The sequence below is a fragment of the Acipenser ruthenus genome, chromosome 5 (genome assembly GCF_902713425.1).
Source record: "Acipenser ruthenus chromosome 5, fAciRut3.2 maternal haplotype, whole genome shotgun sequence".
NCBI classification, from domain to species: domain Eukaryota; kingdom Metazoa; phylum Chordata; class Actinopteri; order Acipenseriformes; family Acipenseridae; genus Acipenser; species Acipenser ruthenus.
In genome coordinates, this window is record NC_081193.1 from 72,900,779 (window position 1) to 72,972,867 (window position 72,089).

A 72,089-nucleotide genomic window follows, 5' to 3' on the forward strand; every position below is an offset into this window, starting at 1 on the left:
TGCTCCAGGCTAGAATGGCCCATTTCTTACCTGGGTGAACTGGTCAGCCTGTTTAAATTGGCTCTGTGATTTGTCCCTTAGGCCTCTTATGGACACTGGCATTGTTAACACAAACACTATTACTGATTTCAAGTCATTGTTTTGCTCGTTTATCTTTATACTGTTATTGAACACATTTTAATCTGATTTGTTTTTCTTACTTCAGGTGATTGTCAAGATGTTATACTGTTTGTCAAATTACCTGCAGCCCTCTGTCCTTCACACCTTGTGTCTCCCAAACTAAGTAGGTTATGGAGGTCATTGCCACACAGGAACTAGGTCGCTGTAACAGAGCGAGGTTACATAGGTGAGTCGTCACTGAATAATACTGAATCAGACACAGAGCAGTGGGTGTTGACATGGCGCACATGCAGTTCGTGTGAGCATGGACGCCGGGCTGGGAAGTAGGAGTGGCGGTGGGGTTTTTGAGAAATTGCCACTTTGTGTGTGAAGTTTATGAACTGTAGTGTATACTACGGGGGTGTACACTACAGTTATATATCACATATAGCAATTGTAGCTCATATGTTACCGCTGCTGCTACATTCTTAGCCCGGCTCTGCCTGTAATGAGGGTGGTAGGGGCAGATCTAGAATGGCTCCTATGTGATTATTTAGCCTGTAAAATGAAAATCCATTTCCTTTCTTTGATAGCTGTGAGAAAGGGATTATTTACTCAATGGAATAAGTGCCAGATTCTCGGTATCTGAACTCCATTGGAGGTGAAATTGAAGACTTGCTAGGTTTTGTTTTGTTTAGTTGGAGCATATTTATTTGAATGCATTTTGTTGATTGAGTCCATTGAGAGCATTACACTGTGAATTTTCCAGAGGGGGCTCTGGAAAATTCACCATACAGTAAATGGTGACATATTTCAGCAGAGAATTAACATTGGAAAATATAGAAGTATGATAAATTATGTGCATGAAAAAATTTTCTTAATTTTTTTTTTTTTTTTTTTTTTTTTTGCATTGGCTAGAAACAAAGAATCTATTACTATAGTGCAGGTTTAGCAGGCAAAATGAGATAATGAACTTACTTCAGGGTCTGGATGGAGGTTTAATTGGTTCAATGAAACAATTTAGAACAGGCTTGGAACAAAGACCAGGACTGGAAGGGCCAACGTTGACTACCCCTGCTATAGTGAGAGCTTGAAGATTATCTTCTATAGGATAATGACAGCTCTAGTCTCAACCAGATTATCTGAGATCATCGATGAAGTTCATAATCATCTTTAATGTGTGATTAATTACTTCTTCAGAATTTTTTAAAAAAGTGAGGGAAACCAGAATCTATCTGAAATTAAGTATTTTGAAAAATGACCACTAAGTGTCCACAGTTTCCTGTCACCTCTATTACCTCACACAATAACTAGCAAGTGCAGGCTCCTCTGTACTGTAACCATAAACTCTAGCCTGTTAATGGTACAATGTCCTCTCTTTGATGCAAATGTTATGTAGTCAAATCTGCTTATAAAGACCAATTTAAGAGATCTAACTGTGGTAATCATATACAAGTGATTTAACAGGCAAATATACAGTTAATTATTACTTGTTTATTATTTGTTTATTTAGCAGATGCCTTTATCCAAGGCGTCTTATTGCACAACCAGAGCCAGGCTACACACACACATTATACTTTATAGTATATAACATACCCACAGCCATCTTGCTGCTCCACACATAGATTTACATATAAACCAGGATATGGAATGATTTCCGGGGTATTCATAAACAATGCACATTGGGAAAGAACATTATTAGAAAACAGGCCCGGGCTGTCACAAAGGCTCTGTGGAGTGGCCTCTCCTCAGGAACCTTGACCAAATGACTATAACATTTTTTTTGTCATTTAACCAAAATCCTGCCCATATATTAGTTATTTGGTTAAATGCCTACATATACTGTAGAGAGAGAGAATAATGCACGCCTGTGTGCATTGTGAGGCACTTGGCCTTAGGCAGAGTGCCTTCAGCCACTCAGAAGTGCAGTAAGATATTGGAGTGAAGTGGAGTGGGATATTGTGCTTATAATTACACAGATGGTCAGTGAGGCAGTTGCACACTGATGTCTGCAATTACTGTGATGTATTTAACTCTGTATAACATATTCCTGAAAATATGAACCTACAGTATCTTTTTTTTTTTGTCATACGCTGCCCTTCGTTGTCAAGAGCCAGCGCAACCAATCTCCACCCCAATTTCAGATCCTGCAGTCCGGCTGAATTTGGTACTTCAGCCTGAGGCTTAACAGGAACTATCACCGTGGCCGAGGAGATCGAGATTTTGAGATTGTAAATAAAATAAATTCACGCAATTTATTATCATTAAAATGTTTACAATTCTATTTCATTTCTGTTAGTGTTTGACTATAAAAAAAATCTAAAAATGTTCTCATTTATCACACATTATCCCAAGCAATATTTTTTATAATCTCTGGTGACCAATTTTTCCTGCTGAGAAGCAAGCAAGAGAAGACAGCAGCTATGTGAGGTACGGTTGGAATTCCTTTCAGTTTGACAGCTCGCTCTGGCTGGGGTCGCGCTTTGTTGCAGGTGTTAATAAGCATGTGTTTCTGTAATAACCTAACGGTTATTATGGGAAATATCAACTGGATGATTGAAACGATTGCTCACCAGTTATTATACATACATACACTGCTGTGCAAAAGTCTTAGACACATTCAGGAGTTACAATATATATTATAACAACTTTGACTGTTATTATTATTATTATTTGTTTATTTAGCAGATGCCTTTATCCAAGGCGACTTAGAGAGACTAGGGTGTGTGAACTATGCATCAGCTGCAGAGTCACTTACAACTATGTCTCACCCGAAAGACGGAGCACAAGGAGGTTAAGTGACTTGCTCAGGGTCACACAATGAGTCAGTGGCTGAGGTGGGATTTGAACTGAGGCGCCGGAAGCGTATTTAAAATGTATACGTGACATGACGTTCTGTAGATGGCGCGGGTTGATTCTATGGTAGTATTAAAGCAGGTTGATTGGTAGTGTAACCCCCCCCCCCAAAATGTGCAAAATGTCTAAGACTTTTGCACAGCAGTGTACATACATGTATACATACATGCAAGTGTGTTTATGTTTTTATTGTCATTATTTTCATTGAAATTTGAAAAAGAAAATAATGTTGTATGGCAACTTAAAGACTGCAAGACTGCCAACAAATAATTCTATTTGAAATCCACTATTTAAATTTTTAAAAATTCTTTCCCAACCTTGTATCAGTTTCCATGTCTTTCTTCTTGTGAGTTGCATATGAAGTCCTGCTAACTAGTCAACCGAGATACAGAGACGACTAAATAACTGGCTAATTTGAGATCTATGTCATCTGAGTGTTATCAATCCAGAGTATGGAAAAGAAGGAATAAGCAGTTGAAAATATTTTAATAGCTTTTGAGTCCTGAGGTTATGTTTATGTTTTGATAACTGATAATGTTTTAGGAGCAAACTGCCAGTAAGATATGAGATTATGATGCAAAACATTTGAAATTACTGCCTTATCAATAATTTGAGAAATGTCCATTATTACAGAGATTTAGTGTTGCAGAAAGGGAACTTAATGCATGCTTGTTTCCTTAACATTCTACTGTATGCTGGGCGTCTTTATGGGATGGCGATAGGCTAGTCATGTTCCAGAACTGCCTGTCACTTTGAATTTGATGAGCCAAGTTTCCACATATCAATCTTCTACACACAGGTTATGTAGCTGGCTTTTGTAGTTGAAGCTGGCTGAAATTTGAACGTTTTCATTCAAAGCCTTTATACCTTATATTACTGTTATCCCTTTAAGTGACCAGTGACCCCAAAGGTTCAAGGGTGGACCAGTGACCCCAAAGGTTTAAGGGTGTTCCGTATAGTAGGCAGCTAATAGGCATTCACCAGGAGAGTAGAATTGACCCTGAACACGTTTAGATGTTTGTATCTTTGCGTCCAGCAAATAAACTGCTTGATTAAAAAATGCACTATATTTATGAATGACTGTTACTGAGCTAGCCAGACAAGGGAAGGTTTGCCCCAGAGAACCCTTACAACCTGGTTCAATCACGTCTGGATTAGGCTGAAGAGACCCCAGTCAGAAATAAAAGATGATATTCAGCAACGACTGTTTTCATAGGCAACTCTGTGGCATCCCCTCCCCCAATAAATTTTACAAATCTGTCAGATTCAAACAATATTATAAATACTTACTAGAATTATGGCAAACTATTCATTCTGTATATGGTTACAGGCCTTAAGCTAGAGGCTGAGCATGGATTCAAACAAGTTGTGACCACCAATATAGGCTTATAATGCAGGACATTTCAGGATTATGGATTGAGAAAACATGTTCACCCAGCTATCTATATTACTATATTAAATTAATACAGTTTTCATTCTTATCGGTAAACCTCTAATAAATTCCATAGTGCATCAACAAAATGTGACCACATATACGATAAACAAAAATACAATCAATATTTTCTCTTGAAAGTTGTGTTTTTCTGTATTAATACATTTTTGTACTGTACGATGTAATGAGCTGTCCTAAACTGCCCAACAAGCTTGCCTTGAGTTTAGACTTAATGTCGCCCAACCTCTTTGGACTTTCATTTTGAAACTTGTGACAGTAGCGTGATGGTTTTGTGTTCATATAAGGCTGTAATAGAAAGTGATTGCTGCTACATAAGGCACATCTTTTAACTATATAGGTCTCAAATGTGTAGTTTTGAAAGAAACCTATGCTGGTTCCCCTAATGACTGACATAGTTTGACATCCAGCAGGATACTTTGACCCCGAAGACACTGCTGCAGTGCGGCAGCAACAGATTCCTGGAAGGCAAAGCACTTTCACCTTGTGTCATCTTTTAAAATGAAAATACATGTTTGCTGTAACGTGTTTCTGCTCATTTTAACCCTACAGTAATGTAGCGAATGGAAGTGCTTGACAGGTAAGAGTTATGAATTTAGAATTATTTTACAATAATACAATTAATAAGGTAAATGTACATTTAAATACAAATTCATTAGTATTTTTCATTTGTACAAATTGGAAAATATTTTTTTTAACAAGGTTCCATATAACTATTCTAAAACTAGATTAAAACAGCACAACCGAAATGTGTGTGTGTGTGTGTGTGCGTGTGTGTGTGTGTGTGTGCGTGCATGTTTTCATTTTAAAGCATCAACTGGATATGCTTTTTGGTTCAGTTTGTTGAGAGCTGAAATTTCTTAATTGTTTTTGTTTTTTTTTTAAGTTTAAAGTAGCCGCTATAATGTTGTAACATGCCGTCTTTCAATGCCCTGATATTGTTTGAAAGATATTACATTTCATTAAAATTTGGAAAGAGCCATGGCAAGATTTAAAGATTCAAATAATATATTTCAAGACCATGTCAACAGCTTGTTTAAATAAGCTATTTCCATTAAATTATGCAATATCCTTGGACCAACCTTTAAAAAACAACCATAGTTTACAATTAACAATTAAATTGCGCACAAATAACAAAGTTCATTTAATATTAGTTTGTGCAAAAACAACTATTCTATTTGTAAAGCATTACCTCAGCCTTGATAACATCTGAAATATAATCTTGTTATTTATGTTGGCGAGGAGCCTTTCACTCACAAGAATGCTACAATTACTTCATGGACAACCACTTAATGCAACAGACTCTGGATCAGGATACATAATGACATTATCATAAGACAACTATTCTTTTTTTCCACTGTTGCCAATGGTTGGAGTCTGACAGTTAGCCCAGTGATTAAAGGAAACTTATTGTAAGCAACTGCTGGCTGATTAACTACAGGATGCTATTATTGGCCGAAAAGAAATCATTACTGCTGGTATTTGCCATGTCCAAACTGGTCAGTGCCCTGTCATAGGGCAAATGTTACTAAGAACACTTAATTTGGAAAACACTAACAATTAAGTAAAAAATTCAAAAAAAATATCTCCAGAATACAGAGTCTTACATTTTCATCCGTAGAAATATGTTTTTATTAACAACAGCACAAATTGACTAAGGGGTTAAAAGGCCAGAGTAATTTGTGCCAGGTCTTCCCAAGGGTACACATAACAAAGAGTTGCTGTTAGAGCTGTTGGCATATGACATATTTTTAACTATAGGAAAGTCAAATTTGAGTGCCAAGCTTGGCAGATGTTCAAAAAACACAACTATCATATAAATACTGTGAAATCTATTAATGGGCAATGTGGCTAATGTTGACAGAGGCGTTATGGTTTTCGTGCATCTGAACAGTAAATTGAATGACAGGCAATGCCAGTAGTATCAGCCTCTTAATTGCATCTTGCAATTGCCATTTGCTGTGTCGACCTAACATTGGGGCAATTTCCATGGAAAAAGAAAAATAAGTCTCATCTTTTTCTCACTCTATTTTGGTAGTACCTTAGTGTTGTGTGTTTCCATGTAGTTTTATTCCAAATGCAAATAACCTAATAAATTTAAAAACAGGAGGGTATATTTAAATGTTTATGTCTGAGTTCCAATTTGGCCTTGAACGACGAGATAGCGTTACAAAAATAAAAAAAATAAAACATTCAATAAGAAAGCGTTGTGTACTAACCTTGTATTATTTCCTAAACATTCTTTGACTGCATATACAGTCACCTCCAAAATTATTGGCACCCTTGATAAAGATGAGCAAAAAACACTGTATAAAATAAACAACACAGGTAATGAGCTATATTTTATGCTCAAATATATGGGAAAACCATATTCTTTTATTATAATACAATTGCTCAGAGAAAAAGTTTTTTATTAACAAGTAATAAAAAATTTTCTCAAAAAGATAGGTGTCAGAATTATTGGCACCCCTAAAGATTTTATAAATAAAATCAAACAAAATTAAATCTGCATTAACATTCTACTTCTTTAAGTTCATCTCAGTCTTAAGGAACTGTATTGTGGCCTTCCATGGCTTCCTGTTTCACTGTGGTATAAAAATGAGGTAACACACATATGAAATCCATTTGTCATCCATCACCATGGGGAAAGGCAAAGAATTCACAAATGAAAAGAGACAAATGGTTGTTGACCTTCATAAATCAGGCAATGGGTGCAAAACAATAGCTAAAAATCTAAATATACCACTTACCACTATTAGGGCAATAATTAAGAAGTTCAAAATCACTGGAACAGTGGTAAACTTGCCCTCGTAGAGGACGCAAGTGTATCTTGCCCCCACGCACAGTGAGGCAGATGGTTCGGGAGGCAAAGGGAAATCCAAGGACCACAGCTGGAGAATTACAGAACTTGGTTGTATCTTGGGGTCACCAAGTCTCCAAATCTACAATTAAGAAGTATGTTTGTATGTTGTGTATTTTAAATAATACAAATCCATGTCATCAAAGCTCCCTTCGTTTCACTGTATAAAGCCTTAAAAGCCCTCGCTGTGTAACAGTCAAGAGAGGTCACATGCTGTCTTTTGTTCATAAACAGGTTGAAATCTTAACAACAGATTTAATACGTTACCAAAAATATTATTACAGACTTCAACCTGCTAGTTATTAATAATCGGGGGGGGGGGGGGGGGTTAGCCCGAGTGGCTCACTTGGCAAGCCATATAGTCAGGGGAGTGCAGGTTTGCGTCCTGACTGACAAAGTCGGCGGACTTCGCTGGGGATTCCAAAGGAAGCGTCGGATTGGCTCTGGTGCGCCTGTGGGTTAGGGAGACAAACCCGGCAGGGACTGATTGTCCTCATTGCGCTACAGCGCACCCTGCTGGACAGGCGCCTAGTGAGCTCAGGTGGACACCTGCACGGTTGGCCTTTGTCGCCCCAGAGGCAGGTAGCTCGCTGATACCCGCTCTCGAGTTCCTGGGTGTAAAAGAGGAAGCTGGCTTGATCGTGGGATCAGCGGGCGCCCACTGAACCTTCAGTTCTCCTGAGCTCTGTGAGGAATCGCTGCGGTGAGGGGACAAAATTATTTCAAATTGGGGAGAAAATCAGGGGTAAAATAATTGGACACACTAAATATATTAAAAAGAAACTAATAATAATAATAATAATAATAATAATAATAATAATAATAATAATAATAATAATAATAATAATAATAATCAGAGGGAGGTTAAAATGATCTTAATGTGCACCTAATGTTGTTTGAACAATGTTATAAAAAAGCTAGGGCCTATAAACCTAAGCACTTAAAAGTAAGGAGTGCATATTTTCCAACTAACAATAACATTCTACTTCTTTAAGTTCATCTCAGTCTTAAGGAACTGTATTGTGGCCTTCCATGGCTTCCTGTTTCACTGGGGTATAAAAATGAGGTAACACGCATATGAAATCCATTTGTCATCCATCACCATGGGGAAAGGCAAAGAACTCACAAATGAAGTAACAAATGGTTGTTGACTTTCATAAATCAGGCAATGGGTACAAAACAATAGCTAAAAAACTAAATATACCACTTACCACTATTAGGGCAATAATTAAGAAGTTCAAAAGGAGAATTACAGAACTTGGTTGCATCTTGGGGTCACCAAGTCTCCAAATCTACAATTAGACACTACCTCTATGCCAATAGGCTATTTGTAAGGGTTGCCAGAAAAAAAGCCTTTATTGAGAGCAACCAACAAACGTAAGCTCCTGGAGGTGGCTAAACGGCATTGGCACTTCGATTGGAACCGGGTGCTATGGTCAGATGAGACGAAAATAGAGCTCTTTGGCCAAGCACACCAGCGGTGGGTTTGGCGTTGAAAGAAGGATGCGTGTGCAGAAAAGAACCTCATACCTACTGTAAAATATGGTGGTGGATCTTTGATGTTATGGAGCTGTTTTGCTTCCACTGGTCCTGGGGCCCTTGTTAAGGTCAGTGGCATCATGAACGCTACCCAGTACCAGGACATTTTAGCCAAAAACCTGGTTGCCTCTGCCAGGAGGCTGAAACTTGGCCGCAAGTGGATCTTCCAGCAAGACAATGACCCCAAGCACACATCAAAATCCACAAAGAAATGGTTAATTGACCACAAAATCAACATTTTGCAATGGCCATCTCAGTCTCCGGACTTGAACCCCATTGAAAACCTGTGGTTTCAATTGAAGAGGGCAGTCCATAAGCACAGACCGAAGGATATCAAGGATCTGGAAAGATTCTGTATGGAGGAATGGTCTAAGATCCTTCCCAATGTGTTCTCCAATCTATCCTTGCAAGGGGAGGGTGCACAAAGTACTGAAAACAAGGGTGCCAATAATTGTGACACTTCATTTTTTTTTGGAAAGAAATGTATAATTTGAGAAATGTGTAATTTTGGTTGATTCCATTGAATCATTAATAAAGTCAAATATATTCCACATGTTGGAAAATTACAATATAGCTCAGTACTAGTATTATTTATTTTTTTGCTCATCTTTATCAAGGGTGCCAATAATTTTGGAGGTGACTGTATATATATATATATATATATATATATATATATATATACAAGTTTTCCTACAGAACCATAGCTTCAGCAATTCTGATCCTTATTAGGTTAATGATATAAAAATGAACACAGCATTTAAAAAATATTATTATTTTTGTATTATTATTTGTTAATTTAGCAGACGCCTTTATCCAAGGCAACTTTCAGAGACTAGGGTGTGTGGACTATGCATCAGCTGCAGTGTCACTTACAACTACGTCTCACCCGAAAGACGGAGCACAAGGAGGTTAAGTGACTTGCTCAGGGTCACACAATGAGTTAGTGGCTCAGGTGGGATTTGAACCGGGGATTTCCTGGTTCCAAGCCCTTTTCTTTAACCACTGGACCACATAGCCTCCTTAATACTGCTAGTAAATCTACAATAGGCTACCCAACTCACCCGCATTTCCCACTACATAACATTATTATAATAATAATGTACTACTACAACGGCTTTCATTGTTTCTTACAATTTGTAGCGCCTTTAGAGCTCTGTTAAACGTACAATCGGCATGTTGGAGGCTGGACTAGGGCAGCGTACTGTGGCTTGCTGTCTTGGGTCTATGTAATGACATGCATTGAAACTCAAGTGAGAACTACATTACTGAGTCCAGTTCAGGTTCATGTAATATCACATGCCTGTTATACACATTTGCCGCAGAACCATGTGGAATAGCAATATACTGTATGTAGAATATATAAAATGCATACATATGGTATTTGTCACTTTCATAAAATACATGTTTAAAATGTCTCAATGTCCAGTTCCCAGTTATAGTGGGCAAGAATTTAATTTATTCTTGCCTTTTTTCTTGTTGAATTACAGTAATGCTTAATTTAAGAAGATATCCCATGTGACATGACCAGCAATACATTGTGTAATTTTAGAGCAGAGTGGTGTAGTCAGTAGAATTAGATATGTATTAATTTTATTTGTAAAAGGGGCATAATTGTGGGTGTTGGAAAAGAGTCAGAATATCTGTATCCCAAACTGATACTGCAACTGGGAAATCAATTACTGTGTGTGATCAAAAACAACAGGTGACTTTTGAAGATGATGTCTGCAGAGGATTGAGGCATCTAAAAACACATCAATCAATACACAATCTCCAAACATTGAATGCAGTTAGAGAACCAGCTGCATAGACTAACTGTATTATCCAGTATGTACTCATCCACAAAGTTATACAGACGCTGCTATTATATTAGGAACGCCCCATTCCTTAATATTACTTGATACTACAGGAGGTCTACAGCAATAAAGACTTTATGAAACACCATTTAGCATTTTTGCTTTTTGCTTTGTTAAACTAACAAAAAATATTCATAATAATGAAAAAGAAACCTTGAGTCATTTACTCAGTAAAGAAAACGCATCAACAAACAGGAAAACATACAACAGGCAGTGTAACCAAGCAAGTCAGCAGTCACTCACACACATTTATTTTTTACAGAAATTAACTAAATAGTATTGTTTTATTCTGCATGCATTTAGTATTTTTATAGCATGCATCTCTTTGTGGTTCATCATATTTGCATTACTCTTATAGTTAAGAGTTATACAGTATTTGGGTGTTTTTTAATGGGTTTACTTCAATTTACTCAAGGTGGTATTTCTTACTGATGGATTTGTGACATTCACTCAGGACATAGTGTTCCAGGGGGACAGAGTGTTCCAGGGGGACGGGTTCATGGTTGCACTCTGGTTTAGCATGAACTGAAAGAGGAGACATGTTTGAGAGCTCTTTTGAGGCTACATGAGTGCTTTAAACTTCAAAAAAATCACCATGACATGACTTAAACAGAAAATGATATACAAAGTGTGGCAAAGTGGCTTGCAGCGTGCAGGTGTAGAGGTGATCCAATTATGAAACAGAAGACCACAAAATTCATGATCCAAACGGGTTTTATTTTTATAATCCTGGTCTGGCGACCACAAAGAATAATCCCAGGCACTGTTTCTAAACAACGGGTTGCAGTCCCGAAATAATAATCTGCTGCCATTTCAAATAGGTTATATTATGGGGCAAATTCAGCATGGAAGAGGGGGTCTTGGTCTCAGTTCAGCTCCTCCTACATGACACAAGGCAACCCCATCTCAACGGAGGAAGCTGGTAGTCAACGAGGTGCAAAACCAGGAGGAGAGGATGAGGTGTGTAAAGGCCATTTCCCAGGCCAAGCAGGGAGAATGGATGAGATGGGAAAGTGTGGAACAACACAAGATCGGCTGGCAAGACCTATGGTCAATGGAACAGAGCAGGATCGGTTTCTGCATCAGGTCAACATATGATGTTCTCCCATCACCACAGAACCTAAACATCTGGGTAGATGAGGATCCCTCCTGTCCTTTGTGTTCATCACCTGCAAAATTAAGGCACATTTTGACAGGATGTAAGGTGGGTCTTAGCCAAGGGCGTTTTACTTGGCGCCATGACCAGGTGCTGCGATGTTTGGCCTTAGCATTGGAAGACAAGCGTAACATGACCAATAAGTTGCCACTAGTTCCATCAAAGCATTACACACAAAAGACAATATTCCTCTGCCCAGGAGAGCAACCACCAAGAAAAGGTGTTAAAAACAAGCCTAGCCCAGGACAACCAGGACAACTGGAAGCTGCTAGAGACTGGAAAATGCTGGCAGATGTTGGTCAACGGCTTATTTTTCCACCTGAGATTGCCACCACTAACCTTCGACCAGACATTGTCTTGTGGTCTGGATCAGCACGCCTTGTTCACCTGGTAGAGTTAACAATGCCATGGGAGGATGCTGTAGATGAGGTGTATGAGAGGAAGAAACTTTGGTATGCTCAACTAGCTGCTGAAGCGGAACAGTGAGGATGGAGAGTCCGGGTTTACCCAGTGGAGGTGGGTTGTCGAGGATTTGTGGCATACTCTACAACCCGGTTTTTCAAAGGTGTCGGGTTCAGTGGCCAAGAGTTGCGTCACACAGTGAAGAACTTATCTGAAGCAGCAGAAAGGAGTAGCAACTGGCTGTGGTTGAGATGGAAAGATTTTGGCCGGGGATCTCAAGCACAATAGAAAGAAAGAAACGCTGATGTACAGGTAAGTAAGCTGGGCTGAGTTGAGTGGGGGACAGAGGGGGGTGGCATCCAGCTGGACTCTGTATTTGTGTTGTTGTTCGTTTGTCATGTCTTGTTTCGTGTTGCATGTATTGTAGGTGAACAGAACACGCCGTTAGCATTAGGATAGTTTGTGTGTGAGTGTGTATGGTGTGTGTGCGCATGGTGGGCAAAACCCTCCCCCGAGGCTATAAGTAGGGTGCGGAGCCTGGGGGTGAAGGCTAGCCGCGAGCGGGAGAAGGCACGCAGATTTGTGCATGACTGCGAGGGACAAGTAAATAGTGGGTGCGTTAAGTAAGTGAGCGGCTCAAAACGGCTCAGTAAAATAATCAACTTAACGCCTCGCTCAGTTCCGCTCCCGCTGAGCCGCTCAGAGCACTCCTGAGCATTTTTCATCAGTGATCAGAGTGAGCGGACAGAATGGCCACCTGCAGGAAACAAGTGGAGATGACAGGCAGGATTGACAAATACGTTTGTCAAGAACGATGAACTGGTTTCGACTTATGAAGTTATGTATTAATTGGCTAAATAAGATGGTAAATATTGTTGTTTTCGAATTTGTATCATTTCATTTCATTTTTTTAAAACGTAGAGCTGTTTTATAGTTATGAATGTATTATTATTAGGTTTGTAGTATTAATATTATTCATAATTTTCATTATTAACGTCGGTATTGTCGGTATTAAACACAGCCAGATATGAGGTTCAGTCCAAACAGAGCGCCGAACTCAGCGAGGTACAGCAGGGGACAGTAACTTCACACGGGGCCATTTTATCTACCATCACCTCAGAAACACAAACAAGCAAATCATTATTATTCGCAATTTTTAAAAGTCGCTCAGCGCTCTCGTGGAGCAGAGAGTTAAGTCATTTAAATCTGCTCAGTGTGCTTTCTGAACATTCTCATTCTGAGCGGCTCACTTACTTAACGCGCCCACTGCTCTTTACTGCTTTCGTCACAAACACTTACTTCCTTGGATATTGTTGCTACGCGGTTCTAAACAATATGGTGCTCTCATTGTTTTCTGCAAAGGCTTTTTGAAAAACAAATTAAAAGTGGAGACAACGCTTTCAAATCAGGGGATTAATAATCATTCGGGTATGATGGTACACTTGTGTCTTGAAAACCATACAATGTCGATGCAAGTTTCTCCCTAAATTCACGCTCAGATTGTATCATTTTATTTGTAAAGTATATATAAACGATTTAAAATGTAGTTTTAAACAAGAATAGTAGTAGTTGATAATATTAATGAAAAATACGTGGACTAGTTGACACTGATTTATATCTTGGAAAATTTAAAAAAAACAGTGATTGTCAAATTTAATTGATGACTTTTATATGCCACACATGTAAAGAGTACTAAGAGAAAGGGAACACATAGCCACAAATGGTAAAATACATAAGACTTTTTAGAATTTGTTGAAGATATCTAATTAAAGCACAAAGTGGTCTAACATTTTCACACGAGTGCCTATTGTTTCTATATCACTGATTACTGACCGGAAATTGAAATTCTCACACCCTCAGGTTTTCTTGCAGGCAGGTATATAAAGGACATAAATGACACATCTCGAGGTGTTCTAATAAATTTGCACAATACTGTATTTTTATTATTATTATTATTGACATTGACGAGAGAGAGAGAGAGAGAGAGAGAGAGAGAGAGAGAGAGAGAGAGAGAGAGAGAGAGAGAGAGAGAGAGAGAGAGACGAACATGCAAATATACCCAGCATGGGTCGTAATCTCGGGGTTTTTTTTATAATATTAACCTGCAGAGGGAGCCACACCCTACTTTTAAGACCAGAAAGAGCAATGAGATGCAAAATAAACATCTCAGACATTACTGATGTTTAACCTGCAGGGAGCGCCGCCCCTCAAATACCATGAAACCGCATTTTGACTGTGATTGTAGCTGGTAATAAACTCTTGAAATTAAACCGCGCGTCAGTTACAATACTGTGTGGAAGGAAGAAAGTGAGCAGCGTGTCCACTGTTTTCAGAAGCTGCAACAGGGTATACTGGTATTGCAACCCGTTGGGGACAGGTAACTTTACAAAAGGGATATATGACTAACAGGTATTCATATTTATGCATGGCATATTGATATTGGCTAATAATATTGTACTAATATTAGCATGCTGCGTAACAAGACTGGCTCCGTGTAAATTGGCAATTTTCATTTCAGTGTAATAACACGCAGGTACAGGTAAAGTTGTAGTGATGTTTCGCCCAAACTGCACAACATGACATCTCTTCGTATGTTAAACAGTAACTTCTAGATGAAAGCACATTGTAAAAAAAAAAAAAAAGTGCTTTTTTGGCACAGTGCGTTATTCAGTGATGGCGCAGTTTTAATAATCTATTATTAAATTATCTCATTTTAAAATGTTTACCACGGTATATTTCAAAGGTAATTGGGGCAGTTTTGCCATGACTTTCCCAATGATTATACTATACATTTACTATTTACTTTGAAATGCTATACCATACCTCTCTGTGCTTTACCATGCTTATCTGTAAGCTTTACCGTGTTTTCACTATGCTTTATTACACCTTGATATGCGTTTATTATGGCAAACTTTTAGAAGGGCTGTTAGAGCCAGTTTGATTGTAAAATAAATAAATACATAAATACGAAAAATAAGGTATTGGACAAGAAATGAAAAAAATAGAAAGGTACTTTTTTTTTTAAGGTATACTATACTACACTGACGTATGCAGAGAATAAAACGCTCTTTTTCACTACTCCAAAGACAATGTCATGTGTATGACATTATAACATTATAACTTCCATTTCATGTGTTTATTTGCTTTATTTTTATTTTGTGATTATTATTTGTCTAATCCTGTCAGTCGGTAGCTGAATTTTTGTTTTCTTAAATTAACAGCCACTGTCAAAATTGCAGTAAAGCAAGGAGAGATGTCTGAACTTGTTAGACCCTTTCCTACTCGTGTAATTTAAGATAATTAAATATAACTGTTGATTGTTATGAATAGTTACATTAAAAAAAACAATGCCCTTTGTCTCCAATTTCTTTTAGAGGTTTAGCAATGTTAAGGACCTGGTTATTCCTGAGTGTGGTTTTGTATTGTGTTCTCTCACAAGAGATGGAAGAAACTATCACTTTCACAGTAAGTCTCTTTAAAAAAAAAATGACGGTCTAAAAAGAAAACTGACTGAAAGCTTTTCTCCAAAGCAATTTAATTTTGTAATTGTAAACATGTTTGTTTGTTTATTTGTTTGTTTTTAAATGAAGTGCTTAGTAAAACTGGCAAGTAATGTTAAATAAAATAATGTTAGCTGACATGAAGGTTTAAATATTTTAGTATTGGCATCTTATAAAAAGGAATAATAAAGTGTTAAAAAGCATGCATTTAATAACAGTAAATTATTTTTGGATGGTCCAGTGAGTAAAATTATTGGTGCAAAGTATATATTGTCTTGCTATTTGTTTCCCTCATGAACAAAATCAGAAGCAGTACATTTATTTAGAAGAAGAAAAAAAATAGTTAACAAAATATAAATACCTTGAAATATTTTGTATCTCCTGTATATGCACAAACCCCATGTTGTTTGTTGTATAACAATAGGCAAGTATACTACAGTACTTTTACACATGTAACCCTCGATTCAAGCAATTTAAAGAGTTCATATTACCTTCTTCTTCTTCTTCTTCTTCTTCTTCTTCTTCTTCTTCTTCTTCTTCTTCTTCTTCTTCTTCTTCTTTTTGTAAACAGCAGTGTACAGATGGCTATGAATTTGATCCAGCGAGACAGCAATGCCGAGGTAAGACATGTTCTTTATCTTGCATATTTTTTCATACAATTAAAATAATATGTTGCTTACATAACTTCAACTGTATTAATTATTTTCCCACATACAATTCTACACACATATGTTGTGTTTTCGTGGACCCATAAAACAACTAAATGTGTTAATAATAATCACCTCAAAAGTTGATATTCTATATTTTCAAAACAGAATGTTTTGAAAGAAAATATTTTGAAACCCATTTATTTTAGTCCCAGGTCAGTATATCATACTTTTTGGAACCACTTTATTTGAAACCTGAGAGCTTTTGGACAGGTGTATTGAATCAAGTTAACAGGGAGTAGCAGCACAGTAACGTTACATTTTTCAGCCGCATTTAACATTCTGAGATGCACTGAATAAACAACTAATTTAATAATTTATTTTAGATATGAAATTAAGAACTAAGAAGAACAGTACATATTTTAGTACCCACTACTGTCCAGGTTTTTGATTCAGCCAGTTGTTTTTGGTTTAATTTTTTTATTACATTTGTATTGCAGTCTGGTGATGAACATATACTCTAGTAATCAGTGTAGCTACATACTGTTTAACGTATCAGAGGCAGTCTGTAAGTGCTGTCTTAAATGCACAGGAAAACAATGCATGTTTAAAACAAATATTTGGTTCCTGGTTGAAAGGAAAACTTGAGGACCAGGGTTGGAAATCACTGCAGTCTTTCTAAAAAATATTACTATTTATTTATTATTTATTTATTAGGCCTACACCTTTATCCAAGGTGTTACAGGGCATTACAGGGTTACAGTGCAATCTTTATATTTAAATGCAGTGTAGTATACAGTAAGTGCAATTGTTTGACTAAAATACAATATGAACTAGGAAGCAACAAGTTAGGATTACAACTAGTTATATCTACAATTACATAGTAGTAGTGCAAGGATAGTGTATTCGGTGAGGGTCCAGAACATGGTGCTTAGGTTAGGCAAGTCCAGTGCATGGTAGGAGGGATGGGTCGAGAGATCTGCAAGTGCAGTCAAAACAGGCGAGTCTTGAGGAGGAGGCGGAAGGCAGTGAGCGATTGAGCAATCCTGAAGTTCTCCGGTAGCTGGTTTCACCACACGGGCTAAGGAAGAGAAGGAGCGAGCACTGGAATCTGGAGAGTGGAGGGTAGGCATGACCAGTCGGCCAGTAGAGGAGTAGCGGAGAGGACGATTGGGGGTGTAGGGAGACACAAGGGATTGGAGGTAGGAGGGGGCAGTGTGGTGAAGAGAGCAGTAGGCAAGAACAAGGATCTTGACTTGAATGCAAGCTTAGGGTACGAAGGTGCCAGTCGAGGGTGCGAAGCTGATGGGTAGCTTGAGAGTAGCGAGGTTGGGAGAATACAAGACGAGCAGTGGAATTTTGAATGAGCTGCTGAAGCAGGGAGACCAACAAGGAGAGAGTTACTATAGTCCAATCTGTACAAGAGCTTGGAGCAGGAGTTGAGTGGAATAAGTAGTGAGAACTGGATGGATTCGGTAGATGTTGCTAAGAAAAAAACGGCAAGTGTGTGTCAGGGAAGAGATTTGTTGAGAGAAGGAGAAGGGAGGGTCAAGAATAACACCTAGGTTTTTAGCAGAAGGGAATGGAAGAGAAAGTGATAGTGCGATGGAAAGGTCAGAGGTGGGAGAGGAAGCAGAAGGAAAGTAGAGGTCAGATTTAGAGAGGTTAGGTTTGAGATGGTGAGAATGCGTCCAAGTTGAGATAGCCAAGAGTCATTCAGAGATGCGGGAGGAGATGTGGTAGTCAACGGAGGGGAAGGAGAGGAAGATCTGCGCATCATCAGCGTAAAGGTGGTAGGAGAAGCCAAAAGAGGAGATGAGAGTAACTAGCGAGCGGGTGTAGAGTGAGAAGAGGAGGGGTCCCAGGACAGATCCTTGAGGTACAACTGTAGAGAGGGGGTGAAAAGAAGAGAAGGAGCCACACCAGAACCTGGAAGGACCGGTGAGAGAAACAAGAAAACCAGGCAAGAGCAGTGCCAGAGATCCCGAGGTCAGAGGAGAGGAGAAGAGCATGATCGACAGTGTCAAATGCAGAGGAGAGGTCAAGGGGAATTAGAATGGAGGAGAGGGAGGCAGTTACAGAGAGGAGGGCGGTTTCTGTAGAGTGTGAGTAGGAAGGGGATCCAGGGCACATGTAGTTGGCCATGAATCCAGGACTAAGGAGTAAATATCCGAGTCAGATAGAGGTGTGCAAGTTGAGAATGGGGGGAGTGGGGGGGGCTCTCCCATCTCCGCTCAGCAGTGCGCAGCTCATTTCGGGTTGAGGCATGGCTGGGGAGGGGAGGAGCGAGCAGGGTGGGAGATGATAGGACAGCAGGAGCCAAGGGGGAAGGAGGGAGAGTGCAGAGGAAGTAAAGGTGATTGGGGAAATGGAGCTTTATTTTGTTACAGCCTTAGTAGAAACTGTTATGCAGCACATTTTATTTCTTTTTTTTTGTACTTTACACAGGAGGAAATGCTTAATGAATAGTGCTAGCTCTAGCATCATCTTGTAAATGTGTTTGGGTTTTTTTATTTTTATAGCTGAAAACATATCCCCTTTATTTCTGACAGGAATATGCAGTGATCATGTGATCGTAGCAAACTGTCACCAGGTGGATGGATGTTGTTTTATAAGGTCACATTTTTGCTGTTAATGATAAAGTAGCCTGTAACTGTAACCATTACATTTTTTGAAGATAGTAATGCAATTAGACTAATACAAAATAGCAATCCGAGCTGATTTTGTGAGTCTTAGTGGCCTTGATCAGTGCAACAACTTGGAGGTTCTCTAGGCACAGTTTATGATACTATGCCTGAATCACAGTCTCATGGGGCCTGGTGATCTTCTTAATAGGTATCATTATAGTTCAATTACATAAAGGTGTTAAATCCTGTGACTACATGCACAGAATGCATATTTGTATGCATACTGCTGTATTTGAATAGACTTGCACCAATGTGTAATTTTATAGGAATAGAATCCTCATTTATGTGATGTGCTCTTTTATCTATTTTCAGACATTAATGAATGTGCAATTGTCACGGATGCCTGCAAGGGAGGAATGAAGTGTGTGAACCATTACGGTGGCTATCTCTGCCTTCCCAAAACCGCCCAGATCACTATTAACAATGGAGATGAACCCTCGCAGCCCGCTCAGACTGGGCCTATTGTTCCCCCTGTCGTCCCCACGAGACGCCCGCCTCCTCCCACCCGACGCCCTCCCCAAGTCGCGGCCAGACGCACACACTGTAATACTGGGTTTGCACCGGATGAGCAGAATTATTGCAGAGGTAGGCCTGATTTCAGTAAAGCTGGTGTTAGCTTTGCATCTCTGTCTTAATTGCTTGAAAGCTGGAGAAGTAAAGCAGAGACTAAAAGACTCACGTGTGTTGACAAAACTCAGTTCAAAATAGAATACCAAGGGCCATATTTCTAAAGCTTTTTTTTGTTACAGCCCTAGCAGAAGCTGTTCTACAGCACACTGACCTACTGACCTGTGTTCTGTAAAATTTACATAACTTTTTTTTTATTTTTTTTGTACAAATGTCACACAGGCTCAAATGGTAAGTGAATAGTCTTATCTCTAGCATCATCTCGTAAATGTGTTTGGGTTTTGTAAAAAAAAAAAAAAAAAAAAAAAAATTTATAGCTGAAAACATATCCCCTTTATTTCTGACAGGATTATGGAGTGATCATGTGATCGTAGCAAACTGTCACCAGGTGGATGAATATTGTTTTTTTAGGTCACATTTTTGCTGTTGATGATAAAGTAGCCTGTAATTGTAACCATTACATTTTTTGAAGATAGTAATGCAATTAGACCAATACAAAAAATAAATATCAATCCCAGCTGAAGTGGGCACTTGAAACTGCAGGTGCTCCTCATATGCAAAGCTTGCCCATTTTGAATGAACAAACAGACAAAAAATAGCAAATATATTAAATGATTACTTTTCACAGGTTTTTACAAAGGAGGACACGGACAACATGCCCCACATGTCGACCTGTTCCTATTCAGTTTTAAATTACTTTAGCATAACAGAGGCAGAAGTGTTAAAGGGACTAGGAGCTCTTAAAATAAACAAATCCCCTGGGCCGGATGAGATCCTCCCAATAGTACTCAAAGAAATGAAAGAAGTTATTTACAAACCGCTAACCAAGATCATGCAACAGTCTCTTGACACAGGGGTTGTACCGACAGACTGGAAAATAGCAAACATAATACCGATCCACAAAAAGGGAGACAAAACCGAACCAGGTAACTACAGACCAATAAGCCTGACTTCTATTATATGTAAACTTATGGAAACTATAATAAGATCCAAAATGGAAAATTACCTATATGGTAACAATATCCTGGGAGACAGTCAGCATGGTTTTAGGAAAGGGAGATCGTGTCTAACTAACCTGCTTGACTTTTTTGAGGATGCAACATTGAAAATGGATAATTGCAGAGCATATGACATGGTTTATTTAGATTTCCAGAAAGCTTTTGACAAAGTCCTGCATAAAAGATTAATTCTCAAACTGAACGCAGTAGGGATTCAAGGAAATGCATGCACATGGATTAGGGAGTGGTTAACTGGAAAAGTGTAAAGTATTGCATGCAGGAAATAAAAATGTGCATTATAAATATCATATGGGAGATACTGAAATTGAAGAAGGGAACTATGAAAAAGGCCTAGGAGATTATGTTGACTCAGAAATGTCTTCATCTAGACAATGTGGGGATGCTATAAAAAAGGCCAACAAGATGCTTGGATATATTGTGAGAAGTGTTGAATTTAAATCAAGGGAAGTAATGTTAAAACTTTACAATGCATTAGTAAGACCTCACCTAGAATATTGTGTTCAGTTCTGGTCACCTCGTTACAAAAAGGATATTGCTGCTCTAGAAAGAGTGCAAAGAAGAGCAACCAGAATTATCCCGGGTTTAAAAGGCATGTCGTATGCAGACAGGCTAAAAGAATTGAATCTATTCAGTCTTGAACAAAGAAGACTATGCGGCGATCTGATTCAAACATTCAAAATCCTAAAAGGTATAGACAATGTCGACCCAGGGGACTTCTTTGACCTGAAAAAAGAAACAAGGACCAGGGGTCACAAATGGAGATTAGATAAAGGGACATTCAGAACAGAAAATAGGAGGCACTTTTTTACACAGAGAATTGTGAGGGTCTGGAACCAACTCCCCAGTAATGTTGTTGAAACTGACACCCTGGGATCCTCCAAGAAGCTGCTTGATGAGATTCTGGGATCAATAAGCTACTAATAACCAAACGAGCAAGATGGGCTGAATGGCCTTGTAACAGGGCGAGTAGCCCTGTACATTGATTTGTTTGTTTTATTTTAGAACAGGGTCCCCCTCCGCCCCTGTGTTTATTGTGTATTGTTTATTTATTTTTTGTATTATATTTATGACGGCGAAGCACCGGTTGTTTTATATTTTAAATGACGGCGTAGCCGTTTGTTTATTATTTAGTAGCGTGGATGGGAAGCCCCATCCACACAGTATTTAAAAACTCGTGCAGAAGGTGGCCATCTCCCGAATTAATTAAGTGATTCATTTTGTTGCTAATCGGGAGATGGTCACCTGAATATATAAAGCCTGCAGCTCTCCAGCTCGGGGTGGGAGATCAGAGGAGGAACGAGAGCGGAGAGAACGTGAGAAAACAATATCGTAAACATTTAAGTATACTAGTATTACAGGAACAGTGACAGCGACTGCCCAGCCTGACCTGTACAGTTTATTTATATTTTGTGTTTACCCTTTTAGTTTGCTCGGTGAGCACGTTTTCTTTTTGTAAAAATATTTTATTTATTTTTGTTATTAATAAAAACGGCAGCCAGCCGATTCTTTCTTTTACCTGCAGTACTCTCTGGTGTCAGTATTTTTTCCCTTCCTGCTTCTGCCGTGACGTCAGACCGCCAGTCACCCTGTCACAGGCCTCCTCTCGTTTGTAAACTTTCTTATGTTCATATGTTCTTAACGACTTACAATATCCACAGTTTTTTAAAATAATTGCACTAAAGGCCTCCATAGAAATGTAGACAATAAAGTTAATAAGGTTCAAATAAAATTCACAGATGTCAGTATCTGTGAATTAAAAGGTGGTCAGCATTCAGTTTGAGTGCAGTTATGCATATACTATAGAAGAAAGGTTTAAGAACTGCTTACTTACTGTAGTATGTACTGTACAGTATTAACTTGAAAGTTGTTGCTACGAAGGTGGTTTCAGACACCTGTTAGCCCTGTTGGTGCAAATGAGTATTAAAAAAAAAAAAAAAAGATCTGTTAGTAACTGTAAGAGTGAATGGCAAAACCAGAACAATAAACTGTAGGTAGATTTGCCATAACCTGATGTCAAATAACACTGACCCAGGCCTGTTCCAGTAAGATATTATTGTCTATCCTGATGTTTCCTCCCAAAACATGGACATAAAATTTCTTCTAGGGAATTGTTAGCGGTATGAGTCACAATTCCCAGTCTCATACTTTGGGGGAACTTCTGGATTTATGATGAATATGCATTCAGATTTCTCCCAGGAGATGCACTCACGCTATCTATAAATTCTATTCTACTTTAGGAATCCAATATCTTAGCCAGAATATATATATATATATATATATATATATATATATATATATATATATATATATATATATATATATATAATACTCCTTTAAATATCATATAATTTATTATAGTATTAGCATCTGCATAACATTAGGTTCTAAGGTATGCTGTTGAATACTTTTTGGGGACTATGGTATTCTGAATACAATAGGGAGAAATTGATTATTTTTATTTGTCATCTACATTGGGTTTATTTTTTATTAGCATAACTAAAACCTTCATAGAAATTTTAATAGCTAAGAGAAAAACAAGATGATTTAAAAAAAAAAAAAAACTTGCCAAATATATTGAGATCAGTTAATTAGTGAATTAGTGAACATTTCTTATGCAGTAAACTGCAGTACATTACTATAGTGGTTCCAGCCCAGGACTTCATGTCACAAATTAGTTTATTGACCCTTAGCTTGTTCAATTAACACATTTAGGGTCTGGCTGGAAAAATATTTGAATCAGCAATTATAGGCAAATTTCCTGATGCAACAAATGGTCCCAGACAAATTTAGCAGTCGTTTATTGAAAATGACTTCATATAATTTTTGTATTTTCAAAAAACCCTGTACGTTAATGTAAGAGAGACTTTCCACATCCAAGAAGACTACATTTGTTTTTACCACTTAGACCGCTAAATGATCAAGGGGGTTTTGGGAACATATACATCAAGGTAGATCAGAGGGAACTGCACCTTATTAACTACTCTGTTGTCAGGGAAACAGCCCCCGGATTGGCTGGGGCACTCCACTGTTACAGCTGAGCAGTTTTGAGATTTTGTTTGTTTGTAAGATACACCAGTGAGTAGAAAGACACGGCAGCAGCATATGGCTATTTCTGTATTTCCATTCTTTGTTGTATGTTGCTTCCACCTGCTCCCTAGGCTTATTGAACAGTGCAATTCACACAATTTCAAGTACATTTGGAATAAATAAACATAAAAATTCTAGGATAGAGCATCTCAAAATGGATGCGTATTTATTCAGTGTTTATGGAGAAAAAAGCGGTCAGAAAAAAATGACTGACAGAAATATTGGTATATACTAGGATCATGAATGATGAGGCTTCAGAACTTATTTATCATATGTAAAATTGTTGAGCACTTGCTTGCTGATGTCACTTTATCCCACGCAACTATATAAGACCATATTCTTGTAAACTTTATGAGACAACAATCTTACCTTAGTACTTTGATGTACTGTATACAGTATATCCCTACTGCACTGTACCTGCAGATCTCTTTGTGTGTGATGACTTATGGCACGGCTACCAGTGATTATATACCATAGGCCTGGTCCAGTTTGTTTAAGTCATTAGTTGATAAAACAGGCAGTCCAGGCCGTTCTGTAATTACTTGCAGATGTTTTGCGTTTTCTTTCCAATCCAGCAGCGCGAAGCTCCTCGGGGACCTGATTCATGTTTTTGAAATTGTATTTTATTACAGTGTTAAGTTTCAAAACCTCTGTTCAAAACAAAATGACACTCAGAGGACCTGTGATACTGACATCATGTTGGAGGCTGGCTGGTCTTCTTTGTTGATATAGATGTAAACTCCCTTTAGAGTCATGATACGATAATCCAACCCCATTTATTAAGGTCTGTTTGACTGGATTAAAGGCTGCCTTGGCATGAGTCACATTTACAGCTATCATTAGCGTTACGCTATGTTTTGTTTCGATAAGTTAATTTTTATACTGTGTTTTGTAGGAATAGTTTTTATTTTCTCTGTATAACTGCATAGGCATTCTAACAGTATTTTTTTTGCATGGTTTCATTTGTATGTGTTACTTATTTAAGGTAGGCTATAGTGTGTATAACCACACAGCTGGTAAAGAACAAACACAGCAGTTGTCACAATATTATCAGCAATCAAAACTGTTAAAAAGTAGCTCAAGGCAAACAGTATTAAGTTATGTTCTCAGTTGTAGCTCAAGAGGTCTGATCTGTAGCCTTTGTGGCCAGATGTGCACCTCAGTATGACAGCTTAAAGGTTTGGTATGAACTATATAGTACTGCATCAATACTGTATATATTAGACAATACCATAACTATGATTATAGTACTCTTTTAGATTTTTGAAATCATTTATTTATTTATGGATTTACTGTTTCTGTAGTGAGTGTGTCAAAAGCCTGTATTGTTGGCTTTAGAACCGGTGTGATGTCAGCAGGATGGATATTAGCAGTTTTACTAACATGGAATAACAGAGCCGATGATATCTGTAGAATGTTATATGACTGTGTTTTACAGCTGCTGAATGATAATGATAATAATTAAAAAAACAAAGAAACAGGTAAGCAAATACATGCTTGTACACTGAACAGAACCACACAGATTAGTATTAGTTGTAACACTAAAGATGAGACCAGTTTGGTGGACTGTGCATAGTCTTTTTGTGACACTGTAAATGCTGTTTATTAATGTAATTCACAGTTATATAATTTTGCGATAATTTTATAATGTTGGCGCTTACAAAGGAGAGCTGGTTGTCTATCCAAGTCAGTTCTTAGTGATTAAAGTAATTCACAAATAAATGTGTTACAATGTGTTTACTTGTGTGTGTGTGTAATTTGCCCCCTTTTTTTGCCATAAGGAAATATAACCGGTATGTTACAAAACTGTTGGGAAACAGCTCAAAAAGGAACTCTAGAGTATATATTGCTTGTTTAAATCTTGTTTAAATCTTTACGAGTTTGTTTTGCTTCCACACAAAATAATGCAAACTGCACTCTAGAGATAACTGAATATGCTTTATTTCCCAAACAATATATATTTGAATGTACAGTGCTCTGTAGAGCATACCAATAACACAGCTGTGTTGCTGAAAAACTTTTTCAAAAGCTTTGTGAAAAAAAAACAAAAAAAACAAAAAACAAGTTCAGACCTGTGTATTATCTGTGATAAATAGTTTGCACAACAATTGATGGTTATCTTCTCACACAATGCATCCATTTTACACAAATCTGTATTTTTTACTGGTCTCAAAGCTGTACTGTGTCATAAGATGAATACAATACATGTTCATTTTGGAGGTAGAGTATACTGTAAAACTAGTGTTTTAGTCAACTAATATGTGGATTTGTATTTGGGACAGTTTACCATGTGTTTTCATTCCATTCTCTTGACCAGTTATGAAGGATAGCAACAAGTAAATACCCATTCCCGTTGCACATATTGTAGAACTCCTTGCTACGCCTAGTTTTCAGCTTTTGAAGTGCTGAATATATAGAGGATACTCAATGTACAGTTATTGAGTACGGTAGCTTTTCCACGAATGAGGATGGACGATTAACTAACCAGCACGCAAAAGGAGGGACCCACCAAATTGTATTTCAGAAACAGTTTTACTGCTTGAGCTGCAGTATGGGTTACATATGTCAGCTTGACTTATTCATTGTAAGATCATATGTTAAAATAGGTTGTGTAACATTTGCTGAAATCAAGATGCAAAAATACTGTAGGATACAGTATATTATAATTAGGGCTCTGTTTTTCGTTTTCTTTTGTCACTTTTTATCGCTTTTTATATACATAGTGTATGAAATTATTGTTTTCGGTTACTTTCCAAAATTCTTGAACGTTTTTTTCTGTCACAAACCTTCTTTACTTAGCTGTCTTCCACAATGAAATCCTTATGGTCACTGTATAGAATATTCTTCTGGGGTTTTTGTGTGTTCAGGCATTTTTTTACATTTTGCCAAAATTTGCAATTCTGTTTTAAGTTCCACAAGCCTGTAAATACTCCCTATGAAACTGTAATATAGCTTTAAATCTTGCAAGCAAGAACAATCCTCCACTCCAATAATTGTAATCTCATTTTAAAACTTGCATGCATGTTACAATCCCCCAATAGAAATGTAGGAATGTGCTGTCACTCAGTAGTTACGGTGGGTTTAAAGTATTCAGAACAAATCAATGCGAGATACAAGTCAGGAAGGAGGGACTGCCATAGTTTTTTTTACATTTTTTTTTATAGGATACTGTATTTTATTTATTTTTTTCACAGGGAAAGGGGTCAAGTCAACGAATTGAGTAACCATTTCCAGTGTTTATTGGATATACACCGATTTCATTATTTTTTTTGTATAGGGAGGGGTTTTATCTGTGTCTATCGGTTAAAACTGAAAGTCAGAGGCCCTAATTATAATATTCCAAGTCATATTGTTCCCATAGCTACAAAGCATGGGAGTACTGGCACAAACAACTGAAGTCCTTGATAGAATTGAAAACTACATTTCAATTCTAAATACATTATAAATGGCCAGGGCTCCAAGAGAACCCAAACATCCACTTAAATAATAAGGTGCTGTTCATAGATGATCCAAACAGAGGGATCTAAATATGGCTGCTCTTTATGTTAATGCAGCAGATTCCCCCAGAAGTAATTTATTGAACCATTTATTAGCATTACTATAATAAAAAATGCAGTGAAATGAGGAACACGAAAAATCAGGTTGTAAATTTGAGGACAACGGTATTAAAGAGTAAGTAGCGGGGTTCCGTAAAATATAGCGTTAGACATCCCCAGCTGTTTAAATAACATACCTGTAATTTTTCTTTTCATTGTTAACATCCTGACAACTTTTTACACTTATAACTTTAAACTCTGTTTCAAAGCCCTTTTCAAAATGTCCACTCTAGTGCACTGGGTTTTGAGATCTTTCCTCTAAATCGCTGCAGGAAGAGTGAAAATATTTTTTATAAAACAAACCATAACAAGTGCTCTGGCTTTTCTGTTCTGTACCACATCATGGATCGTTATTGCTGTGTTACCTGTTTCACAATGTGGGCAATAATGCTTACAGTATCCGTTCACTAGAGAGTACATTTTGAAAAGAGCTTTGAAAGCTTTGACTTTAAAGTTATGTCAGGATGTTAACAATGAACAGAAAAATTCAGGTACATTATTTAAACAGCTGTAGCAACACCTGGGGATGTGTGAGGCTATATTTTTCAGAACCCCACTACTTACTCTTTAAGATTCACCACTGTTTTAAAGTTTAGATTTTCATTTTTTTACCACTTCCCTCACCCTTCTATAATGCTTGTCATTCAGGCAATATGAAACTAACAGAAAAAGACAAACCTTCAAGTCTGTTGACCATGCATATTATAGATCAAGTATAGAGAAACAGAGATGCTTTCTTTATGCAGCTCTATTATAGGAAAGATTTGTTTACATGTTTTGTGGAATCAGAAGCCATACTGAATTGTAAAATAGTGTATGCCATGTCGGTTTACTTTCTTAGATCTTGGCTGTATTATTTGTATGGGTTCCTACAAGGGTGGGAGAAGTCAGTTTACCAGGAAAGTGAGATTGAATGGTGAAATGGACGGTGGGAAAAGAGAAATATTTGACTGTGGAGGGTGATTCCGAAATTAAAGAGAAATCAGAGCAGGTGTATCAGAGTATTTGGGTAATAGCACTGGCAGTACTTGTTTGGGAAGGCTAGGTGGGCTTTAAAATGTTATGTTTACTAAGGGCGCAATTCCATTAACTTTTAGCTGGGAAATCTAAATGAATGTTATAAATAAAATAAATGTGTAGCCATTTTTATGTTGAGTAACACATGATTGACAAAGAATCAAACCACATGCGCTTTGTTTATTTCATTAATTTATATTTTATTAAAACTCTTTTCTCAGCTTTGGACCCAAAAATGAGCGAACTTAGCTGGTTTTACAGAACCTGAATAGCAGAACTTGGACTAGCTTCCGTAAGGTAACATTAGGTAATCCAGGTCTTTGATAGAACTAGGCATCCATTGTATGTGTTATATTTATAATCCATTAGCGTACAATTAATACAGATTTACCGGTTACAATATGACCCTGCCTTCTGCAGTACATTTTAAAAATGTTGCAATACTATTATTGCTCTCATAACCTCATTGGAGGAATGTACACTTACTCCTGAGCTGAAAAAAACAGATTGCCAGTGTTTATTTCCCTTTTAATTGATATTAAACAGTCTTGTTTCTTTTGGGATATGTTAGTTTTCTTTTGCAGCTGTGCTTATTTTTTTTATTTGATGCGTAGTTTGCATAAGGGCTAGGCGTTGACTTAGTTAGTCTTTGTAAATCTATTATTGACCTCACAGTATCAAATACTGCTTACACGACACTGTATTTTTTTAAGAAATCTGGATGTTATGTCTAGCCAGGCACAGGCAAGTTAATGTCATGTACCCCATGTCAGCTGTCAGCACTGACTACATTACATGTGTATGTTGCATATTACAAAACCAACATAATGCTTAGTTCATCAAGAGCCTTCTGTTTTCAGCACTACTGGTTCCTGTAGTGCAGTATCTTACCTTTGACAGACTGCAGACTTCGTGCCACTAGACTGCATAGCTACACAGCCTTCTACCGAAGCTGGTTGCTAATGGTTTTTAAGCACGCTTTGCATTTACAGTACAGTGTTTTCTCATAAAACAAGAAACAATCTCACCTATCTCAAAGAGTCAACTGTTCAGTCTTCTAAAATGAATCAATTTATTCTTCAGTAGAGAACAAGCAATCTTGGTGCCATGTTTCTGGGCTTCACTGCACATCATGATATGGTAAACAATTATGCTTTGTTACTTTTCAAATGTTTGCAGTCCCTTTTGAAACATGAATGTTAAAATCTCAATTAAACAGCTGAATTACAGAAGAATTGCTTTCCTTCAATCAAGCTCTGTATATACTTGGATTTGAGTGAATGCAAGGTACAGGTAGATTCCAAAATGAATTTTAAAAAAAGGTGTTAACCAAGGAAGATTCTAAGTGATATTTTAGGTAGTATGTCTTCACCAGGGCTTAAGAGAGCAAGAGGATTAGCTGGAATACAGTAACGTCTTGGAGCAAAGTATCTGGAGGGAGATGAAAGAAAAATATAACAGCACAAGTATGAGTGAGTGGAGCACAATGTGGCTTTAAAGCCAGTTGGGTGGGGATGAGGGTGTGAAAGAAAAGCTGCAGATGTCTAGTAAAAAGAATAAAAAGGGATGGTGGGTTATTGTAAAAGGGACATAGAAACTAATCTGACAGCTTCTCAAACACAGACACACACACTCTTGAAGAACTAACACCCTTTTATAACTTCGCTCTGTGCTGCACACAACACCAGCACAAAAAAGAAACTTTATTCAAGCCACTTGGCAGACAGTCATCGTGTGTCGCAGTATAGTGAGTATGCCACTTTGAACTGCTTCTGTGGAAAAACATATCCTATATTAAGGATGACATATGTATAAAGGTGGGGTGTTTCCCTGTGAAAATGTTACATTCTGTTGTTTTTTTTTTATGATATATTGTTGATGGAACACCTGCTTTAGACAAACAACCAGTATTAAGCAGTTATAACCCGTAATCCATGGTGGTAAATTCTAGAATCTTGTTCACCAATATGTGGTCCCTCCACCAACTGTACCTAGTTTGTAGTAAATGGTGTGCCACAACAGTATTACAAAATGGAATTCTGATTTTATAATCCTATAAACCCTGTATATAGAGTATCATAATTCAACATTAAGCAATAAAGCATTTCATCACCACTTTTCACATTTGATTCCCTAAAAATAGTCTCCAGAGTACTGTAGTTTGAGCCAAAGGCAAGATTTGACCTGCAGGATTAAAGGCTATGAACAACATCTACTGTACATACTCCGTTATAGCTCATGGAGCAAAACCAAAATTAAAAATATTTTTAAAATGCCCTTTTGTTTGGCAGGAAATGCCTGCATATCTGATATTCTCCCCATCATAAGATAAGGCGTCCTACTGAAATATGTAGAAAAAAAATATGTTTTTGAAACCATATATTGGTCACTTTTCATATTGTAACCGTATTTTTGTTTGTCTGTGTTTGCACTTGTTGTGACTGTGGGTTCCGGCAGCTAAATGCTCACACCTACCTGCAAGTTAATTGAGGTGTAGTTTTTTCCCTGACTGTGCAGTGTTCAGAGGCTGCTATAGATCACAGGATAATTGGTTGGGTGGGTTAAGCTTCAACTGAACCAAATCAAACTTCAAAGAAAGATTGTTCTTTTTCTAGTCCACGGTAGAAGGGAACAGTAATTTTGTTGATGTCCTTTTCTTGTTGAATGATATATAATTATATAAAAAACGTAACGTAAACATTACTTAGTACAGCTGTTTTATATTACAATATAAATGTAGTCTTGTCTTGGTGTCTGATCTTTAGCTGACTAATCACTGTTCATTCGAAGGAAACCCTACTCTTACAGTACAATTCACAGCATGACAATAATATACTCCTTGGTACTTGTTAATAGCTATATATAATTTTAAACAGGCCAGGTGTTCTTGTAATGTGTGGTATCATTTCCACTGTATTTTTATATTTTATATAAAAGCATTGTGGCTAAACTGTAACTCACATGGAAAGAATAAAAAGTCATTATGGTTTCAAAGGGGTTGTATCTGAAATGATTCTGAAATCTGGCACTTCTATTGGTTTTAGTAACATATCTGTATCTGGTATCATATCAAGATTAAAGAAAGTGCTCAGTTTGCATGATTTAGGTCACCTTTCAGGTAATGTTACTGTTTCAATTCCTAGGTTGTTTCACATGGTCAAAGTATGTCATGCATGAGGGGAAGCAGCCATTTGGTTAAATGACAGGAAAGAAGGCTTTGCTGGGGTGGGAACAATTTCACTCTCCAGGTGAAGTGACCTAGGAAGTACCTGAAAGCAAAGCACACAAACAGAGCTTTCATTTTTTAATAAAGTTCATTATTTAAACAAAAAATCATTATTGAAGTGATGGTTTGTTTTTATTTCTGCAATCACTAATGTCTGAACGTTCATTTAGTATCCTATGCATAAGCTTATGGTAGTTCTCCTGAAGGCAAGAGAAACCCCATATCAAGTCTTACATAAAACTATGGGATCTTTCATGAAGTATGATTTACAGTTAATTACCCTACTAAATGTACAGCTATTATTTGAAAGCAAAATGTATTTTTCACTGGGAGGAGGCTCCGGATGTTGATTAGGTCTGCTCTAAAAAAAGTTTTGGTCAATGATATTTCAGAGGATACGATAAGCTTAAAAAACATTAAAAACAATGGTTGAACTTTAATTACATAGCCACTTATAAAGTTCTATAATTAAAGCGACTCTAGTGCGTGTGGCTTTAAACCTACTCTGAGAACCCATAATAGACCAATATGAAACCTGTTAAGTTTCTCAAAATAACAGAACACCTGTCAGAATTGTTTATGAAGCACCTGCGTGTGTCTTTGTAGTGCCTCACTCAAAGCATGGTGATGCACTTCAATGACTTTGTTCCACTACGAGGGCATGGTGAAAGCATAACAATTGTGCAGGTGCTTCTTTTTGTATTGGTTCGGTGTATGTTTAGGAAGAGAACATAATCAAAGAAAAACTTCAGATGACACCTTTGAAAAGCGGGCCAGTATATATAAAAAAATGAACTGAAGCATGCAACTAGACAGAAGATGCATTACATTGTGAGCCTATGACCCTGTGCCCTAATCTTAGCTAATGTTAAACTATTTAAGTTCCGGAAACTAGCATACTACGATTTTTTATAAAATTGAATGTTATGGACTGTTTTTTTTAAAGCTATTTTGCAGCTTCTTCATCAGTTCACGGTAGGCTATTTACGGTATGTAAGCGAGAGAACTCTGTGATTCCATCTCAAAGCGGGTGTACTTTTATAGCTGTAATGGACGTTCTCCAGTTGAGAAGTACTGTAGCTATATGTGACTGTTTGCTCAGTATGTCAATATGTGCTTTTCATTTACTAACAACATTGCAGCATATAAGTTGTTAATGGATTTTTTAAAAGAGAAAGAACTTTCCATGTTTTTTGTTTTTTTTTCGTCTTAGTAATAAACCTGTTCGAAAACTTTGGTGTCGTTGTTACTTACACTATAATTTATATTTTACAGTCCCACAACAAAGTATTGATACAACTTATAAAAAAAAAGATAATAACAAAAGATGCTGTGCAAGCATCTTCTAAATGCTAAAGGCACTTCTTCAAATGAATAAATTGTCTAAAAACAAATAAAACAACTCGGTGGAGATTTTGTCTTGTTTACATTTTGGGGTTGTAAATTCACCATTTTGGTGCCAGTATGAAATTCAATGAAAAAAGCAGTTAATGTGTGGTTTTCCATACAGCCTTTAATGGATTCAGCCTTGATGTTTATATGTTTCATGGTTAGTTACTGATGTTCTGCTGAGTGTACATTGCTTTTTTTAAATGCATAGATTGTTAAAGCAGCATTCTTTTTTGGCACAAACTGTGGCTACCCAAGAATGCATCTTTTTTTCTACTGACTAGATGATTCACATTTTTTCTGTTTTCAATTTAAATGAAATGTAGATTTAGGGCCAACTTGAAAGACCAGATTTTAGTAAGATTTTCCTCCAGTGAAGAGATTGCATTAGTATTAATGTACCAAAACAAATAGTAATGGGGCACCTAAATTAACATCCTGACTTATTTGTCCTTTCAAGGCATTTCACTGATTTATGAAACCATAGGAGGCTCTGTGGTCCAGTGGTTAAAGAAAGGAGCTTGTAACCAGAAGGTCCCTGGTTCAAATCCCACCTCAGCCACTGACTCACTGTGTGACCCTGAGCAAGTCAATTAATCTCCTTGTGCTCCGTCTTTCGTGTGACACGTAATTGTAAGTGACCCTGCAGCTGATGCATAGTTCACACACCCTAGTCTCTGTAAGTCACCTCGGATAAAGGCGTCTGCTAAATAAACAAATAATAATGTTGGCCCACTTTGCTCAATAGCTTTCTGGTAGCATTGGTTGGTAACTTCTCATTAAAATGTAATTTTCCTCATACATCCTTTGAACCAGATGTACCATTATTAGGATATTAAGTTGCTATTAAGTAGATTATGGGGCATAAATATCATTGTAATAACATGGCAATAACTACCAGTGTTTTCTGCTATTACATAAAATGTGCCTGTGCTACAGTGTTACCATGTATTTACATTGGGTAGCAATATGTTGTTCACAAGGCCATGTCCATGTTATTACATTGTAGTTACCATGGATACCCCTTGCAGTTTAACCACTTATTGCAGTGTTATTGCATAGCTATTCAAGTGCTACCAAATGTTGTAACTAACTTTGCTTTAACATTATGATTTTTATAACTAAATAAACAAAAACAGATGGAAAGGTATTTGAAGGTATAAGTAAATACATTATAAAAAGACATGTCTTCACATTCCTGGCACACTCTTGTAATTAAAAATGTGGTTCCCAGGTTTTAGTACCAGTATTCTGAATCTGTACCATTAAGGTGCAGCTTGTTTGTGCACAAGTTAATTGCCTGTCACTGATAGCTGTAAGCATAAAACAGTTAATATGGGTGAAATCCAATACCACTTATTTTAATCAAAACATTGAGTAGCATGATCACATGGTTACTAGGCTCACCTAGTAAAAATTCAGATCCCTCGTTAAGCTGAGTTGACTTGACTGGGGACGACCCACTTACAAGAAGAGGTATTTCAAATCCTAAAAGCTAGTGTTTGTATATCTCAGTTAATCTAATAAGTATCAACTCCACAATTTCCTGTTACTGTTGGCTGTCCCAGGATTTTCTTCGTGTGACTTCCTAGGAAAAGGGGGGATTATTGATTGTACCATTTTATTCACTGTTTATATTTACATAATATAATTTTTTTTAAAAATTGTAATATCTGATTTGGATACATTTACAGTGTTGTACAATTAGACTGAAAATGAAAATGGATTACCAGTGGGAATTTTAGAGCACTAGATAATCAATTTATTTTCACAGTAGTTGCTATTTTTATGTGTTGTTAATCATTAAATTATGTGTGTTCTTGAGCTCTTGGTCCCCTTGCTAAAATATTTTTTGCCTTGCTATGCTCAGCAGAGCACCTCCCTCCAAGCACTCCTGTAGCCCTTGGCTGAGACCTAGTTTTTAAATAATAAATATTTAGTAATAAACCATGTTCTGTGTAAATTGACATAAATGTGCCACATAAAACAGGATTTCCCTGAAGATGTTGAATTTCAGAGGTCTGAATATCTTTATAAATAAACAAATGACTTGCATATACAGAAGGAAACCTGTTCATTTGCAGCACTACAGGAACACTTCAAAACCTTTTCGTTACGGTGACTCTTTATGGTGATCACTTGTATCATATCAATGCGCAGCACAGGCGATCGTGTGGAAAATCTGCGTTCCACAATAAATCAGCATAACACCTTCAAAGACATTTTTTATAAGCTGGAACAAAATCAGGAATCTGCTTGTTTACACAAGGAGTTATGGAGATCTTAGCAAGCTGGTACAGCTAGCCGATACCCTGGGATGTGCACAGAAATCATCTTTCAGATAAGCTCAAGTTTGTGACAGCTCCAGTAACTGACTTGGAGCATGCCCAATCATGCTTATTGATCTGTGATACAAAGGCAGGGGTTTAGCTTTGTGGAGGTTGTTGAGGTTTTTAGTCAATTCCCTCTAGACTAAGTTGTATAATCAATGTGCCCTGAACTGAAAGCTTAGACAGTTTAGACAAGATAAAAGAGACCAAAATAATGTGTACTCTGCTATTCACTTTTGGTAGCCAACAGCCAAGCATTCTGTTTGCTTTTTCAGTTGCCTCCCCACACTGCCTGGTGTTTCCCATAGCACGCTAGTTTGTGTGCTACATTTTTGTGACCGGCATGCATTTTATTAATACCAGGTATTTGCCTAGGCCACTGCATACATGATGGCCATAACCCTCAGTATGTGTTGTCTGCAAATTTGACAAGCTTACTAATTATTGTTATCGGTGTCATTCTTGTGGATATGAAAGAGCAGGGGTTCCAGCACAGATCTTGTGGCATGCAATTGAGTACGTGGGCAAGTAACTCCTGCTTCAAGTATTCTCTGGTACCTACATATGGTTCATATACACTGAGCTGCCCTAGTTACCATTGCATTGTAATAAAGAGCCCTTGCCTAGTTATTGCTGTGCCAAACGCACAGATTTCCAGTTAGATATTCTTGCTTAAAAAAAATGTACAGTTGCTTTTTGGTCAGGCCAGTTTCTTAAAACTCAGCGTTTCCAAAGAGACCTGCAAACAAGACATAATAATAGCAAGTATGCCGTTGATATTACACATAATGAAGAATAATACATGGACCAACTGTCTTTGGAAAGTGCTAGGAGTTATTCTCAATTTGTAATTCTCTGTTGGTTTTGCTGATAACCAGGGATGACAGATTGGATTGTAACCTTTGACTTTTCCATTCATTTATCTAAACAGAATTCAACATTTTGCCTCAAACTAGTGTTCCACTTTACTGATGTAATTAGAGTACAATGCAATAATAGAGGATTGGAAATAAAAAGTAATGGCTTTATTTATTTGGCGATGAAATTAAGGTTAGCTATTTCAAAAACCTGGAACCAAAAGTAAATAACTTGAATTACCCGGGTGGAAAATGTAATGTCCATTGAGCATTTGTTGTGCCAGGTGTACAGTACATACTGTATACATTACCCTTATGTCCAGTGTAGGAAAAGAAAGACAAATCATAAAGGGAATGTGTCCCAATGAGGATTTCTTATTAAAGTGGTTGCTGCTAACAAAATAAATACTTCTAGTTGTGCACTTTGCAAAAAATTGTATTTTCATTTAAAACAAAACAAGGTTAAAGAAATCTTTGCTTGCAAACTTTACTTTTAAGCAATGTTTTACTTTCTTGTTGACTCCTAGCCTCCTATAGACCTTTCAGCAGAGGTCTGCAACCTCCGAAGCATGTGCCGTCAGCCAACCGCTTTTTTTCACGCTGCAGACTCACCGTGCAGCCACCTCAGAGATACAGCGTCGCAGCTCTGGGCAGCTTACAGGCAAGCCCGCAGGCGCCTGGCCAGACTACAGGGGTCGCTGGTGCGCGGTGAGCCGAGGACACCCTGGCCAACCTAAGCCCCACCCCCCTTGGGCGGCGCTCGGCCAATTGTGCGTCGCCGCCTGGGAGCTCCCATCTACGGTCAGCAATAGAATAGCCTGGACTCGAACCGGCGACCTCCAGGCTATAGGGCGCATCTTGCCCATACACAGACTCGCATGTCCGTGGCAAGAATTATCAGTGTCCGTGGCAGTGAATACGTCTAACACACACGCATGTAATTGTATATAACTTCCGTTTTGTTTGTCCGTGGCCTTGATATGGTGCCGACCCCTGCCTTACAGACAACATAACTTTTGATATTATTTACATTTATATGTGTGATTCAAGACACTAGAAAGTCAGAAGGCTTTGCTTCAGCTTTTAAAAAAAAACATCACTTGAAACATGAAGCAGAACACCAAGCAGGCTGTAAATGCCATAACGTTAATTATGTGTAAAATAAAGGATACCTGATTCAGGTTGGTTGTAAGCTTTTTTCTATATCTTCCTGGGGATAGATTTTGTGCTTGTGAAGGATGCAGACTTACAGCACTGGAGACTGAAGCCATAGTGTCACAGCTCTGCAAATATGTCTGTGCCCAGACCATATGCACTCCAAGGTGAAAGGTCATGTCAGTCTTTGTGGTTATTCAGCTCTCTGGAATTGCTTTATGATGTGCACTCATGTAAACCAGTGGATAGGGCTAAGACTTCATGGACTGATTCCATGCAATCTAGAGAGCCAGCCGACCACATTAATTTTGAGTTCCTTTGGTCTGATTCACAGTGGGTACAGAGGGCACGGTGCGCCAAGGTCCCAGAGCATTGCAGCAATGCATTAACCCTCTGTTCTCCATAGACTTTACTTTTGTACACAAGTCATTGGATTAACTTGATTACAAAGCTTAGCATGACTGGACAGCACAATAAAGAAGCTCTTCAACTGTCCAAAATGACTCTTATTAGCAGGTTAAACATATATTTTGATTCTATATCTGTGAGGTTATGGCAATGTTGTTTCCAACTCACAAAACTACACAGGGTGTGCGATACATTCTGACATATTATGATAACCATAAATCTGTGTTGTAATGCTTTTGACACAGCAAATTTGTAATGAATGAAGTACATTTGTTCACTACTCCTCACAGTTACGCCTTGTTTAATTTAGTGCTGATGTCATAATTGGCATTCAGTATTTAATAGCGCACAAATGGGCCTGAGCTGTTCTTCTAATGGCCCTGAAGGCCAATTGAATAAACAAGTAAAACATAATCTCCTCGCTTATGAGATTAAACCTGTAGTAATAAAAATATAGAGTGCCGTGAAAAAGTATTTGCCCCCTATCTGATTTTCTGCATTTTTGCACATTTTTCACATTGTATTTGGTCAGATTTTTTTGTGAGTTGTAGTCGTATATAGAGGGAGTCTGAGAGAAAAAATGGTAGTTGAGACAGCGGTGATTCTGGCCAATGGGAGTGTAGGGGAGGCGGAGACACCCTGCCTTTGTTGTGGACAGAGGAATCAGGAAGCGAGCAGTGTCTGTAAAAACTTGCTGCTATGTCTGTAATTTTACTAAAGTTACTAGTTTTTGTATTCAAATGCTATATATTTATTTGTCTCCTTTTGTGAGAGAGCATTTTATTTCATGTAAATAGATAGCTGTATGTTTTGCCTTTTCGTTTTACCAGTTTTAATGTGTTGCTCTCCTTTTAATGCGTCCTAATCATAATCCGGTGTAAATGGTTATTTTTATATATATAAAGGACAGTCTGTCAATTGTGAGGCAGGATAGGCTACGAATTGACTTTTTTTTTGCGGAAAGAACGTTTCCTGTTTCCTGTAAAGCTATTTACTATAGATGACAAAACATCGCATTTTTACATTTCTTACGAGTTTTATTTTATATTTGTTCACCTTTCAGTGCGCCCTAATAATGTTTTTATTTGGATGAATAACCCTTAAACTTTGATTTGGTTGAATATGTTACTTTCTTTAAAGAAATGTGTTAATCCTGATGAAAATGACTTATTTAATACTAATTTTATCATTAATTTTAATCTAATAATTTAAATGATTTCTAACCACATTTAAAAACAGCACAGTGTAGAATAGTATACAAAATAAAATAATATAGTCAACCTTAACTTCAAAAATACAAATACTTTGTGATAAAATGTATGGAATAATAATAATGATAATAATAATAATAATAATAATAATAATAATAATAATAATAATAATAATAATAATAATAATAATAAAAGTCTTATAATAATCTATTGAATTAAAGTTAAATATGATGCAAGCAAAAACACTGATGTACTTTTTTAAAATATTTAAATTATTATTGATTAGACATCACAACTTAATGCTGAAAAACTTCATATTTAGATTTTTCTGAAGAAACACATGAACAAAGTTTGTAATTTAATAGTTATCAAACACATTGCTTATTTTTCCTCTCTCAGAAGTGTGGTAAGGAGATTTGGTTAATTCAGCTAAAATGGATAACCCAGGAACTCTAGTTGACATACTTTGTCTTTAAATTCAAACTAGTGCTTTACTACTTTGTGGGAATTAAATATAATTTATTTTGAACTGAATCTGTGTCTACAGAATTGAAATTGTAATTATTTTCAAGTCTGTCAAGTAGAGATGAGTTTCGTATCATGACTTTGGTGTATTGTCTCACCCCTAATATATGTGTGTGTGTGTATATATATATAGATAGATAGATAGATAGATAGATAGATAGATAGATAGATAGATAGATAGATATATTAATTACACATTGGCCTTAAAGTGTAAGTGGAATAATGTATTTCTATCAGTCAAGATTGTGGTCTTATGGGAGCTTGTTTAAGAGCTGGAAAACTTTACTGTAATGTACAGCTATGGCCAAAAAATTGCAAACATAATTTATGCCTTTTATTTAACATCATGTAATCAAAGAAACTACCAAATAATATTGCAAAACTCTTCCGGAAGCCATAATAGTAGTACAGTATTTCATGTTAAATTTTGAAAAGTCACATTTTTACATTTTTGTCAGTTTTTTGTTAAGTATATGGAAAACTGCAAAATGGTATGTAATTCAATATGTTAACGTAACATTATTCAGCAGGTTTCATTTGACTTTATGAATAAAAAATAAGTTAATTCTACAGGGTGATGCAAAACTTTTAGCCATAGCTGTATATAAAGCAAGCCCATAGAAAATTAAGAAAACAAACTGTCAAATGGTTGTAAATATTGTACATATGGAACGCATATTGTTTAAAAAACATGCTAATGTCATTCCACTTAATAACAGATTGACATTTGAACTGGGATAACCTGTGCCCTAAAACCTGAGTACTGTGTATTCTGCTTTGTAGGGATAGTGTCATAGATGCAACTTCTACTTCTGTGTTCCTCTTGACATCTTCTGTTCCCCACCATACCATGGAAACAGGGTGCCTTTAAAACAAGTTCATGTGAATAAATGCCTTCAAATAGCATGTATGAACACATAAGGGCAACTCAAACAACAGCAAAGGGTTGATTTTGTTTCAGGATACATGCTGTGTTGCAAAAGGGTTTCAGTGGCTAAGCTGCACACAGTGATATAGATCATTAACACAGAACAGTGTCAATGCTAAATATGGCAAGCCAAATTATCATTTAGAGATGTCTCAAATTGCATTTAAGATATCCTGAAATATTTAGAGATACTTGTAAATCATTTGCAGATATCTTTAAATGAATATGAGATATCTGTAAATAAACCCTTTTGAAGATATCTTAATTTCATTTTGAGATATCTAAAAATGAAACAGAGATATCTGAAATTGATTTACAAATATCTTTAAATAATGCATGGTACGCCAAACTGTTATTTAGAGATATCTCAAAATAACTTCCTGTTTTATTTAGCTATCTCTAAATCATTTTAAGATATCTTGAAATAACTTCCTGTTCATTTAGGAGATATCTCTAAATCATTTATAGTTATCTCAAAATAACTTCTGTTTATTTAGAGATATCTCTAAATCATTTTAAGATATCTTGAAATAACTTCCTGTCCATTTAGCGATATCTTTTCATAACTTCTAAATGGACAGGACAGCAAGTCCATTCAAAACATAGAACATTTTCACAGGAAGTCATTAAGAGATATCTTAAAATGACTTCCTGTGCCACTAGATACATTATGTGGATACTGCAATGTATTAAGCATATTATTGCACTGGGAAATACCATGTATGTTATGCATTATAAAATGTCTGCATAATTAACACTGCCAATGAGGCAATATGAGATATAACAACATTAGGCACAATTCATTAGTATTGTCCCTTGAGTTTTTTGTACCAGTATAAGTACTGGTATATGCTCAACGCTACTGCTCACTAATGTAGTTAATAGTTTGTGTTTTACTTAATTAAAAATGTTGTCTTGGTGCTCCTTTGCTGATTGACAATGCCATGTTAGTTTCAGAGTCATGATTCAGTGGCTCGTGTATTTAGTTTTTCTAAGATGGTCCCAGAAAATGATTACCACTGCATAAATGGACAACGAGTAGAAACACAAACCTGGTCATTCATTTTCTAAAATGCAGTCACTCAGAGATGTAAAACAATATTTCAGATTTCAATTTGAAACTGAACCATACATAAAAAAGCCTTGTGGGTGCTTGAGAAGAGGGGTGAATAATATATATATTTTTTTTTTCCTTTTGGTAATCCAAGTCGTTGATTTTTCTTTGGATTAAGTGGCTGAAAGGGTATCAAAAAGGCTTTGACTTGTGAGGGGAGTTTTCATCAGTTTTTCCATAACACCACCCATGGACTGCTTGCTGGGGATGTTCAAGTTTCCTGTGGGCATGCCAACTGCAAGTTCAGCTATGGTTTGTAAACCGGAAGTGGTTGCATATAAGGGGATTTGTTTACACAGACTACAGACTCCAGCTTGGGCACAAAGCCAGTATGACATAATCCTCTCGTATGTTCCACAAGGTTACAAAAAAGTTACATTAAAACAAAAAATAAAAAAAGAATATGTGAATTGCTACTTTAAACAGCATCTGGGTAGCATATCTCACATTTTAAAAGCACATCCACTGAGTGACACATATACTAGTATATTCTTCCGAATAAGCATCCTTTTGATAGGATTATTTGTAGTTGCTGTCGTCTTTGCAACACTGTAACCATAGACCACCCAAGAATACATTTTAAGCATGACAAAATTGTTAGCATCTGGGAGGCAGAGGCAGAGACTATCAGGACTACCATGGTTTTTTTTTATTTGAATGGCTGAACAGAGAAGGTGTTACACAGAAAATGTTTCAATGGACACAGCAGCTTAATCAATTTAATCAGGTAGGGCCACCTGAACAGAACTTAAAGATTCTCGTGGATTTATTTAGCGTCTTTGAGAGTTACTAGTTTGAAAATATTTATTTGAGCAGGAGAGGAGCGAGAAGGTTGTGCAATTTTCAGGATATTGTCAAAGAATTCCTCTTCTGAAACACAAGCATCTGGGCTGAGACAGTCCAAATGTATTGATTGTAAATGCTAAAAGATTTCGGTACTAAGAAATAGGTATTGAGGTGGTTTTGTTACTTACCAATGTTATGCATTTTGTAGTTCCATAGTTACTTGACAACGTGCTGCATTAGCACAATAAACTTTTATTAAAGTGTTACTGAACATTAGTTTTACTTTTTCATTGCTTCCTTACATTTACTACACTTCTAAGATTAACTAGTACAAATTAAGGAACTACAAAAGTTTACAAAAAAAAAATGATCCCCAAACAATTGTCATTCACAACTATTAAAAGACTAGATTCGGAATAGAAGAGGATAAATCGTTTACATCAGATGGCTAATAACTAAAATGGGGTTGATTTCACCTGAGTTAAACCCCCTTTGATTATTCTAGATTAGAATATACCTTTTATGTAAATGTATATCTTTTGACATTTAAAATATATCAGAAGTAGCTGGACCAGAATGTTAAAGCTCAAAATAGTGACTGCCTTTGATTACTGAATAAGCTTTTAACACCATTGATCCCTGATTAAAGTGCCTGTACCAACTGTAATTAAAAATGTGTGTTAGTAGCATATAAATCACGTACACCTTTATATAGATATAATTATAGAAGGCAAAGCAACAAAGATGTGTTCAGACAGCTTACCAAGCTACAAGTTAATTTCCATTGATGTTTGGTCCATAAGCATATATATATATATAAAATGATTTCCATTACACGAGAGTAGATGTTAAAACTTCATGCTGATTTGAACTCGGCTCTCGCCAAGATAAGCACCAACTAAGACGTAGCTTTACAGTAAACTAATGTGATCCATATGTGTCTCCATCCATTTACGTTTCCTTCCATATGATGATGTAGATATCCTTCTGTCTGGTGTTAATGGCTGAAGTGTAATGCTGGCTCCAGGGATCAGCTTATTTTGCCTCCCTGGCGCATCAGCACACACAACGGCTGCGATGCTGGCTCCGGGGATCAACCACAGTGCGGCCTCCCCAGCGCATCAGCATGACAACCGTCTGGATTGAGCTAAGTAGGGTACATCTCTGGGGTTTTCAAGTGGGCACCTTCCATCCTCAGTGTTTCGTCGACTAGCCCACGACACCTCAAGAGGGCTCGACGGTGATTCTGGCGTCCCAGCATCACCCCCCTCCGTCCCCCACTCAACTCAGCCCAGCTTACTCACCTGTACATCAGCGTTTCTTTCTATTGTGCTTGAGATCCCCAGCCAGAATCTTTCCGTCTCAACCACAGCCAGTTGCTGCTCCTCTCTGCTGCTTCAGATAAGTTCTTCACTGTGCGACGCAACTCTTGGCCACTGAATCTGACGTCTCTGAGAAACCGGGTTGTAGAGTGTGCCACAAATCCTCGACAACCCACTTCCACTGGGTAAACCCGAACTCTCCATCCTCGCTGCTCCGCTTCAGTGGCTAGTTGAGCATACCGCAGTTTCTTCCTCTCATACGCCTCATCTACAGCATCCTCCCATGGCACTGTTAACTCTACCAGGTGAACAAGGCGTGCTGATCCAGACCACAATATATATATGAATGTGCAACATAAATTGGCTAAAATTTAATAAAAAATACATTTTAACCTAAACCCTAGATTCAACATTCCTAAATTAACAGCAATTCTGGCTGCTGAGAGACACACTTACAGTACTAGCAGTGGCAGATGGTGTTCTGGTCCTGGAGGAGTGTTTTTTTTTCTTCATTTTTTTATGAGGGGAGGATGTGCCTCCATGGCAAACTCCTATCTTCCGTTAAACACAGTAGTCGCAGTAGAAGATCACGTGATCTGGGCATGGGTTTTAATTGGAGGAGCCCAGAGTTGTTTTGTATTGTTTTATTTTGGTGCATGTCATGTGCAGGCATTAAATGTAAAATGGAGGATAATGCAGTTGATCAGCTGATTAAGACTCTGTGCTAGATTATATTGAAAAACTTAATATAAAATCTGAAGGGAGACCACAACCAAAAACTGAAATGGCTGATAAGAACAGGTCATTTCATAGTGGTTGGTGTGACAGAGTGGATTGGCTGACAGGAGGTGTAGCAAATAATCGTTTTTTATTGCTTGTGAAGTTAAACTAAACTTCTGGGGCAGGTTAGTGTGCATGTATAAAACAGTTTTTTGGGGGTTTTTTTACTGAAAAATACTATTTATCCACCAAAGAAAGGAAGGGGAATTCTCTGTCAGACAGTCACACAGACACTGGGAGCAGGGGGAAGGTTTTTTTTTTTTTTTATAAATCTAGATCAACTCAAAAGGTACACAAAATGACAATAAATGTTTTAAATTATAATTAAAATTACTCTCTCTGTTTTTTTTATTAACTTTTGGGAGGAGGTTTTACAAGCCATCTTTGCTTCAAGATACAGCTGAGTAATGTACCTTGCTCCAGAACTAACGTTTGTCTGAATTGCTTCTTTTATATTAAATAGATACATGTCGTATGTACAGAACGGTATCTCATTATTTTGTTGGCTAGTTTAATAAATTAAGTTGATAGAGTGTGCTTGATTTTTGTCTGACTTTCACCTGCTTTAATAACTTTGTTTAGAAAATATTTTATGCAAAGTATATTCAAGTGACGGGTCTTGAAATCTACATTAATGTTAATATATGAATGCTATATTAATGTTGTATTTTAAACATACGTTGGCAGTGTGTAACAGTTGAGTTTATTAAAATAAATTAAGGTGGGCTACTATTTTCTTTTTCTGCTGGCTGGTGGAGAAAATGTGTTTAACAGCTTTGAATTGTTTCAAAACGTTAAGATATGAAAAGTCTTGTCAGTCAGAATAGAATAATAGGATTCTTCTGCTGCTGGTGGCTTAAGGGGACCCCAAGACCTCTGCTTTTTTTTCTGCCTCTCCATTTTTTTTTTGACCACCAGCCGCCACTGGTGTGTTGGTAAGTCATCCTCTATGTTGAGGTATTGCCACACTGGATTTTTAGGATTGCTGCTCCTTGCAATAATTGCAGCACAATTTAATGATCCAGTGAGCTTTTTGGACCAAAGAAAGATCAAACATTCTACAATAAACAACATATCTTGGAATCTAATTTCCTCAAATCATGTCGGGTATATCTCACCCATTCTATTGTACTGGATGTGTAAATTAACCTGTTTTTGAGTATCCATTTCTAATTAGTATGTGCTTGTAGGTGCTATTGTTTAATCAGTATGCTGTAAAAGTGTTATGGAGCAAACAAGTATGAACGAATATGAAATGTAGAGAAAAATATGTGTGGCATATCCATTAGGTCAGTCTCTCATTTAAATTAAGTGTCAGCATTATTATTTCTAGTTACTATCCATCATGAATCAGGAATTTACACTGGAATGTATACTGATTGTGATATCTGAGGCCACAAGAGTAGACAGCTTTTGAGAAACGCATTCAATACAAAGCACAAACCATATTTGTCGCCCCCACCTCCTATCCCCCTTCCCTTTAATTTATTTTTCTGCACATACTATTACTTTGTATGTGATGTAGAATACATGATTATAAAATCTAACACTAGTACATGCTCTTTCAAATAAACGTGTTATGATTTTGAATGTGCGGTTCATAAGAACGATATTGTCATTGCTTGCGCCCCGGCACCTCTTTCTTTACAAATTAAGCACTGTGAACATGCAAGTAATATTAGTACATAGAGCCCACTGTCTAGTCTAAGGGCAAGCGTTGCAACGTTATTAAGTGTAAACAAAGCACAGCATTTATGTAGGCAGTGAGATTGTGTGCAAGTGTCAAACCCACTGAGGAGGAAGATTTTCAGGCGCTAGTAATGAAATACTGCATCAAAAGAAAATCTAGCTGTGCCTAGTTTTTCCATGTTGGTAATCTCAAATGTCAAATACATGATCTAGTTTCATAAAGGAGTGCCCATTTAAAATGGCAGCATGCTTTAATACTTGTTTTTTTTTTCTTTTAGATGTAAATGAATGTGAGGTCAGTAATCCATGTCAACATCAGTGCTATAACTTGCTGGGTTCGTTCATGTGCCAGTGTGATCAAGGCTACGAGCTCAACAGAGACAGAGTCACTTGTCAAGGTACATGGTTTTCTGATTTTTTCTTCATCGCCAAGACAAACAAACAAAGTTGCACTTGCATTTATTGGTTTGAAATAATACAAAACATTGTGTATTTTTATTTTTCTGATAAAGTTTTTACTTACTGTTCCTTCAAACAAGTAGTAAATGTACATACCAATACATGTGTCCATTCCTAGCTATTGTTTATGTTTTAAGTAAAGAATATTGCATGACTTTTCTTTATCAAGTGAGAAGAGTCATGTAAGACGCATGACTATTCTCATATGATGAGCCCACGATTTTAAGCTACAGAATGTTATTTGCAGAAAACATCTGGCTGAGTACCAGAAAAATAGTATGTATTTTTGTAACAGAATTTGTTTCAACCAGAAGAACTTCCCAGTGAAACACATGTGCTTTTGCAAGAACCAGCATTGTAATCAGAATGACATTCTAACTGTATCCGTCATAAGTTTCATTTTAAGATTAAACTGTTTTGTGACAGTTAATCTGTTATATAGTAGTTATGTAGTAATAGCCAGAGCAGATGGTAAATCTTTTGAGAATGTCTTCAGGCTACTGGAAGACTGCCCAGAGCTCACGTTCGAAACGCTCTCACGTTTATGGTTCTCTCTTGGATTGCTTGCATATCCGAGCTGTCTCCCAGCCATCTGACAACATTGTCAACATTTAGCATCGGCACTGGCTATTGCTATATGGTAGTTTCATAGAAATGGGTCATTCCAGCTCAAGTGGACCACATTCTGGGAGGTGTACTTTCCATTTGGGTAATGACCTAGACCAGGGGTTCTCAAACTCTTTTTGCTGTGCCCCGCTTTGGAAATGTTTCATGCTGGGATGACCCCCCACCACACCCCGCGTTGAAATATGAAATTACTGTACACCAGTCGTCCCCAGCGTTTGCTGGCCAATAGGCAACAGCACTGAATAAGTAATGCACCGCGGGCAACATCATACTACCTATCAGCCTGAAGAAACATCGATTTGTGGCAAGCACAATATAGCTCTCCCTCAGCCTAAGGTAACATTTATGTGTGTAAGTGGAAATTCTAGAGTATAACACACAGGGGGGCACCAAGGGGGCCGCAAAACTCCATTAAATGAAGTGGGGAAAAAAACCACACACACAAAATTGTGTGCCTTCCTGCAATTTAGGGAATTCTGAAGTGCCTGTCTTGACCCCCCCCCCCCACCCCCCCCCCCCCCCCCCCCTCCAACTTTAGTATTAACCTGGACACTTTTTTTATTTTTTATAAATAGCAGTAAAGTATAGAATAAAATAAATATATAAATAACATTAAAACAAGGCTGACATTAAATGCTGGGTGAGATTCAAGCTGATTTAAGAAGCTGACTGTGACTAGAGAGGTACAAGAAATAAGAACGCTGTCAACACAGAATTAATAATTTAAAATGATCGTCAACAATATTTTTACTCAATGAAAATAAAAATGCAAATAATCTGCCAGCCCAGTGGACAAAAAAGAGGATATAAAGCAAAACAACCACACTTGTACCTGTTAGTTTTTGGAAAAAACCCAGTAAAGAAATTGTTGCATTTTATCTACCAAACCAAAAACAAGCATTAATAGACTGCTATTACCAAACTTTTTCTATATTTTATTTGTAACTATAATAGTCTGTGTCACAGTGCGCGCAGCTTAGAAAGAAAACTTGCAAAAACAAACCTACAGACCGAGATACGTTTCTTATTTTTAAAGCTTTTTCTGCTCAAATTGTATAAGGTATTTGTGATTTAAACAAACCTACAGACCGAGATACGTTTCTTATTTTTAAAGCTTTTTCTGCTCAAATTGTATAAGGTATTTGTGATTTAAACAAACCTACAGACCGAGATACGTTTCTTATTTTTAAAGCTTTTTCTGCTCAAATTGTATAAGGTATTTGTGATTTAAACAAACACGTTACGTTCCTGACAGGGTTTATAGTAAACAAATTATTTTTAACACAAATATTATTTTTATACAAATGGTTCACTTCCACTCTGCTTCCCACCAAACACATTTGTTTCAAAACTTGGCACTCAAACTGCTTGCGGTGTGTGGTGTGTGAGGAGAGGCGACGCTGTTGAGGGCTGTGCGCTTATGATATAGCTCTAGTCGTGTAAAACAAAACAAAAAAAAGTTAGCTGGCCAGTAAAACAAGGCCTGAGGGCCGGCTTCATAATATATCTTTTACTGTTAGGGATTAAGTGTATATATGATGTAATGAAATGCTAAGGATTTTAAGGTTATGACAGTATTTTGTGATCACGCCGACCCCCTTAAGGGGTAGAGCAGCCTCCCTCTTTTCACTTCAGCTGGAATGACCCAAATGTTTTAAACCAAATGACAAAGATAAAATGGATCACCAGCAAGCCGTACATGAGTCTGCAGAGATCCAGGCAGCCATGGGGAGAAAACAATTGACCTTACTTGGTCAGAGCAGATTTAGCAGGATTGCTCAGATGGCTAGCATCTGTCCATTATAGTAACAGATCTCATTAAGGTAACTGTGTTGTATTTGTCTTTCCTTGTCTGCAGTATATTTACAGCAAAATTGCGTATAATGTAACTGCATTTTAAAAAGTCATGAAAATAAAACTCAGCTGTGGGGAAATATGCCAAACCAAAATGTTATTGTTCATTGGCAGCAAATGGTTTAGAACAAACCAGTCAGTTTAGATACCCCTTAGTCAGGTTATTGAAGGATTCAGTCTTTTAATGGTGTGATGTCTTTCAACTGATTCCATTCCAACTCCATGAACAAGCAGGTTGCACACTTTGTATATGATTATTCATTAATGGAATTAAGATTTATATTGCAATGTGCCTTTATGTGTACAATGCTTTTATTTAATGTACAGTACCTTATATTGTTATCTATTTTTAACACAGATATTGATGAGTGCAGTTTCCCCAACTACATGTGCCAGTATCAGTGTGTAAATGAACCAGGGAGATACTCCTGTGTCTGCCCTGATGGATACCAGCTGCAGGGTACACGAATGTGTCAAGGTGAGGTTCTTCTTTGTGTTGAAATACTGCAGAAATCAAATCTGATTAAATCATTCCGATGTCCATAGTTTGTTCCAAAAAGGGAGGTGGATGCATTCTCTCTCCCTTCAGTTTCAATAAAACTGAGATATACAGTGGGAATTGGGCAAGCTTGCATGAGCAAAATGTTAAGCACTGTTTGGTAAAATAAACTAGATAACTTCGACCTTTACCATGTTCTCTTAACTTCCGTTGTCATTTTTTGGTCATGTGGTTTAAAATGCATTTGAAAGTAACTGTAGAGCAAGGCTTCTAAACATTTGCTGTTAATGGGCAGATATAAATGAATGTGAAACCAGGACTGATAATTGCAGAGAAGATGAGATGTGCTGGAATTACTATGGCGGATTCAGATGTTATCCTAGGAACCTCTGTCAGGAACCTTACATTCGGACATCTGAAAAGTAAGATAACACTGAAAAAGACTTAAGACATGGTGACCTCTATACATTTTCACTGTACCTTTGCAGTTAACCATTCTTATCTTATGCTTTGTTATACTTTTACCAGGGTGTACAATAGTAATAGTATAAGGAAATAGTGGCATTCAGTAAATCCTTTCTATCCTGGATCACTGTGTGATTGTGTTGGATTCATATAACTAAACACGCAAGTATCTACACAATAAAAATAGGGATTATGTAACTTGTTGTTGCAGTTTGCAAAAAAAAAAAACACTACTCATGACGCTTCTGTTGTTGTGCACAGTCGCTGTGTCTGTCCATCAGGCAATCCAGTTTGCAGAGCCGTGGCGCATTCAATTGTCTACAAATACATGAGCATCCCTTCAGATAGGTCCATACCAGCTGACGTCTTCCAGATTCAGGCAACCAACATCTACGCCAACACCATCAACACCTTCCGGATCAAATCCGGAAACGAAGGAGGAGAGTTCTTTCTGAGGGTAAGGGTTTTTGTTGTTGTTATTGTTTTTTCAGTAACAACATGCTTGCTAATCAAACATCAGCGGATATGCTTTTAATGGCTTTCTTCCCTACTGTCTGTGATGTTTGTTGGTAATGGTTTGAACAAGGGTGGTACTGGGCTGAAACTTTTTTTTCTGTATTAAGTGTTCCTGTTAAATTGTAGGTCAGAGGTTATGGGACAAAGACAGGAAATAAAATCCTACAGCAGACAGCAGTGCATTCACTTGACAGAGGTACTCGGTATCTCCTCCTGCTGGCAGACACCAGAACCACTGCAATATAGTGTGTGTCTTCAGCTCTACAGCCATAAAGTGAATTTTGCTAAAGTGTTGCGATTTATGCAATCCTCTGTCGAGTCTCAATTTTTTATTACACTGGCAAGCGCATCTGGAACATTCTGTGTTTAGAGCCAAAGGAGGTTGTGCTCCATGAATTCTGAGCAACATGTACTTTGTATACTGTCAAGTGAGTGTTAATGATCTTGGCACAGAAATAACCCATGCCGATGTGTGGTCTTTATATCTTCACAGCAATCCAGTAATGTCAGTGCAATGCTTGTCCTGACAAAGCCTGTATCAGGACCTAGAGAATACATCGTAGATCTGGAGATGATTACAGTCAACACCGTACTGAACTACCGGTCCAGCTCCTTGTTAAGGCTGACAATAATAGTGGGACCTTATCCTTTTTAGTCAGTCTGCACTCTAAGAACGTAAAAAGCACTTCATTATTTTACTTTGCTTAATTTTAGAGAAGTCTGCAATTATAGCCACTTAATACAGTGATTGCAAAAGAGAACAGTTGGTTTAAGGTGTTGCCAAAATAAAACACTAACATCTATACTAGATAGAGAGTTTTTGAACACCTGTCAGTTCAGTAAACCTTAAATTAAAGCACATTAAAGGAGATCAGACACTGAACTTATCAACAATTTGGCAAAACAGATCAGATACCAAGCAGCTACTAGCGAATAAAATGTTACAGACTCATAACCCCATTTAGTAGGCAATGCTGTACATGTTTAATCCAGTAATAACCATTAATGTAAATAGATGATTATGGCAGATTGCTCCTGGCAGGGAGGTTTTCCAAAAACTTGCTGAACTTGTGTCCCTGATCTGTTAGTTGTGTCTTAACACTTTTTTTTTTAAATTTAGATCAAGTAAGGACTTTTGAGATGTAGAAACTCACAGTATTTTCATATGAACCCTAGCACATTTGGCTTGAGTCACTGGGAATTCTATTCCTAAAACATTATAGACTGTTTTCAGGAATGTTTTATTTAGGAGCATTTTTTAAACAGTGCTTGAAAAATTAGAATAAACTTAATATAGGGTTTAATAAAGGGTATTGTGAATGGCAAATTTGATTTAATAATTCATAATCATCTTCAACAAAACATTCCTTATAACAGTTCCATTGGTACTGAAGTTCAGCGTGAAAGTATGTGAGAACGTTTCCCTAAGAGAATGCCAACTGCAGCACTGTACTGTCACACAAGATTCTGTATAATGAACATTTAATAATAAATTAGTGTGATGTGTATATTACTCTGTGATGCACTGGGTTGGAATCGTTATCAGCCAATCAGAGCACTTGGTTTTCCCAAACCATTTAATTAAATATTCCTTGAATCCCAGCTCTGCCCTAAGGAAATGCTGCATGAACATTCTACAGTCACGCTCGCCTTCCATACTGTTCAATGCTAATGTGATAACGCTTCAGATTTACGTCCCCAGCTAATGATCAATAAACTATATTAAAAAAAAAAAAACATAAACTCATCAGGAGCATTAGGAAGACATCTCTCTCATCATGCATTTGTCAAATAGCACCAGGACTATAAAAGGGTAAGGGAGCTATCATTAACAAACAAATAACATTAAGGTACCCTCACAATTAATATGGGGGAAACACATAATATTACAATATCTACACCAATTCAGTTTCTACTTTCATAAAACTTTTTGACAGGCCACAACTAATCAAACCTACATTGTCTCAGACTAAGCATGTCACATCCCCAGTCCCCAAGGTATTTGAGAATACAGTAAAACCTGCCTTAGCGACCACCTCTGAAGAGAGACCATCTGTCCCGAGAGACTGCTTGCAGAGGCCACGGAATGTTTTTCCATTATAAATTTAACTGTGAAGTGTGACCACCTGTCATCTGCAACCAGTGACCATATTTTCTTACTCCCATCCATAAAAACAAACCTGTAGGAGAAACCGATCTCCGCTTTGAAGTTTCCAGCAAAATATTCTGCATTATATGGCTTCATACTCAACATGAACCGGAACCGAAACTTGAACTTGTGAACGTCCTGTTGAAGATGTGAACATGTTGAAACAGAAGGTTCTACTGTAAGTTACAGTTTAAAGCTTAAAGAAGTCAACATGGAAGCGAAAAGTGTTTCTTACCCTGGAGCAATGTTTAAAGCATTATCCCTAGAGTCGGAAAAACAGAAATCCAAAACCCGTTCGATGGAAGGCAGAAATCCTTGCTGATTATGAGTATGAGTCAAGGCACTGTAGACTGAAAGAAAGTGCGAGAAAAAAAAGAAAGAAAACTAACAGTGAATTAAAGAGCAGTGTTTTAATACTGTACATTTCATCGTTCTTTTCATTTAAACAAATGCATATAGTTTACCTTGCCGATTATGAGTCAAGGTACTGTCGGCTGAAACCAGACACATTTTTTCGAGAACATTTTGTTCTTTTTGATAATGATTGTATAACTTCACAGTCTAGAAAATAAGCACTTGTGTTAAAATTGAATTTCCTCTTCTTTTGAGTAACATAAATGTCAGTAAACCCACCAAGAGATTTTAAATATAGTACTGTATACTGTCTGTAAAGTTAATAAAACAAAAAATAAGATAGTGTAGTGGGGTGCCTTTTGAAGCACGTGATTAGAATTGTACATGAAACATCAGTAACAATAGTAGTCTTTCTGTACATCGTAAAAGTGCCCATTTTACAGCTGACCTTTGAAGAGTGACCACCTCTTACATGCGACCACTTTTGCTTTGCTTACTCCCATGACTGGTCACTCTTGGCAGGTTTTACTGTATATATGCCCTATTGACAAAGTTTTATCTCATGGGTTATTGAAGGAATATAGCCTAATGAATAAAATACAGTTTTAAATTAATGAAACTGTTCTAGACTATTGCCAAAGAAGCTGACAACAGCCGAGAACACTTTCATGAATATCAGACCAAAAAAAAAATTCTTTATGGGCTTTTAGAATATTTTAAGGACTTTAAGTGTTTGTAAACATTCTCTTAAGTGATTACATTTCCTTAGAACATTCCTTAAAAGTTTTGTGAATAGAGCAAAATAGTTTAAAAAGCTTTAAACAGCAGATATTAACCCCCCAATCCCCCCTCTCTCCAACCCCAGCTTCAAAATGTTTCCAGAGCCATCTTATCCCAGGGTCGACACATACATAAAGCAGAGATTTAATACCATTACATAATCATATATTGATTGCTGTGTTCTTTTTGTGTTTGGTTTTATGGTAATGTCTTTGAGACTTTTTTATTTTATAAAAAATAATATTTTTTTCTTTGTGAAAAGTACCTTTAAATGTTTGTGAATCTATATTTAAAACTTTTTTTTTCTTTTTTCTTGTCTAATATTGGAAACTTTCTACTGTGATGTACAAAGTTATTTCATAGTTAAATAAAATGTAAATCTTATTTGAAACTTACTGTTTGGATTTGTTTGTGTTCTGAATCATTAAGGGTCTGTCAAAATTCTACTACCTCTTTTCCCTGTGAACAGGAGTCATCCCATGCATATAACATACGGAACAAATCAAAGTTAAAACAAACCTTTTTTTTTTTTTTAATAGTAGTTCCTGGCTACAAGATCTGTTTTGTGATTTTATAATAAGTTAATATGTCACGTGTAGGGTGTCTTATTATGAAAGCCACCATTTTGGAGTTTGGGCAGACAAAGCCCAAACAGCATGAGATGACATCTCTTATACAGCAAGTATCTCAAAATTAGAGCTATCGGTATGATGAAAAAGTTGATCATCAGTATGTACACAATAGTATAGAATAAAAATTACCAAGTTTCATGACAATTTGATAAGCAGTTCACCAGACCAATGCAAAAATGTAATTGTGATATATAGATGGGCAGACAGACATCTCTCTATTGTCACTTCGAGCACTGCTTTGGTTCTTGATCAGGGAACCCCAGGGAGGCTAAGAGATGTATAGATGGTTTTAACCCTACAGTGCATAGTTTGTGTACTGGCTTACAGTGTCATGCCTTAGACAACCTTTTAAATCAAGAATAATCACACCGACCCATTCCATTTGAAGTTTCAACGATTCAGAGCATTACTTGTACTTCGGTTTATTAAATGCTTAAAAATCGATCAAGTGGTTACAGACCATGTCAGATCCCAGCTAATAGGCAATCTGGGAGGTCCAGTGCACTACACTCTCTAAAGCTAAAATATAATTCTTAACACTATAGCAATGCTTCAATATAAGTGAGATATAAATTCAAGATTATGCTTACCTTTGACTATAGGGAAGTATTGTGTAGAATATAAGACACTAGCTGTCTTTGAAGGCAGAGGCTTCTGAAACCTACTGATAAGGGCTTGTGGCTTTATGCATGCACCAATGTTATTAAATTAGGTCGTAGCTTGTATTGAATTCTCTCGCTTTAGACCTAACTTAGGGTTTAGGTCGGCTAGAGAGTCCTTGGCTCACTGCACACTAGCGACCCCTGTGGCTGGCCGGGCGCCTGCAGGCCGGCCTGTACGCAATTCAGAGCTGCGTGGACCTCTGACGCTGTAAGTTCTCATATGGCTGCACGGCAGGCTTGCAGAACGAAAAAAAATGGACGGCTGGCGGCACTTGTTTCGGAGGACACGAGTGCTTGTTCTCGTCTCTTCCGAGTTAGTTTGGGGGTTGCAGCGGTCAGCCAGGTTGAATAATAATTGGGAGAAAAAAGTGGAAAATGAATAAAAAATTATTGTTAAAAAAAAAAGTGTTTACAACATCCAGACATTCATGTCAAGCAGATCAGCTTGGTTCCAGTAAGATTCAAATCCCCTCTCCTGTCCAGCTCTGAGTGGCTCTGTAAAGACCACAACAGGTTTAGGCAACCATCTTTTCACATCACAGGTATGGGTCACAATTGCCTTCACTTGGTACCTGCAAGACATTTGAACACGGTTGGCAATGACACCGTCCTTACACTCCAGTTTCCCAAGAGCTCATCTAACTTGGTGATCTGTCTCACAACGCACACACTCAGTCCTTCTCACATTGTCTGGTTCAACATTTAAATGTGAGAATGATATCCCTTCTGGGCCACTACATTCAAATAAAATACAGCAGTGCTCAACCATATGGTTGCAGGCCTGGCAGGGTTTTGACCTTATCACTGATAACCCAGTCAGGCATTTCTTACATCCACAGTTTACCAGGGATTTAGCCCCTCTGTTCAGAATCAGTCTCTCACCTGAAGCAATGGTTCTAGATTGATAACTGTTTCATGCATTTCAATTTGATCACAATGGGCAACTTTAAAAGGTATCCCTTCCATCCAAAACACAAGTGTAGGCCTGTACTCGCTGTTTTGCATTTGACCGGATTTCCAACCTATTAGCTCATCTATATCATCAGTAGAGAAACACATCATAGCTGAGTCTGGTTCCATCGAAGAGACATGTATAAAAGCAACAGGTTCCTTCCATTCAAAAGAAACTAGTTTCTTCTAGCACAGGAAGGAACTTTCAGAATCATCTGTGACACTATATTTCCAGAAATTCTCAATAACTTATGCTAAATAATGTTTCATGACAAGTGGATAAGCGGGTGTCCAAATCTATGGAGAAATCTGGCATATGGAATCTTTACGCAGCTCCAGTTTTAGTTTTGAGTACGACTACAGATATTAACAGGGAAAAGGCTGTCAAAAAGAAAAGCCTTCAAGAAAATGCAACAAGTTACGCATTTATATAAAGAAGGCCTTTAGCCAGCTGACAAGTCACATGGGAGAGCGGGAGGGCGGCAAGGACATGGCAAATGGAAAGGTGGTCTAGTAGTCATTGACAGTTTTTAACCACATGGAATAGCTACAGACACCTGACTTTAACTTGTGTCAAAGACTCACATCCGCTGTTCTCCCTGCACCTGCAAAATGGGAGTACTGGATTTAAATGTCCCTCGGTTCCGTGTTGGTGGAGCACAGCATTCCACTGCTCTTCTTTACGTCTGGGAGAAAGGAGTCTGTGACTCAAATTAGACTAACCTTTTCACTGCCTTTGACAAGAGGTCCCGTCATTATGCTGTCTCTCCTAATGTGCCAGTGAAGAGAGGTCTTGTTCCTAAATGTAAAGTGTACAACAGAATATAAGTGTGTCTCATTAAAAACACACTGCATTTATCTGGTCACGTAGGATCCTGTTTTTATATTGTTAGGAAATTTAAATCTCATTAGATGGTAGCCAACTGGTTTTAATAGAGGCGGGTTTAAGGCACAGATGTAAAGGGGAAATGCAATGGTTCATCTGAGGATTATTGTATAGATTTATTTAATAAAATACTTTAAAAAGTAAGAATAAAATAAACAATAAATAAAAACATTCTTTTATGTTAACCCTTTGCAGTCCATTTATTAAGTGCGCGTCAGGCGCGTCAGGTCCAATTTATTTTCACACACGCAGTTAATTTTAGACGCACTGTTTAAAAGTTGTTTTTTTTCACAGTCAAACGGGTTTAAAAGGCCCTGCATATCAACAAAGCACTCACTAGGCATCTCCAGCCCCGCCCCACCCTTTCATTCGCTATCGCTTTCACATATGCTAAGAAATAAATAATAATAATAATAATAATAATAATAATAGTCGTACATACCGATCAATCATCTCCTGATCACTCATTTTATCACCAAACTCCTCAATAATACAATCCAAGTCATTATTTTATTACTATAACATCTCAAAAAAGCTCTGAAAATGTCCGTGATAGTCTCTGTGCGCTGATGCAGTATCAGCCAGCTTGTTTCCTTATGACCGCCCATATGGGATGCCAGGGGCAGGTATGACTAATCATGAGATACGCCTTTTTTTTTTTTTAAATCGGCTTGTTTTGGCTCCTGTTGCTCCCACTCGGCCATTGAATGGATTTCTTGGCTTTTTTCCGGAGAAAAAACGACTAGAAACCCGTTTTTTGTGTTTTTTTGATGATGTCGGACAGGGTCCGACAATGGACCGGATAGGAATAATTGCAATGTCGGACCAGGTCCGACAATGGAACGCAAAGGGTTAAACTCTCAAAAATAAGAATAAACAAATAAATTATCTTTAAACAGTTGAAAAAGGTTTCATTTATTGAATTTTTTTTTTCAATGAAACTGGACTTTAACAAAACATTACTTAAAACAGCCTATCGAGATCCAGTATGACAGCACAATTCATAGTGTACATTCTTGTACAATTATAAAACAATTCTACCTTAGCTGAAATTGTTTTTGTGCTGTTTGCCATTCTCTCTTTTTCTCATTCTGGAGAGACTCACCTCCTTGTTGGGTTACCTAAGCAAATCCTTTGTGCACTTTTGATTTACATTCTGGAAATAGAAATTCCAGCCACCAAAGCAAAACTTGAAATAACACTGACTTGTTTTCAAAAGGCTGCAGAAATCAAGATGTATTGCTCACCATTCATACCCCATTACACTAGCCACTTTTAAGCCGACTCTGAGATGGTTTAGGTCTTTTTTTTGTAGTGTAAACACAGCTGGCCCAGGTCCAGCCCAGGTCCAGGCATCCTAAAAGTGGCCTGCTCCAGAGGAGGCTCTGCAATGGTTTAGTCTGTTTTTTGCTCTACTGTGAATGCAGCTGTCCCCGAGACAGCTCATGTTTGCCATGTACACTCGTGGGCAATGCCCCCATTGTCAGCGTCAAACAGGCACAGACAACAGCAACAGGAAGTTGGAATTGTTACACGGACAACAACCAAAAATATCTTCGACAGAACGCAGAGAAAGAGGATTCCAAAATACAAACAGATTTTTATATTTGTGCTATAATGTGAAAAGAAATGTAATAATTCATGTGGGATAAATGTGAAACAAGTCGCTAAGAAAATGAAACGTTTACTTCACGGGGCGAATCAGTCCTATGTTTAAAAGTAATGTGCTTTTAGACCTGCACTTAGTGCTTGTTTAATTATATGCATCACTGCACTAACAATTATACAATTTGAAAAATAAAACAGCAAACTTGTGGAATTTTAATCAATTGAAATGTATAGACTTTATTTTAATCAATTGAAATGTATAGACTTTATTTTTCAACGTATATCATCGTAAGTAGCGTGATGTGAATAGGGTTACCAAACTGTGACTGTCATAGTAAAAAATGTTAAATCGTCCCGGTTTTGTTGTTGTATTCACATTTGTTTTAAGTATAAAACCGTACATAAAAAAATCTTATGCATTATGGGACTCGTTTACTAAAGGGCACTTTATGGTGCACGATAATTTAAATTCAGTCAGGACAATCTTGCGTTAAATAACCACCTTTATTAAAATACAAAATCTCATAGATTTCCAAAAACACTGAACCCAACAATGGGTGAAGAAAGTGCCGCCTGTTAAAAAACAAACAATAAAATTATAAATATACCCGATGTCTTCATCCCGGTGAACCAAAAATATTGGCAGAGCAGCAGCTGAGCCTTGACAACTACGATTGCAAGTATTTATTTAAAGTATTTTTGTATAAATCTCCCAATTTAAAAATGTAATCCTATTGTAGCGATCTGTGCAGTTGTGTTTGTGTACTGCAATTTCCGCTGTAATTGTGTTCCCCTCCCACTCTGTATTTCCCACCGCTGGTTTGTTTAACTCTGTCCGTGTAATCCTAGCCTATGTGTGGGCAAGTTCTGTGTCTCCCCTGTGATCGGCTGTTGTCTGTCTGTCCTCATCGGCTGTTGTTTGTCTGTGCCCATTGGTCCTTTTTTTTAGGTTTGTATCCCTGCAGTCTTTTTACTAAATAAAATCAGAAGTGTTTTTTAAATTTAGTAGTCGCCAATTAATTTTACCCAGTTTATCTCCCAATTTGAAATGTCCAATTTAGGCTCAGCTCACCGCTACCACCCATGCGCTGACTCGGGAACGGTGAAGATGAACACACGCTGTGCTCGGAAGCATGTGCCGTCAGCCGACTGCTGCTTTTCACTCTGCAGGCCCGCCATACAGCCAACCCAGAGCTACAGCATCGGAGGACAGCGCAGCTCTGGGCAGCTTACAGGCAAGCCCGCAGGCGCCCGGCCAGTCTACAGGGGTCGCTGGTGCGTGGTGAGCCGAGGACACTCTGGCCGACCTAAGCCCTCCCCCCTGGGCGGCGCTCGGCCAATTGTGCGCCACCCCCTGGGAGCTCCCGTCCACGGTCGGCAGTGGAATAGCCTGGACTCGAACCGGCGACATCCAGGCTATAGGGCGCATCCTGCACTCCACGCGGAACGCCTTTACTGGATACGCCACTCAGGAGCCCCACTGAACAGTGTCACATTTGTCCAGTGCACTAGGATTTCTCCCAGCCTCTTGCAGTGGAGGCAGAGGCAGCCCCTGCTGCTCTCCCTCTGGCGGTGGAGGTGGTGGAGGCAGAGGCAGCTCCTGCTGCTCTGCTCCTGGCGGTGGAGGTGGTGAAGGCAGAGGCAGCTCCTGCTGCTCTGCTCCTGGCGGTGGAGGTGGTGGAGGCAGAGGCAGCTCCTGCTGCTCTGCTCCTGGCGGTGGAGGTGGTGGAGGCAGAGGCAGCTCCTGCTGCTCTGCTCCTGGTGGTGGAGGTGCTGGAAAGGCTGCCGACTCTTCCGGCAGCGGTGGAAAGGCTGATGTGCGCCATGCTCCCTTCGGCAGCATAAACAGAGGCTGCTGGGGGAGACCAGCATCATGCCCTTCTCCCCCCAAAAAAAATTCAGGGGGGTGAGCCTGCCACTCCTCCCCTTCTGGCCCTGGAGATGGTGGTAATGGCTCCCCACTTCTGGGAGCTGGATGCACGGGCTCCCCCCTTCTAGGCGCTGGGTGCCCGGGCTCCCCCCTTCTGGGCACTGGATGAACGGGCTCCCCCCTTCTGGGCGCTGGATACACGGGCAGAGTTACACGAAGTGGGAGAGATGTGGAAAGCTTTGGTGCTTGTTGCCTAATCACTTGGCTGACTCTTCTGACGAAGCAATAACGGCGCTAGTTCAGGTAAGAGCTTCTTTTATACGGTGTTGTTACTAATTTGCAAATGGGCTTTGTTAAAGAATATATTCATTATATTTAGGAACACAAAATTGTACCTAACTTTACTTTGGTGATGAAGAAGTCGAGGGGAACTGCTCTTTGTAACACTGGAATTTGATGTGCTTGTATTCATTGTGTCTCTGCAAAATCGGCTCACTGGGTTAGTCCTGGCAGTGCATCGTAGTCTGCGCATCTCAGTAAAGAATGTGATTGACGCTGTTGCACTCTCGACACCTTGATTTTGTACTTTAATATTTTCTGAACCTCTGCTACTTGGCAGGTAACCTGAGCCCCACCCAACTCTCAATTGAGAATAATATGTGTCCAGGGATATAGGAAACAGTGCAGCAAGGCCCAATACATCTTACAGGTATTGTTATAACTGATATAGACGTGTTATAGGCTCTTTAAAGCTTGTGAGGGGAGGAGTGGAAATTGCTATGCCAATGTAAGGTGAAAAACGTAACATTATGACAGCGGGCATACTGCATTAAACGAAGATTAAAGTCAAAATGTAGAATGTGGAGAAACGGTGTTGAGCAGTGTATACACCATGTGGTTTTTGCTTGTTTCCCTGTGAAACAGCAGAGCACTTTTTTTTTATTTAAAATGATGTTACGGGTTAATATTTCAACCAAATCTGCTTCTCCATTTTTCCTGTTCAAAGGGTGCCAGGCTAGTCCCTGTTCGAAACTCTCTGCTAAACAGTCTTTTGAAACACAGGGAGTTTTGGTTATTTTATTAGTAACTGATGATTTACTTTTCAACAAGCTGTTAGTAAAATATTGCACTTCGTTTAATTCTTGACATGCCAGATGTATAGACTGCGCTTTTGGCACCTTAGTTAATGCAGGAGGCAAGGGAGTTTCTTTAATGCAAAAACTGCTGAAACAGTATACAGGATTAAGGTATTTAACTCTTGTTATGACCGTCTTGAAAACAATATCAGTTATCAGATATTCTGGCTCTGCTAAAATGATCTCTGTTCTTGGATGTAAAAGTGTTCCAAATGCATCTGGACTTCCTATTCTTTTAAATGTTAAAAGAAATGTAACTTTGTAATTTTTTTATGTGTGTTTGTTTTTGGCTTTTTAGATAAGCCCATCCCATCATCTATTTCAAGAATCATTTAGTTAGTAAAATAGGTTTTGATTCACAAATGTTCAAAGTGAGCCTCAGCCACAGCAGACAGCGGGGTGCCTGGTGAGAAATCCTACAGAACATGCCTGATCCTACGGAAACATGTGGGAACTTAACAAAACCCAGCATGCTTCCCCTTCACCATTCAAAAGCTTGAAACTGTGAAACTGCAGCGTAAAGCTTAAAGTCTGATTCCTTATAATGTTCAGTTTAGATGTTTTTGAAATTAAAAAAATACAAACCATGTCAGCTTGAAGCACTGAATGTTTACGGAGACCCCAAATTATGGGATGTTGTTATTGAGTTATTGAGCTGAGTTTAGTTATTGCCTTGTATATCCAAGAGATCGAAATGTTTGAAATGTCCATTAGCAATCTCAGTTAGACTACTAAAAACCAGCAGCTAGGGACAACTAGGGATCTCCTAAAAGAAGCGCAGAACAAAGTTGACTGAGGTCATAGAGACCACCTCAAAGCTGAGTTTATTTATGGACAGGGCCATAAATAACAATTTACTGTACAATCCTATTTGCATGACTGCAAGGGCTGTTTATGTCTTCAACTTTCCTGCATATTTATAACTTAACAGCCAAGTTGTTAACAGTGCACAGCAGCTGCATTGGAACCTGTCATGTGCTTGGCATATGGAGCCCACGAGGTACATAACCCATTGTTGTCACAGAATTTTTTTTTTTTTTTATCTTTTCTCTCTCAGTGCCAGTGTTCCATGACTTTCTCACTGGGGAACACCTGTGGGGTGAAATTCAGAACATTGTTCTAATACAGTAACGGGCAGTTCCCACTCTCATCTGGCCTGCAGATTCTTTGCAGTAAAGGTGTCAGATCAGTCTGAAAGAGTGCATCGTCTGCAAGCTTGTTTATTCAGGTAGAGAAAACACTGGTGTTTATCCTTTCAGCAGTCTGCCTGTGCAAGCTGTATACATTTCAATTCCATATGCAGCCAGAAAGAAAAAAACATACATCACAACTTCCTGCTTAAGACCTGACACTACCTTTAGCTTACCTTACAAAGAGTTGTTTCAAATGGAAAATATGTCAACATCAAATATATAGAAATATAAAAAATATATGGTAAGGACTGAAACGATGAGAATATGCAGAACATACAATCATTTCAAACCAAATTTAACTAAATATACAGTGGACAGCTGCGCAATTCAGCCTCATACAAAGAAACCACACCAATGAGGTAACATGTTGCCATTGGCAAATTCAACTCTGGTATTACTTTTTAGCAAACCTATGAATTGACATGCAAAATATAAACTTAAAGTAAAATCACTGTACTGTGCAGCACTGGAAAAACGCCCTGCATGCTCTTCTGTCAGACACAGCTTGCTCGCTACCTGCATTTAAAGGACATACAACTAAACTTGTGTATTACCAATCACATTGCAGGTCTTGTATTTTCCTAGTTATAATATGGTAGCCATATATTTTATTTTTAATGTTATTTTTCCATGTACATATTCTTATACAATAATCACTTCGAGTTCGTATCACAGTCTTCCTACTTGAGGAGATCAACTGAGTGCAGAGACAATGGAAGCATATGTGATAAAAGAAACGTGGTGATTGGTTACAGAGAAGGAGTAACAAAGTGGAGTTGCAAAGGCCTATGGGAGTGTAAATGGAATAACAATTAATTTTCCCTGAGATTCGCAATAACATTGTTGTTTTCCTTTACACTTTCTCCCAGAAGCCACTGCAACTATTCAACGGTTTGTCTGCCCTTCTCAGTAACCGACCATTGCTTTTCCTATGACTCAATGCTCTCAATGCAGTTAAAATGCAGTCACTCATTTGGTTTCATATAGGAGCCTTTATTATTATTTATTTCTTAGCAGACGCCCCTATCCAGGTCGACAATTGTTACAAGATATCACATTATTTCACATTATACATTATTTCACGTTATATAGATATCACATTTTTTTACATACAATTACCCATTTATACAATTGTGTTTTTACTGGAGCAATCTAGGTAAAGTACCTTGCTCAAGGGTCCAGCAGCAGTGTCCCCCACCAGGGATTGAACCCACGACCCTCCGGTCAAGAGTCCAGAGCCCTAACCACTACTCCACACTTCTGCTGCCCTTTACATCTGTGTCTGAATAATATGGCTGAAGATGAAAGGAAATACAGGCATTACTTTACAAGTTGTGCTTATACAAGACCAAATTAAAGCCTTGAAAGTGAATTTCAAATAGATTTTTTACTTTGCTCTTTGTCTTTTCTAAAAAAGTACAAGCCCATGCAGTTGCCAAGCACACACCCTCATACTAAGGCCATGCGCCGATCTGCACAGTTATGCGGTACTGTTAATTCAATACTACTTCAGCAATCATCAGGATCCCTTAAAGATTTTTCCATTGTGGCACATCATTAGTTTAACCCTCGATTATCTCTTCTGGGTTGCAGATTTTTGTTCTTTGCCACATTGTATGGCAGCAGAAGTGCTATTTTCAGTGAGGTGTACCATAATATGATATTATATGGCCAAAGAAATGGTTTCCAGTTGAATTTAATTTGCTCCCCACTCAGCATTGAAGCAAAAATTGTTTTTACAAATAACATTACCATGAACTAACAGGAGATCAAGGTTAGTACAGCAGTACTTAAAACTACAGTCAGCACTCGGATATACAACACTCAGATACACGTCAGTCGCGTTTTACCGTCCTTGTATTAAGAATAACATCAATCCCCATCATTTTGTGAGCCAGTTCACAGGCCAACCCAGAGGGGGTGCTCATGGTGGGCCGGAGCGAGGCTGACAGGACCCAGCAAACAGCACAGAAGGGATCTCTGACAGCTCTGGAACCAGACTGCCATGATCAGGAGGAGATAATTGGGCTATGGGCTACATGTGCCGATAGTTAGGGATGTTAATTAAGGTGATTTGATTAGTCATTGCCTCAGTTGGCCAGCACCTGTAGCCGATGCAATTAACAAGTACCTCCTCCAGCCCAGCCACATAAAGAGGCCGAGCATTCACTAGACAGGGGATGATTACCGAGGGAAAAGAGAGGGGGGCATGTCCCCCACATCCCCCATGTAAATTACATCTATGGCTAGTTTATTATTCGACTGAAATGAGATTGAGTTTTACAGACTGGTTCAGATGGAAACGTGGTATAAGTTGTTTCTTGAACGATGTATACCGTTACATTTGAATTCATGTTACATATTTTATAAGATGTTCCATAACTGGTGTAAGTTTTTACTTTTTTGCTTTTTTCCTGAGCATTGACACTGATTTGATGTAACAGTATTAGCAGGAGAATACTTTTTTTCAAGGGACAGGAATCCTGTGTTGCTATCTTATTTTTGATGAAAACAGAAGGCTGAACTGGAAGAATGTAAGAAACAGACAAAAAAAAACTGGTATACAATTGAACAGGGTTGGGGGACACTGCAGCTTTAAGGTTTTCACATATTGCAACTATCAAATCTAAACAGTTGTTCAAAACCATCATAGGAAATAAGGTGCGAATAAAGCATGTCGCCGTTCTGCCAATTTTATATCCATGGATATCAATGAGTCGCCCACAAGGAATACTATGAAATCACAGAGCTAAAACAAACACACACACACACAAGGCACTGTCATAATAACCATTACATTGCCACCAGAATCTACGAGATTCAGTTAAACATCTGCGATTTTTCCTCTGCAATACATTTCACATCTGTCTCGTATTTAAGGCTGCTGCCTTAGGATTTACTACTTTTCATGCCCTTTAGGTTCTTATGTTGCAACCTCAGAGAAACTATTTCTTCTGTGTTTTTACGTCCAAGTGTGGGAACATCTTGAGCAATCACTTGCACATGAAATATTGAGTAAAGTAGGGTGTGTGTGTGGAACAATGCTCAAGTGCCATGTGGAAAACACAAAGCAAATTGTGGATTTAGCCCCCAGTATAATTACATTCTTCTCTCATATATCTCAATATCAAAAATACTTAACATACCAATGAGTATATTAACTTGTCGCTACAGTATAAAGCTGATTAAACTGTGCAATTTGAACGCTACATTAGGCGATTTGAAAAATAAGATACTACTTTATACAGTATTTAAGTTTAGTTTAGTATGGAAACAAATGGCTGTCAAACAGTAAAACTCGGTTTCATAAACAGCATAACCCCCTTTTCAAACCGTTTAGTAATGTGACTTTTTAAAAGAGGCAGTATAGTTATAGTGGATTTTATAAATGTATCCAAATACCTTAGTTAAAACCAATGCAAACCTGGTGTTTACTAATGTAACAAGACATTGACTGACATAACAACATTAAATATAGCAAGCAACCAGAACAGAGGAGCAGCTCCTGAACTCATAGCAAAAGCACCTTAACAGAGACTTATCAAACACAACAGAAAAACACAGTCTTTAATTGCAATACAACCAGTCAGAATAATGGCAGATGTACCTTTAAGCACCTGCTGTTCCCTCCGCGGCCTCCAGGGGTCCTTACATTTTCAGGTGTATGTCACTGAGCTTTTAGCAAGGAATTACTTTATACATTCTTGCACGAAAGAGAGAAAATGAGGATGGATATTTATTTTGATTTTAAAAATTCTGCAAATTCAGTGTTCATTCTGTTGAATACACAATTGTTTGCTTTCACATTATATTAGGATAACTATTTTCTGCACTGGAAACAAGGGGGGTGATTTGAGGTATGATGTGGTGACAGCAGGCTGATACTGCCTCTTTGTGTATATTATAAAGCGATAGAGATTAAACCTGGAGAAGGTATATTACAGTCAAGAGGCTGTGGGGAACTTTCTCCTGCACCTGTCCTACTTCTCACATGCGAGTGTGTCTACTGGCGAGTCATATCCGTGGAATCCAGTGATGGAAAACCAGATAAAACAGGACAATATTTGCCAAAAATGTATCAAAATGTGTTACTGATTAAGATGTTGTCTGTAAAGATTTTTTTAAGCCTTTAGGTGTAGAGCCCACACCAAAAATGTTGGCACGATTGTGACATTTTTGCAGTGTCAGGGTATTATAATTTCTTAGTATTCTGCTGTCAGTACATAACGTTAAGCCACTAGATCAGTAACATTATCCTCAATCACAATGGAAAGAATTCAGCTCTTGTTCTGCTATGCTGAACAGGAGGGATACTAAATTACAGCATGCAAGTGTTCAACAAAATGCTAGTATTTCAAGGAATTCAGGAAATGATATGAAATACTGTAATTTCACTTCCAGAACAAGATATTATCATACCACACAGAGGTTCTTTTCATTCAGATATTAAAGATATACCTGTACTAGACTTTTTGTTTTGAGAAAGAAAAAAACACTGCCTGGCCCTATATGAATGGGACCACAAGACTTAATTCTAACACAATGAAAAAAATACAGTAATGCAGAAAAGCATCACCGGTTGGTCAATTACAGTCCTTACTCGTTATACATCCACATTATAATGCCAATGACGTGATGTGCCCCATTATAAACCAACTGCTTTTCTCTTGTTCCATCATATGCAAATGCACCCAGCCAAGCAATTATACACAATTGCAGTCTGCCTCACCAGAAAGATACTATATACATTGTTGAAATTACAGATTATGTGGGATTGTAAATCTTGATAATTTGAAGTTTCTAGTAATTTTGTGGAACTTTTATTTACATTATGGTATTTATTTACAGTGAGGCTATGAGGATAATACAGTGGTGCAGTGTTTGATCACATTATGGTGTGATGGTTCAGTTTAGAGCAGGGGACTGGGACCCTCATGGGGGGTACAGTCAGTGACAAGCTACAGCAGAGGGTTGGGTTTTGCATTTTCTGGGAACCGCATTCCGTGCTTCATTCACTTCAATATTATTGTTATTATTTGTTTATTTAGCAGACGCCTTTATCCAAGGCGATTTACAGAGACTAGGGCGTGTGAACTATGCATCAGCTGCAGAGTCACTTACAACAACGTCTCACCCAAAAGACGGAGCACAAGGAGTTTAAGTGACTTGCTCAGGGTCACACAATGACTCACTGAGTGAGCCTGGATTTGAACGGGACCTGGTTACAAGCCATTTTCTTTAACCACTTGACCACACAGCCTCCTATATAATATTAACTCAGAGCCATCTCCCAAGAATCATGCATACAAGAAACATCACCCAGTAGATGAAGACTAGGGGACGGGCTCAGAGAGGCTTGAATTTGAGTTGACCTTGGTTACCCAAATATCTTCTACTGTTAACGCATTCTGTTATTTGTATTGAAGGACAAGATTTGTTCAACTGGTGGATTCATTTGATATCTCCCTCTACTGGCTTAGAAGTATACTTATGGAGTAAAATACTAGATTTTTCTAACCCTTTAACCAAATGGATAAAGTATTCAATCCCAGTCAATGCCTCTAATTTTAATGCAGAATTCCAGCGATCCTTAAAACTTACCACTTCAATTGAAGTGTTTCAGTTTAGCCAATTTTGGGGAATGTTTCTAGTTTCAATTTATGCCAGATACCTTCAAAGCAAACTGTAAAGCAATCAGCACTATGTGTGCTTTCCTAAATTCCAAGACTTACTGTTTTAGCCCCTGGAATTAATTGACACTGTGTTATTCAGTTGTGGTTGTTCAATTGTGTTTAAACTTAAAAGTAGGTCTTTCATCCTTGACATGATGAAAGTGAATTAATGTTAGCATATAGCAACCATCTGCTCCTTTTCGAGGTTGCCTGCCAGCTAATCACATTGACACAAATACAAGAAATTCACATTGTTCTTCTTCAGATAGACATCCATTACTTTGAATGTGAATAAAATAACACCTGAAAGTGATGTACAGTGTGGTTACACATCAATAACCAATACTGTACATTAAACCAGTTCTAGTTTGCAATAATTGGTAGCAGTTTGTGAGAGGTATGCAATTTTTGGTGAACCAAATATTGTGGCTCCACATTAGTGTGGTATGGATTGTAGGATTGTGATCCTAAAGTCTTCAGATGGACATGAACTCATCAATATCATATATTAGAGAAGACTGTAAAAGTTTACACCGTATTAGTAAGTAAATAACATTGAATTGTGGTGTGCAATGAATAGATGGATTTTAGATTTTTTTTATTATTATTATCATTATTATTATTTTCAGCTTAGTTTTTAAGCACACAGAAAGAATACTTAAAGAAAAACTGACAAAAATTGAAAGATATGACATTTTGAACTCTAACATGAAATACTGTACTACTATTACGGCTTCCGGTAGACTTTTGCAATATCATTTTGTAGTTCTTTGATTACATGATTTTAAATAAAATATCAAAATTATATAGTTCATATAGTTTTTTTTATTATTATTATTATGTCTCAATCATCAAATTCTAGGTGATGCAAAACTTTTGGCCAGAGCTGTATATTCCCTGCTTTGCTCACTGTCATGCTTAAGTCATTACTGCCATCTAAAGGTTGTATACCTTCTACATTCTTTCAATTCTTTTTTTCAGTGGCAGTCAGTGTTCTTATTTATATGTTATTAAATATGTATTGTTATACGCAATAAATTCAAATGAATCACGGGTTCATATAAATAAGAACATGGCACTAGATTATTATGTGTGAAAGAACAGTAATAATTTCTGGAAAGTTCCTCAATATTAAGGCAACCAATAAAACTAATGTCAACTGGACAAATAAAGGCAAAAAAAAAATGTCATGTCATAACTTTTCATCTCACATATGTTAATCAACAAAATATGTTAATCAACCAACAATAAAAAAGCAAACACCCTGTTTAGATTCTGCCGCATTGTTTTGGTGCTGTGTAATGTGTCATTGCTGAGGAGATGACCTCCTGATCTAATTGGAGGGAGGGGTTATGCAATAAAATCCATTCTGACTATAAAGTGAGACATTCATGATACTTCAGGGTAAAAACAAAACACTAAACCTGTTAATAACTAGTTATTAATTAGTGTTGAGGCCTATTACAAAACAAACAAACAAACAAAAAAAGGCTCTATTTTTCTTAATGAGATAAACAGTGATTAATGACTAATCATCCTGGTTTCAAAGTCACTCTTAATTTAACTTAAGTAAATAAGGTCATTACAGTCCAACATTTCACCAGTATTGCATCAGTATTTTACTGAAACAAGGCCTGTCTTGTACAGTTAAATGTCAGCCACAACACTGGGTTTTTCAATTCATTCAACAGTGGAGGATGTAAATATTGCCACTGTATTAATTTATTTAGGCATTTTACTTACTTTTACAGACCCAAATGCCATTAGAAGAACACATACTGTTTGAAATGTTGGTTTTAAAAAGTCGCTTTTTTATGATTATATGGCTAAATTGAGATCTACCAACATTTAGATAAACTTTTTAGACCCCAATGCCTTTTAGTCTTATTGCTATTATAAAATACATGCTTTATAGAGTGAGCATTGAAATGTTTTTTCACTATATCCAAAGTGCTCTGGTGGCATTTTGAGGTGACAGTAAGTAATAGTTTTCTACAGTGCCAGACATGTTTATGATAAGGTAAATTCCAAACACAGCTATTGAGAAAAAAAAATTACTATCTGTAGTCTACACTGTGTGTTATGACTATAAGCTTCTTATGATCCATCATATTTCGCCACAGGCTGTTATTTTTATTTTCTTGCTGGTCTCAGATTTTCTATTCCTGCCAGGAAACCACTTAAGAAATTGTTTAACTTGGCTTCAGGTACAGCCACAGATCTTGTTAGAAAGTGTAAATTAAACAATTCGCTATTTCTTTACCTGGTGCACTCTTCTGTGTTGTTGTCTGGTGCTTAACTCAGGATGAACTATGTCGGTAAGGAAAAAACATGCATCTTTTTGTAATTGCTGTGAAATTATCAATATTTTAATATGAATTCATCGCTATAAATTTTGTTTTAAAATTCTATTTTTTATACTGTCCTCATACATTATTATTATATTCTAGAAACTAACAAGAGCAACTTTTTAAAGCATTAATTTCGGGGGTTCTATACGGTAAATCTGTTCCTGACATACTGTGGCAGGTTTATGAGCCCTGTGCTACCCAAAAATGTGTGTTTGTGGCAGGGAGAGGGTTAAAATCTCCCTGCCAAACTAAATAATTAACCCTCTCCCTGCCACAAACACACATTTTCGGGTAGCACAGGGCTCACAAACCTGCCACAATACATATAATGTCATACTGATATACAGACTTGGAGACAAAAGCCCTCCTTGCTTGAATAACATCCTCAGATTTGTATTCACTCTGAAGGCTGTTATCTCCGTGTACACTCGCTGCACTTCTTAGTAATCGATTCAATAAGAAGCTCACTAAAATTAGTTGTTAATATATAGTAACTTGACCCTCAGCGTCGAGTTGGTACAATGGGGTTAAATGTGGTTTTTATGTTTGTTTAAAGGCATTTTATGGGGCACAGTACTTGGTAACATGTTAGTTAAAGTATCCCTTATAAATCATTATAAACAATCTATAAACATATTATTAATTATGCTATTGACAATTATAGAACATGAATGTAAATAATAAGACTATTATTATTCACTTTGCCATTTTCTTTTTTTGTTGCTTTTTTTTGCTGTTGTTTATAATCAGTTATACCTGATATAATCTGTCTGCCTGTCTTTTCAGGTCTGTTTGTCTTTCTATGCCTGTCTGGCTGTCTGTTTTTATATGTCTGTCTCACCAATTGTATGGCACTGCTTTGTTTTTGCAATACAGTTATTATACACTTTTGCCATTTTTTTTTTTGCTATTGTTTATAATCACTTATAACAGAGTGTTACCCAGTACTTTGTATTTGTTTATAAATAGATCACTGCAATATAGAATAACTAACCATTAACAAAAAATGAATGCTTTGTTAATAGTTCTCGTTAAGAGTTCAGCAAGCCCTTTAAACGATCTGAGGGATGTAGCTAGGCGACATGTCTGTTAAAAGCAAAGCTGCTGTGGATTTTCCAAGACTGCTTCACTGAACATGTGCAATATTCTATTCTGATAAGCTGGATGACAAGACCCTAGTGGAATTTTGGCCTTTGCATGGAACTGCCTTGAAATAATATTGCTCAGTTCTGGGTGCATGTGTTTCTCTGGTACTGCTAAAGTACACCTTGGTGTTCCTGGAGGCTCTGTACAGTGCAACACAGGTAAAC

General features: G+C 37.6%; 1 protein-coding gene across 4 annotated transcripts; it reads left to right on the top strand.

Annotated features, from left to right (window-relative positions):
- The first annotated feature begins 14,217 nt into the window (after window positions 1–14,217).
- LOC117402550 (EGF-containing fibulin-like extracellular matrix protein 1) lies at window positions 14,218–54,202 on the top strand. 4 transcript variants are annotated; one of them, XM_059024471.1, is made up of 9 exons: window positions 14,218–14,624; window positions 15,590–15,680; window positions 16,290–16,335; window positions 19,362–19,634; window positions 46,394–46,513; window positions 49,414–49,533; window positions 49,850–49,976; window positions 50,281–50,476; window positions 51,029–54,202. In XM_059024471.1, exons 1-9 carry the CDS (start codon window positions 14,614–14,616, stop codon window positions 51,188–51,190), a joined length of 1,146 nt encoding a protein of 381 aa, XP_058880454.1. In that variant the 5' UTR covers window positions 14,218–14,613; the 3' UTR covers window positions 51,191–54,202. The 4 variants fall into 4 exon arrangements, with proteins under 4 accessions (XP_058880454.1, XP_033859702.1, XP_058880453.1 ...); XM_034003811.3 differs by having other exon boundaries at window positions 14,219–14,592; XM_059024470.1 differs by having other exon boundaries at window positions 14,220–14,624; window positions 16,287–16,335.
- The last annotated feature ends 17,887 nt before the right edge of the window (window positions 54,203–72,089 follow it).

Excerpts from the sequence above, each read along its gene's own strand:
- LOC117402550 (XM_059024470.1), top strand. Across the intron at positions 15,681-16,286 it reads AAGAAACTATCACTTTCACA|CAGTGTACAGATGGCTATGA; the intron begins GTAAGTCTCTTT and ends TTTTGTAAACAG. Across the intron at positions 19,635-46,393 it reads TGAGCAGAATTATTGCAGAG|ATGTAAATGAATGTGAGGTC; the intron begins GTAGGCCTGATT and ends TTTTTCTTTTAG.